General features: G+C 39.6%; 1 protein-coding gene across 1 annotated transcript; it reads right to left on the bottom strand.

The window, feature by feature from the left end:
- Positions 1 to 7,656: 7,656 nt before the first annotated feature.
- FNIP2 (folliculin interacting protein 2) lies at positions 7,657 to 57,049 on the bottom strand. The gene is made up of 17 exons (XM_050895537.1): positions 56,955 to 57,049; positions 34,575 to 34,701; positions 31,007 to 31,141; positions 29,799 to 29,899; positions 29,645 to 29,716; positions 28,867 to 28,967; positions 27,429 to 27,500; positions 26,693 to 26,822; positions 23,090 to 23,291; positions 22,419 to 22,507; positions 21,411 to 21,557; positions 21,116 to 21,285; positions 16,703 to 18,020; positions 15,744 to 15,900; positions 14,382 to 14,582; positions 10,646 to 10,761; positions 7,657 to 9,389 (listed from the first exon to the last, which is right to left on the bottom strand). The coding sequence occupies exons 1-17, from the start codon at positions 57,047 to 57,049 to the stop codon at positions 9,311 to 9,313; spliced, it is 3,312 nt and encodes a 1,103-aa protein (XP_050751494.1). The 3' UTR covers positions 7,657 to 9,310.
- Positions 57,050 to 60,948: the final 3,899 nt, after the last annotated feature.

Genomic DNA, 60,948 nt, shown 5'->3' on the forward strand with positions numbered 1-60,948 from the left:
TACTTTTCCCCACATCATTCATGCATCCCAAGCAAAAAATAAAGATGCATAAGAGCAAAGCAGCAGGTGTTCGGAAAACCAAAATACATTTATTTGGCAGCACCCATGTAGTAGATACTTTCAGCTAAACTATCCTTACAGGCACAATTGCAATTGTACACAATAAGCTTTCGAGGCAGTATATAAGAATGAGAGAACTCTTTTTCTCTTTTTTTCTTTCCCAAAAGACAGATGTCTGGATGCCAGACGCTATGTCTCTGACTCCTTAAAGCAATTGCCAGGAAGGGAAAAGGGAGGTGTATGCATCCCCCCCACCCCGGCTTGGCCGGTAGGAATGTCCAATGACGAAGGCATTATTTTAGGACTCAAAAGATCAGGTACTAACCTTTGCTGCAGCTTCCCTGCATACATTTGGCCAATCACCTCATCCTTCTGTAATGAACAGCGGGATTAATAACCAGAATGCTGAGAAAACAAACAGGAGCTGCTTTTATGCTGAGCCACAGACACAGGGTGAAAATTCCCAACCTGCCACCAGCCAAACTTAATCAAGAATTAGGAATGGTTAATCAGTGTGGTTAACTCAGCATGGTACTGAGATTAAGATGTGTTACAGAGTGACTAGAGACAGGTTTAGTGAATCCAGAGACGTTCTCAGTATTGCTGCGCAGCGCTGTACTACGCTGACAAGCTGTGCTATCAGGATGCTCTATGCTATACGTCATTGCAGAGCGTGTAAAACTGCGTTTAACTCGAGCAGTCCTCCACACTGTCAAGTTCACAGTCCTGTTTCAACCTCAACTACAACGCAACCCAGCTCAGCGTCACAGTTCTGAGAAAAAGGGCAGTGTCGTGCACGTTGGCAGCCAACCATCATCAAACTATTGGAAGTGTTACAATGCAAAAGGCAGTCTGATGCTGCCAGAGACTTCACCCTAGACTGCTAACAAGCTCATCTGTGTGCAAAATTGTAGTTACGTGCTTTTTAGCGTAGTCCCCTTTTGTTGGGGAAAGAGTGACACTTAGCGATACTCAGCAACCAGCAGTGAGACGACCTGCAGGTGCAGTTTGCTGCTCGGTTTCATGGGGACAGCGATTTCTAGGGACCCCTGCTTCAAGCGCTTTGCCTCCCGGGATGGGACCACCCAGCTCTTAGCTCTCCGGCCAGACCAAGGTTTGAAATCTCCTCAGCACAAATCGCAAAGTCCATACCAGCTTTCTCCGAGGCTGGCAGAGCAGTTGCTGGCCACAAAAATAGGCACGCAGAAAAAGTTTCATATATTTAGAAGAAAAGAGAGAATACTAATTTGAAAAGAAGCAAGGGGAGAGGAGGCAAGCCAGCTTCCCTGTAAAGTTTAGTACGATCCCAGAGATGAACTAGTTAGATTAGGTCCCTAGTAGCAATGTAGTTAAAACGTCACAAGGCTCAGGACAGGAAGCCTTCTTAAGATGAGAACAGCGTTCTTGAATTACCAGCTTCCTTGTCTATCAAGAGCATAGGCACCCATACCTGGGGAGCCACCAGGTCTTCTTCAGAGCTTATTTAATTCAAGCACATAATAATGCACAGCTACTCCTCCAACTGCTCCCACTAGCCAATGAATTACCTACAACACTCAGAATTTATTTAGCAACATTACAAATGGGCTTTGCATCTTTTGCTTTTGGTGTTTACCCACTACCGAGCAACAGGAGAGACTACTGCATTCTTGTGGGAAGCAAATGGCACATGGGAAACCAGAGGCGGCTGTCTACCTTCGGGGTGTAGCCATAGCTAGGTCTAACACAAATGGTTTAAATACCAGAGGCCTGACAAACTCACTCGAAACATTGGTGTCTAAGTTATGCCCCCAGTTGTACTGCGCTGACACAGGTCAATTCATCGCTCACTTTGGCAATCGCATCAGGTAGGCACGCAGAGGACTCTGTTCAACAACCCGTCGGATTCAGTCACCCTTTCACGTTAGGGACATCAAATCCTTACAGGAGACTGCCAGAAATGCAATTACGGTAAACAGCGGGGCAAAGGAAAAAAGTTAGCTTGCCCTCAGCGCTAACTCCATTTTTGTTTCATCTCCCCGCCAGGCAGCCCGCTCCCTATATTCTTGAACAACAAGGCCACAATGCAAGGGGCAGGCTGGCCTGGGACTCGGGCAGCCAGGAAGGCTGTCTTCACCCACGCAGCAAACGGGCTGCAATGATTCGGGCATCCCAGGCACCTCTGCTTACCAAATCAAAAGGTAAGGTATGTTTTCTCTATTAGAAACAAACCTGAAGAATTAAAGCGCTTGCACCACGACTGTAGTGCCCTTACACGAGCCAGTCCCTTACAGGGGGCAGGAGGAGCTGATGGTTTGGAAATGTCATTTTTAATTTCACATTGCTCATGGTGCGGCTCTGTTTCAAGGTCAAAAAAGTTGCATGTTCTAGGGAATAACAAATAGTTCAACAAAAAATGCTCAATTCAAAACCCCTATACTTTTCAAAGCTAAAGTGAACAATTTTAGGAGACCTGTTCATCTTAAGGCTAACAGGGCCTGTGCAAATCTTAAAAAGAAAAAAAAAAGGTGATACAATACTGTAGAAAATGAAAACATTTATGTGACAGTAATGCGCAGAAAAGAGGAGAAAACTCCCCAGGCTCATTTTGCCTAGGGAAAAAGAGATGAGGTAGTAAAATAAAGCCAAAATAATAGTTAAAGTTAAGGACCTTTTTGAAACAATTTTGTTATATACAGGGTTGGAATTCAATCCAATGGAAGGGAAAACATTTTTGTGAGCCAAATATCCCAGCCCTTGACCCCATGGCACTCTTATCGGACAGCACAACCACTCCCTGGGAAGATCTCAAGCAGACCTAAGTATCACTTCATATTTCCACATCCACAAACATTTCTCTGCCCGTAGGAGCGGGAGCTTTCTTCCTTGGTGGGAAACTCCTTCCTCAGGGGAGTCTGCTCTCTCTCAAACACCATTTTGTCAGATCACAGTGGAATCTCTCCTGTAGCTCCAAACGGAAGAAATCCAGTTCATGAGATTGTATTTATTTTTAAGTGCTTGACTGTCACTCCTAAGCCCTTCGGCCTTGTGTTGACCTTTAGGGTTGAGACAAAATGCTACTCTACTTGTACTGCTTAAACTGTTTTAGCTTTGGGATCGTGCCAGACAGACAACTGACTGCAACTATTATAAGACTCATTTTCCAGCATGTGGATTACTAGCATGTGGCCACTTAAGCTAATTTTATATGGGATCAGAAGCCTTATAGGTCACAGCCTCATGGTTTGTCACTCAGCTGCTTGTCCTTTATGTCCAAAATCCTGTTTCGTATGTTCAGTCGTGCTCTCTTCAACCATATATGTACAGAAAACCAAAGAACATAGTGCACGGATGATTAGCAGAAAGCTTTGCTATGTCATATGACTTTTTCATTTACACAGGAAAGGAGGGAGAAAGACTGGCAGAATTTTGGCACAAGACTTAGTTCCTTTGTGATATAGTTCACGTTTACTTACGCCTGCTGTAGCCTTGAACTCCTCATTACATATGAGGAGAATCTCCTTCATCAGTTCTGTGATCCTCCTTGCCATTTATATAAGAGGGAAAATGGTTAAATCAGTTGTTCACCATTAACATTGGTATTATTTTAAGTCACATCTTTTGAACAAATCACAGAATTTTGACCACAGAGTTCGAGAGTTTTTCAAATCTAGGTATTTTCTCTTTCGCAGCTGTCCGTTCTAAAAGCTTCTTGGCAACCTTCTCAGCCATACCACTTAAGTATTTATTAATACAGGTCTCCACCCTTTCCCAGTGCTTGGCCATTTTATACTGGTCAGCCTGCACATCTGCCTCTTGCTAACCTGGCACAGTCCCAATCATATGAATTCTGAAAGAGATTGGCTAAGTGTCCTTTAGAAAAAAATCAAACCAGTTGATATGACCAACAGCTTAACTACAATTTTTTAAAAGTAGCAAAGTCAGAGCAGAGGAGCTTCATGGAGTCTTATGAAGCCTGGGTGGAAGCCCAGGTTGCTGTCCCGCACAAACCACTGAGCCAGTCCAATGGCCCACAAGTATCAAAGACATCAGGAGCTGGAGCAATCTCACCCCTTCTCTCTCTTGTTTCTAGCTGAGCAGTCCCATCTCTTCCCTTGCCCTTACACTAGCACTTATTGGAGCCAAATCCAACTTGTTAACCCAGAAGACAACCATCAGCAACTTTTTTTTCTGTAAACATGCTGCACCTGGCTATGAGTGATTCAGTGAGCAACAGAGCAAGCCACAGCATAAGCAACTTGCAGATGCAGCTAGTATGACAGGAGGAAAGATTGGACAAGGTAATGGGGCCTTCCCCTTAGTTATAAGGGTTAGCTATTAAATTGTTTCAAGCCTTCTCATGAAAGCACTGACTTAGAAAGAGGGAGGCAGCTACACAATTGGCAAGAGAGCTGGAATGAGGTTACAACTCACCACAGCACCATCATTTGATGTACTTTTCACACTAAAAAAACCCCTTTCATTCTCATAAACACCAAATCTGGTTAACCTCTATAACAGGTCACCATTTGTGCAGGCGCACTAACAGGAGCACAAATTACACTAGTCGTAGTAGACAACGCAACAGACATTTCTCATTATTTCAAGTGCATGCATGCAAGCATTTAGCACCTTTGAGCATGAGAAAATAAGTAGATTTATTTCCAAATGCTCCAGAGTTGTTAATTACTGCAGTCAGACCAGAAAGCCAGGAGCTGTATTCAGAGCACTGTGAAAAGTCCTTGCTGCCAGAGTTCCTGGGCTTTTGTTTTACTTCCAATCCTTGTTAACCTGACCAACAAGCAAACCTCAAACATTTCAATCTACAGGTAAGAAGTGCTTATACCCTAACAACTCAGACTATACCTCAGACCTGTTCAAAGATGTTCAGCATAGTTACCGTTGATCATCTCTTCTCCATTTTTATTTCGTAAATAAGGACTTTCCAGTAAGCTGCAGAATACTAAACAGAAATTCAGGTCATGGAGAGTTTGACACAAATTGAAGACCTCTTTATTTTAAACTAATTCATGTCAAGTCCATTAACCAATTCATAATCTAGTAGACACAAGGTGTCACTCATTCCTGTTAGGTTGAGTAATTTTTAAAATTGGATATATTATGTAATAGCAACACATTTTTCAGATAGCTCTTTTCGTATGCATTTGAGCTAAGTACCAGCCACACAGGTGTGTGGAACCTCTGCAGGACCTATTCCAACAGCCAGTATCTTCACTTTCCCTTATTTTTTGCAGTTAGTTTTCATACTGTAAGAGCTCTTGTTTACATTTGTAAGTGGGGTAAAGCTTCCAAAGATGCTAACAGTGTTCAATCAGGTTCCAAATATTGTGAAGCCTTCCTGTTAGACATTTCTTTCAACATTTACTTACTCCACTAACGGGTTATTGGATGTCCACACACTACTGGATCTCAGCTACAACAACAAGAACAGCTATTTCAGAAGTTTTAAAAAGGAAGATACCAAATACCACTTATGTTCATTTCAGAAAGTTTATTGCACCAAATGCCGCAAAGAAATAGACCAAAATAATAGTGTACATAAACAACTATAAGAAAAAAACCCATGTAGTTTGACATTGGTATTCAATCATTCCTAAAAAAGCCTATGCTCTCCAAACATGCAATAGCAACACACATTTTTTTTTTTTTCTACTATGGAAAACCTGCTATGTATGTGAAATTAGCCCACCTGACCTCAAAAAAAAAAGTTCAGACTCAGTTTTGATTTGGGTCCTTTTAACTGAAGTAGAAGTTATACTTGAGGGATAACTGATCATTTTGTGTAAACTTTATATACAAGAGTTTGGTGTGTCTGAAAAGGGTTTTTGACTTTAAGAGTAAAGATGCATATAGTAGGGAGTGGGGAAGATCAATCTATAACTCTGGAGGATGCCAGTAGAAATGTGAATTACAGAATCAGTGTCTATTTGTTTCTTTTGGGCAGAAGAAAGTTGTATACATTAGTTCAGAGAGTACCCACTGAAATTAAAATGTTCAGATCTTGGTATCATTTGGGGTTAAAGAATTCATTTAGATTAAATACTACAATTTAATAGTTCCTTCCTCCCCTCTGTGTATGAAGGTTTAGTCTTGCCTGAAAAAAGCATACATTCTTTAAATTGCACTGTGTAAACTGCATTTATGTGGGATTTTGGAAGGACTGTGCACTCCCACTTAACCAAGAAAGTATGTATTTAAGTTTACAAAAAACTACATAATACTGATAAAAACAACTTTGGAATATTTGAAAATTAAGCTACATTATCAATTTTAAACACATCTGTACATTCATATCACTTTTCATCCTATTAAAACAGAAACATGCCCTAAAGATGTCTAACAACACATCTGTAAATACTTACTGCCCTGTCATGCCACACTAATTTACATAAACAGCAAGATGCTACCAAAAACAAGTTAAAGACTTAAGAGTCAAAAAAAGCCCTAGAAGGTGGAATCCTGTCAACTGAGGTAGTACATTTGGTGGAGGGGAAAATACGTATTTAACTTTCTTTAGTCTAAAGCCTTTTAAAGGTAATAAACAGCTTTCATTTTGGATTTTCTTTCCCCCCAAACTAAAACTCTGAGAACAAGATAGTTCATCATGTAATTTCTGAAGAGCAGCAAAATGTTAGAGAGAGCAGCAAGAACTATAAAGTTTTAGCCTGGGCTGAAGAAAATCCAAGTGCTTTTGACCACTGGCTCACACACCACCCCTAGGTTAATTTGATGTCTTGCCAAAAGGCAGGTTTTTAAATTTTTTTTTTTTTTTAAATAGTTGGTGTAGTAAAATCAGGTGTTACCAATCATGGTGTTAGTCTCGAAATCACTGAATGTTGGCTGACCTTTGACTTCCTTAGTACACCCTATGATAACAAAAGCACATATTTCTATGTTAGCACATATTTCTTTGAAAAATTATCAGAGTAATTCAGATAAAAATCCAACTAATACTTTAAGAGAACTGGAATTGACTTTTAATGAACTCAGCTACTATTTAAGAGTGACATGAAATGGAGGAAGTACATGAGGATTTCTATATACACTCAGGGAAGCAGTTTCATAGTCTTATACATGCGCACACGCACATTCTCCATCACAGGGGTAGTTTAGGAATATGTGACTTGCTCTATGGTTCTTACTTGGCCTTAACCTTGTGGAATAGAGTGTGATATCTCCTAACAGCTATAGGCAGAGGAAAGTTTACTTTCCAGCAGACAGAAGGATTCACAGACCAAAGATATGAAAAGTTTGCTTAACTATAAGCAGTAGGAGAAAACCTGAACCATAGAAAGATTTTAGCCTTTTTAGGCAGAATACTAGGGACAAGTATGAAAATGCGATAAAGGAAACATCTGGAATGTCCGGTCAGAAACCCAGCATATAAGGAACAGCTTTAGAAGTGTTATATCAGACTATTAAGTATCCCTCCACTTGGAAACAACCTCTCTTCACAGTAGGTCAGTCTACCTATTTCCCTCAAAAAGCAACACAAGGTTAATCAAGACCCCCATCACATTTAAACAACTCACAATATGCACATTTCGTTATTTCAAATCATTGAAAGTTTACTGTAGAAAAGTCCAAACATCAAGGTAGTAGGAAATAAAAACACTTTTAATAAGAGTGTGTCCCTTCAGTGTTAAAAATCTGTAATCACCAACGAGGAGAACTCACAACCGGTGACCAGGAGTTTCTTACTAGAATTCACTGTTCCCAAGCAATTGTGTTGCTAGCAATTTGCTTGCAAGCTGACAATTTCAGACACCTCATTCATGCTGGCTCACAACAGAACGGTCCAACATTGAGTTTTCCGTTTCTTTAAGAATGTTTGTTTTGATCCTTTCTTCTCTCCTCAGTCTGGTCCATAGTTTCATATCCAGCTTAACAGTGCTTTATGCAAAAAAAGTAATTTTTTTTTTTTTTTACATTCATGTTATCAACCACATGAAAACAGTAAAATACAAAATTTTATTTTGCTTTCTAGAAACACAGAAGGCCAGTATCAACTAGTGGAGAAGTAGTTTCTGGTCTCAGAGTAGTTAACCTATTAAGGAAAGGCACCCAGATCATAGTTCAAGATTTCTGTAGAATCAAAAAGGATAATTGCAAACATTCATAGTAATATCAAATATTGGGTTTTGCCCCCTACATTTCATTTTACTTCAAACAACGCTCCTCTTTTATTCCTAGAGTGACAACTAGTAGCTCGAAAAAAAGTAATACTTTTGACTAAAGGTTTGGTGGGGGATTGTTTGTTGTCTTTTATTTCCCCAAGAAGATTGTCTTCAGTTTGTGCCAATTGCTTGGTGTACGTGCGCACAGACACGCACTAACAGCACTGGTATCATATATAAGTTTGTCAAATTCATACTCCTCGGAGACAGTAATACTTGATGACACCAACACACAGGTTTAGTTCCCAGGACTACAGTCATACAGAAACTCAAAAGAGTTATTGAAGTTGCATCAGCAACAAATGTAAACTTGTAGCAGAAATTCCGTAAGGCTTTCCCACAAAATCCCTATCTCAGAAGTCCATTTCATTCCACTTCTAGCCATGGGCTCATTTGAATGCCTCCTCATTAAAACAGAAGCAGCTACAGCTTTCTTAACCTCTCATCCTTGAAGGGAAGAGTCACATCACCTCATGCACACCTCCATTCCCACAAAACATTTGACTGCTGAATCCAGGTTCCTTGTTCTGAGCCCATCACTTCTACTATACAAAATCATGCATATGCTCTGCAAGAAAATCATGTCCCATCTAATACACTTGTGTATAGGAATGCTATATACATAGTTTACAGCTCCTCCTCCTCCCCAGCAAAGAAACATACACCACACCACACTCACAAGTGTAGTATTACGAAATCCATTCTAACCCACTTGTTCTTCTAACTGTTACTTCATGGTTTTGAGCAGCGTTTTGGACGGCAGCTCCTGGTCTGCCGCATAGTGTTAACTTTTGTCCTTTAAATAAAAATAAAATGCAAGGATGCAGTCACTTTCTTGATTTAAGTCAGAAGTGAGACTGTAAGAAAAACCTGAATGTCTTTTACGTTATGTAAACTGAAGTCCTCTGATAAAACATCCGGTTGAAATCAGAATCAGAAGGTGGTAGAATGTACAGTCATCACCTGCTTTCCTCAGTGTTCCCCTTTACCAGTGTTTGGCACCTCTGTTCTTCATTCAACATTCCCATTTTCTTTATTTTACTTTAAGGGAATGACTGTCCTGAGATTTTAATTTATAAGAGTATTTGAGCAACATACGGGGAATGAGTACTTGCTATAGCAGCCAACAAAGGCAAGTCATTGGATTCAATCCTAGAAATTAAAAAAAGAGACAGACTTTAAAATATACAGTCACCTTCACAAAAGAAGAGAAACACAAGAAGATATTTTTCATCCACCTTAGAGAAACTGGAAGTGTCTTGCTATAACTGAGTTCATTGTTTAATTATTATTTATTGCCATTACTCATAACATACCAGTAAAGGTAGGTAATAATGTTTAAAACCAAGAAGTATGCTACCATTTAAGTCAGAAGATGGTAGTATTACATTTTGTGGTATATAATCTTTTGTGGTTTAAATAAAAGTTTTTATTTATTTGCTAAACCATAAGCCTTAGCTTGTAGTCTTACCAGTCAGTACGCACCAATAAGCCCAGTTTAAGAAAGTACTAAACATCAGCTTATGGAAGACTGTGCATTTCATGTTTTCAATATAACTCAGTTCACCATATAGTAGCACTTTGTTACCAAAAATGACCAAAAGTTGGAATTATTAATTATTATGCAATAACAGTACCAGGAATGTGTCTCAAATGCAATGGTCAGTTTCCAGACACTTCCAAATGTTAAGCTGCTCGGAGGCCAGGACATATATATATATTTATATATATTTATACCCATATATACACACTGAGAAAAGTGCTTATTTCAGGGTTTCACCGTCTACATTTCTCAGTATGAAATCTTGAGCCGTCTGGATAAAGATAAATTAAGTTTTATGTACAGTGCTAAAAACTATCTTCTTGAGAATGTGTATTCACTTCTTCCCCCTACCCCCTCTTCTGCTGTCAGCACGTGCATCCCTAAAGGCTGTATGCCAATCAAGTACTATTATTAGAATACAGCTGCCAAACAGGACACCTGTCTATTTTCCTACACCTGCTTTTTGAGAACCCCTCTTCCCTCAAGATACAACAGAACCACCTTAGCTTCCAAAAATTCTGAAGTATTTGTTGGGATGAAGTTTTCATTAAGGAGACAGAGACAGAAAGAGTGTGTATGACTGCGTGGATAACCTCCTAATGACCAAAATCCAAACTGTCTTCATTCTGAAGATTTAAGAATGACAAGTAATTTGTTCTTGCTGTAGAACTGTCTCCTCCTGATTTCCAGATGGCTCAGCAGAACCCATTTTTACACTTTATTAGGCACACAAAAGAGGAGAGTGCTAAATATGAAGTAAGAAGCAAGTCCTTGTGGGAACAAGACGTCAACATTCGGAAACTGAAAAGAAAACTAACTGCCCCAAGTTTTGACATTGGTTAAGAGCGATACCTGCAATACTCACCCCAATACAATTCCTAGTTCTTTTACATGCACTCTTGTATGTCCTCGCAGATATTCTGAAAGCATTTTGCTTTTGAGATACATCTCTTGTAGTCTATCCTCAAGATGCATTATGCACTGTAAACACAGACCAAAAACCTCAGAACAGCTTTAGCAATCGCATGCAAATTTTACAGAAATGTAAACATATCATTTTAGCTTCTGTCTTAGCTAGAACAACTTTCAAACTAAAACTTCACTCCAAAATCCAGAAGAGGCAATTGGTTTTGTTACAGCTGTGCCAGCAACATTAAAAAGTTACACTACCCCCTCAAAGGGGAACCCCCTCATAGAATTGGGGTATTCCACCTTTCTTGGGCAGCAAGTTTGTTGCACAAACTGCACACCCATTTTCCACTCAAGTCAGCCACAGTGTTTCTGCTGACTTAAATAGTTTTAACCAGGTTCAAAGACACTCGAGACATCTTACTAAGAATCAAACCAGAATACTTGGATCAAGAGGTCTTTGCTATAAGTCAGTACTATTTTTTCTGAAAGACTCAGTTTAGACAACAGTTCCTAAATTAGCACTCTAGCTTTAGGGATCTGCCATTCAAGAAACTAAGACTCAAGAAGTGGAAGACACCATTATCTTACTCATCATAAAATTATAGCTCTTTTGCTCACTACTTTACTGCAGAAGCTAGGTTACGAATGCTTTTTAGGCATTTGTTTTTATTAGTCCTAGGTACTTCTAGTTTAAAATTGCTTAAACATTTCATGGTGTTTGCCAGAAGGTAATAGTTCAACTTGAAATACTAATTTAATCACTCCCCTTTTCTTTCAGCAGTGCATATTATTTTTAAATACAGTCATGTGATACATGCTAATTTCTCATACACCAACTGCAGGAGAGCAGATAAACCTTAGCTTCAAAGAGAGAGAGGGGGTTTTTTGGTAAGACAAGGTCAGCAGGTAGGATGTCTTCACAAGGTGAGTAGGTAGGACGTCTTATCAGGTTTTTTGTTCTAGGACAAAAGATACATTCAATTTGATATATTTCTTCTTTCCACAGGGATGACCACTTCAAAAAAGTTAAATTAGTTCAGCTCTCCAAACTCCAGGAGATGAAAGCAGGAAGCACATGCAGAACCTCACATTATCAAATGTATAATCATCCGGCAGGCGTAGACAGCAATTAGAAACAGTAGCAGCAAATAGCTTCAGGCCATCGTCCAATGTACTTTTCAAGTTGAATGAAAACCATAAGTATTAGAAATGAGATCCTGTGAAACCAGTTTTGCTAATTAAAGAATAACGAGCAAAACACCCTCATGCTTGTAGGTAGCCTACCATGTATTTTTCTGATGGTCTGGAGCAAGATGAAGATTTTTAATGATTCTCTGAGCTTATATCAGGTCTTAATCATGGAATATAAAGGGGCATTTTAAAAAATGTGCTACATAGTAGTAGAATAAGATCACTACCACCAGTGGAGGAAAGGCAAAAGCTTTTTGAGAGTAGTTTGATCTATTTGCTTCAAGCAAGTTTTCACTCAAGTCATTATAATCATAACACTTCTGATTCTAGCCGAAAGGGAAACATTCTTATGTTTTCCATTACAGGTAACCCTAATGCAAAAAGCCTATGAGCACTTCCTCAGTGGTTCAGGGGAGCATGCAGCTGATTCACAAAGTAGCAGTTCAATATATTTCAATTGCAGTACTTGCACTAAAGGATTATGGATTTTTATTATTTTTTTTAAGTTGTAAGGGAGCAAGTAAGGAAGAATCCCACATTATTCTAAAAGAGAGATTCTTTACATAAGCTTATCTGCTGCTCCTGAATGCCAGCTAAGAATCAAAAGACATTTTTCCCCGTAAGCTTCGTACGTTAATCCATTTTGTTCAAAATGTCCGCATTAAGCAAGGTACAAAAGTCTTTTTTTTTTTTTTAATGTTAGCTTCCTCTGCAGCTTTTCTCACTGACTAAAAGGAAAAAAAACCAAATGTCAAGTCACTTCCAAAAATAGAAAAGTAGCTTAAAATGAATTTAAAGGTGCGGTAAAACTTTTGACATATTGCTGACATGCAGCAGTTGCAATCACCACTTCCCTCTCACCCTGGCATACTGCAAAGCTCTCTGCAGTATAGTTACCAGTCCAAAGTGCCACAATAAAGATGTCACCACTTGCGTTTCATCTGGTCTCAAGTTGGTTTTGTTTTTTGTTGTACCACAAAAAACTTATTCATCTGAACAGTAGCTGCATGTAAAGAAACGTGCACTCCTAAAGGAAACTTCAAACATACTGCATTATGCTCATCTCCGATCAATATTAGTACATATCTTTTTGTCAAAATTTAAATCAACAGAATTGCTACAATAAAAAAAGTCACACTTCTCCCCCTAGAGTTTAGTGGAACACTTAACTTCCATGTACCAATGGTTCTGTTTTAGCAGAGCTGTAAAATCCACTGACAGAAGGATCAAAGTGTCTCTAACGTGGATTATAGAAAATTTACAAACTACTAGCACTGTCACAGAAGTTGCATACGCAAACCCCAAGGCAACATTGGAAAGAACACTTCAGTTACAGAATCAACTATTCAGTTTAAAAATGCCAGAATTTAAGGTGTCACTGTGCAAGTGTTAGGATATAATTTTAACCAAAATTGCATATTTTTCGATGCCCAGAAGAATCCAGAGGCAACATTGACAATGTACCCACATATTTTGCCTCATACTTGACTTCAAGAACTTAGCATAATCAATACCACTAATTTTATCCAAAACAGTGCCAACTAATACTATTTACAGCTGTTAGTGTTTAGCTCTATCTTCCTCTTCCATCTGCTAGCAGTCATTACAGAGGCTTCCTACAAAGTTTCTCAATGCTATCTGCTGAAGAACAAACCAATTCTGTTAATTGAAAAAGGAGTGACTACTGAAAAGAACAGCCCATCTCCTCTCACCTACAATCGTGCGTTAAAAACTATTATAGTTACCACCGTCAGACTTGTGGGTAATTTTGTTGTAATCAGCAAAACCAGCATTACTGATTTGCTCTGATGAACTCCACTACTAATGAGGACAGGAAAGGATGCTGTGGGATAGGGAGTATGCAATATGACAAAGTAACATCCCCTGCTGCACCTCACCCACTCCCAGGTGTTTTCAGGTTTCAGTCTCCTCCCAGCAATCCTACAGAGACATTGGCAAGGCTATCTGAGACAGCACTTGCTGACAGGGTTGGCTAAAATATGCATAAAACAGAAGGGTCAAGTAAACACAGACAGGCACAATTATTTGGGGAGGAGAGAGAAGAGGCATCCACTACATGGGGTTGGATAGAAAGCCCCAGAATAGAAAGTTGTATGCTAGAAAACAGGCTTCGGTAGACAGAAGCTTCAACAACATAAAGAGTAGAGAAGTGTGGAAATTATACAAACAAAAAAATAAAAGCCAAATTTAAGAGTCCTAATCATAAACACATGAGGACTATGCTAAAATTGCCTAAATAACTTTAGTTTTGGCATACGTATTTTGGAGTAGTTAACTTTGATCTATTAGATGTAAATTACAGATAAACCGGTAGCTGTTACTAGACTGTAGCACGCATTCTTTTAAATATGTTGTACCAACTCTGTGTTATTTCAGGCATTAGTTCATTGGTATAGCAACAGTGTACAAAACTCTGCATTTGCTATCTAAGCTAAGCAATTTTCATCAGCTTCAGTCTTCAGTAAAGAAATACTTACAAAGTCAGCTGGGACGTTGAGTTTGTAAAGCTGTAAAATAGACTGCAATAAACTGGATACTTGACTCGAAACCAAAACATCTTTGCCTAACTTCATATTGTCCATCATCTTTCTCTGGCTTGTAGCTACTTGTACATTCCATTTATCTGTGTCTGCAATAATGCAGACAGCTTCTGCTATGGGCTCATCTAGCACTGGATGCTGCAACAGATACAAAATACAAACATTATGTGACACTTTCATATATATTTCCACAACTTAGTTTGAGGTTCCACTTTTATTCTTATTCCCTGCCTCAGTGTGAAAGTGATCCAATGAATATTTTTGTCCAATAGGAAACCAAAGGCATCTCACAAATGACAAGGAATACCAACTTCAGTGACAGAGTTTACATTCAGCAACATCGCGTCAGTTAAGTCTTAACTGCCAATTTGATTGAGGCATTTAATGTTGCTTAAGTAGTGCTTCAAAATCACTACTCCAATATTTTTTTCTTCAAGTATTCCACCTTCCCTGAAAAGACAAGTTTCTTCCAAAATGAAAAGAGTAATAATTATACTGATCCAGTGATGGTGAAAGTATATTTAGGATGTGAGGGATTTCACTATGCACAAAGCAGGGCATGTATGAAGAGACAGTATCATATTAGACCAATCTGATGTTGTTTAAAGAAGTTACACACACACGCATCACTGTTTCGGATAGTACATCAACTCATTCCAGCAGGATGATTCTTAATTGTTATAGAGAGAAGCTGTTGACAATTACTAGATAAACATTTAAAATTGCATACTAAGGTCACACAGTTACTTTAGTGAAAGGTTAGTTATAAATGAATTATATAATTTAGGAGTACCTAAAGCAGAGTAAGAACACGGCAAAGTTCTTATCTACAGACAATTACTTCTGTAGTCAGTCATTTCTGCTACAGTCTAGTATAATATAGGCCTCCCTAAGACTTCATCTCCCTTGCAACACATGCCGCTAAGTGGCAAAATAAGATGTTTCAACTTGCATATCATTTTTATGAACTATAGATAATTCTGTCTGCTATTGTGACTGAAAAGAGAAGCAGTTTGAGGTTTTTTTCCCTGTTTGTAACTTGAAGTTGCAGACAATTGTCCGTGTGTTTATCTTTGAAGAGAAGCCTTAAGAGAGTATAAAGGAAAGCACACGTGATTCTTGCGTGAACAGGCTTTGCACACAATGAGTTAAGGGCTTACATCTTTCAAGAAGGAAGACGTGTCGGGTGTGGCTGTTAAGAACAGGTAAGTAGAAAGAAACCTAGTCAAAGGACCTGCTTCTGTAGATCTCAGTAGTATCACAACTCCTACTATGACACAGAACAGTACTTTAACTCACATGCATTGCATGAAGTAGGTCTGCTAGTAGACACTGCTTGAGTTTTTCATCATTATTTATTCCATGCAGCACTAGATCAGGTATATACGTATGACAGTAACCACCTAGAAGTGATCTTCCAAAATTTTTCACACATTGACTGCTGATTGTATTTGACCTGAAATACAGAAATACAAAGCAGGTAAGATTCTTGCTTGACAAACTGCATACACATTTTACATGAATGTGAAGTTTGGTTTATCACCCCTGCTTTTACTGCAAATATTAATCAACAATTGTACTCAAAATACAGTAAATCAATTACTGGTGCTCTTTGAAACAAGGATTTTTAAAAGCTGAATTTTAACAATGTATTGATTCCTTCAAATTTATGAAAAGGTAAATCTACATGTGTTAGAGCTTGTGGTATGTATGAGCTCCCTGTTCTGCAGCTAACAGATTTGCTGAAGTTGAGGTTTCTCCAACTCAGCCCAAGAAACAAACTTTCTAGCTACCTACCTTAAGCATCAGCAAGCTCCATGTGCACCTGTAAAGCTCAGAAGTTTTCAAATAGGATGCCCTTATTTATTTCAAATCTGTCTTTGATTTGTCAAATACGTCAAATCTAAACGGTTATCAGTTTAAGCAAAGCTGAAGTTTTGCTTGTCCTCTAATGTTCTGTCTACACGTCTACATTAAATGTTTCAGGTAGTTTATATAAAAAAGTTTGATCACTTTTTATTAGACATTTGAAGAACACCTTTGTCACAAAACTTCACTACCTAAACATGCTCCATCTTGGTTTTCTTTTTGCAAAGTCTGTTTACAAGAATCCTAACCACATCAGTGTCTGTTATGGATTTGTTTGCAAGGAACTTAGTAAATATCCCGGAGGATTTCAGACTTGAAAGCCTGAGCATCTCTGAAGTAGCAACAGCTTCTGACTCCATTTAGTTCTAAATTAATTTAAACTTCTTTACCTTGGTAAAGGAAGTTCCACTTCTGCAAACTCTTCAAGTCTTTTGCTGACATTATCACGATGCACTTCGTCAGGGATACAACAATCACCTTCTTCATCACTGGCTCCAAGAGCACTGTCTGAACTCTCGTTCCTTGGAATGTCTCCTTCAACTCTGAAGGAGATTTTCCTTCCAGCATCCCCATAGGGGACATCTTTAGCACCTACTTTAGGGGAATCCTGTTTGACAGCAGAACCTACTTCTACACAGCCAGGGGAATAGTTCTCCACATTGCCAGAGCATAAAGTTCTAGTTTCTTTCAGGCTTGGCAATTTTACAGTTTCTATGTTATCTATGGGCAAAAGTGGTTCACTAGATATTGTGTTCGCAAAATTCATTTCAGTTCCTTTACTCTCCATACGTTGGTTAAGTATACTCTCCTTCCCCTCACAAGGTGGGATTTGTGCATAACAAACATTATGTTTACTGAAGGGTATAAAGGCAGCTTCACAACTTTCTTTTTGATTCTGGGAAGCATCCACACTCAGATTTGTGGAACTTGAGGCACAATGTATCACCTCTGGATTTTTTCTGAATGCCTTCAGATTTTCTTCCATTTCTCTTCTATGAGTTTCTAAGTCTGACTCTGGTGATGCAGAACTTCCAATCTGAAAGGTGACCTTTTCTAAGTGTGAACTCCTGTGGCCAGACCTTTCAGGACAAGGTAAGGCAGATGACCTACTAGATAATTGCTTTTCCACTTTTCTCTCATTCTGGTTATTGTTCTTCTTTATATCCATTAAATCCTCCAATTTAGATGGCTCTTCAAAGTGGTAGGATATGATTCCTGTATCAGTGACAGTTCTTTTCCTACCATCAGCTGCTCCTTTACAGAAACTGCTAGTGAGACAGTCAACAGATGCTTCAGAGTTCTGACTGGCCTTTCCTATCGCTTCTCTCTTTTCTTTTGAGGAGGCTGGGACAGCATGAGTGCTTTCTGGGTCATGTACCCACTCTGCAATACTGTTGTTCTTACTTCCATCATTCTTTGGAGGTAGGATTGGAGGCACAAGAGCAGGTTCATTTTTAACAGTGACAACCACATAATCAGACTCCTCTACCTCTCCCTTTTCTAGTGCAGTTGTGATCTTGCTTCCGTTTAGCACTTGCTCTCCTTCCCCAGCCTTCTCACTCCATGTCAGCTGATTTTCCTGCAGCTCAGAGCACCGAATGAAGTAAGTTAGAACATAGAGCAAGCGCTGCACCAACTCCTTGCGTTTTCCAACAATAACAGTTCGAGTCAATCTAACTGGAGAGCCTATGGCACCGTAGAGATCACCTATACAAGAAAACAAAAATTTCACATGCTTATGTTTGGTTGTAATATAAGCTATACTGTTTAAATTCAACATATTTTGAAACAGCATTTACTATGGACACAAATCAGACAGTTAATTTCTTTCACAGTAAGTTCATAAAAGTTTAAAACAAAGAATAACAAGAGAAGTCCTCTAGCACTTCTTATACCTGGCTTGTGTCCAGAAGGGTTTTGGTGTTTTTGTGAGGGATTAGCTGCTATTACTCAGTTTCTTTCTGTTCAAAGCCACTAAGGTTTTTATCTATATGATGCTTACAAGATATTATCACTTGGAAATTGACACAACAGGGGTGAAGAAGAATATAGATCCAACTAAACTCTGAAGCCAGCTATACTATTTTCTATTTTTCTACTAATTTTCTTTCACATCAAGGTTACTCTGTTTTATTGCAGTCACTTTTTCTGTTAAACACAGGAATTTTCATACAGATAAAATCTAAATTATATTTTTCAGGACTAAGATATCAAAAAAGCAAAAAAGGATTCAATATTAGCTTAATAAATAAGGTTCTGAAAAAAAAAGAGGCATGTAACTACCTTATTGGGCAGGGCACGTGCACTTCTATGTACCTGAAGTCAACCTCACTAACATGAGTACTTATCTTTGGCAGGGAGTGGTGGAGAACTAGAAAATATATCCACTACTTAAAATACAACTGTAATATGAAAGGTAGGTACTACAACATAATCTGAGTCCCCCCAAGAACTGCTTATTTGCTAGCTCTTTTATCCTGAAGAAGTGCTTTTTTAACAGAACTAAGGTCATACATATCCTACTTTCAATATATTTGTTTGGAAGAGTGGTAACTATCTTCCAGCTGCCTATAATCCTCTATCAGCTGAAGGGTTTCTACTCCACAGTTCTGGGAGAAGTAAACATAGATAGCCAATAAGGGAACATTCACATGCTCTATCAGACAAAGATGGGTTAACACAAGAAATGTCTATTACCAGGTTGAGTTAACCCAGTTGTCTTCACCTGACACCCATTAGAGAACACCCACTAAATTGTCTTTGCCTAACCAAACTGCAGCTGATATCACCAGCAGATGGGAGACAACCACCAAAAGCTCAATTTTCTTTAGCCACCATAAGTGTTCACCTTGAAAGCAGGCTTCTCTGGCTTGAGGCTTTATCAGCTACCTCCTAATCTACCAGATTGTTTTAGGTGCTAAGTCCTTGCTCAGGGCCACTCCAATGTTCTGGACAGAGTTTGCCACCAGGATTTTGTACTAGACCTCAAGAAGCAGCACTAAATGAACGTTATTAGCAGAGCTTCAGGAAGGTTTCTACCAAGGGCAAGGGGACCTCTGGTTTCAACATGAGGAGCTTCAGACTACTCAGGTGCAATTAACCTCAATGCCTGGTGGGCCACAAGGACTAGCAATTTCGAAAAGAAATGCGAAGATATCTTTTTACTTTCGAGTTGAGCATAGTTGTTATGGAAATCAGATTCAGGCTTCAAGTTCATTTGCACAATTGACTTTTATATAAACCACTACTAATAAGTACAAAAAGTCAAAATTGTGGTCTTCAAAACATACTAATGCCTACTGTTAAGACTGTCAGATTGAAGCTAATGTTTAAGAGACAGTATTATGTCTTCCTGACAGTGGTACTTACAAGTTGCATCAGTATGTAATTGTAATTGATATGTAATATGTAATGAAAACATAGGTCTGAAGGTGGAAAGACAGGTATGTCAAAATCCTTTCCTTAATAAGAAGTAATTTCCATTTTAAAGCACTAAGCCCCATGATTTTTTTATGCCCCCCTCCTCTAAAGAAAGAGACCAGCAGAGGGCAACATCTTACTTTCATTATCAGTTACTGCAACCACCTGATAATGGCTTTTGGGCTTTATAAGAACGAAACAAAACCAGAAAGCATTTTGTGTTCAAGCACTGAGAACTTGGCTAGGCCAATGCTGGTAGCAACATACAGCCTGGGAAGGCAAGAGGAGAAACAGATTCTTGACTAGTCACCAGTGGTGGCTCCTGGAGTGACCACAAGAGCTACTGCCTATCTTACGCCTGCAGTCCAGCTGGTTTTTATAATCCCAGGCCTGGCTCCATCCTCAACATCCTGAGCAAGCTTCTGTTTTCCCCTCCAAGCCTAATCCATTACTCCCCTGCATAACATTTTAAAAACATCCCAAAACAGGAAACACTTCTACTACAACTACATGGCCAAGGTAGCAATTCTTAGTTTCATAAAGATTGCTGAGAATAACAAACATAACTGAGACAATTAGCAAGAAACACAACCCGTAGCACAGTGTAAAAGTCACATTGCTGCTTTAGTGTGCACGTTATTTTACATGGCAATATACTATATCAGTTAAAGTTAAGGCCGATTTGATGTCAGACTCACAGCTGCTGCCATGAAGAGGAGGAATTTTCAAGGATTTACCACTGGCAGCATTATTCTCTCAGCTCTCACTCACCTACTCGTTTGACAGTAGTTATTTAATCCCCTGTATCAAGATAACTTATAAGCTATAAAATATTTGTCAGAGAACAACCTGAGGAGCTGGGCATAGAAAAAAATCTTGGCCCAAGCCCACTCACATAACTGTGAATGAATGGAGGTACTACCAGTTGCCAGACTTCTACTCTGTTGTCTTGGTGTCCATCCTAGCTCTGTGAGGAAGAGATAAAAGGAGGTAGCCAGGGCAGTCTCAACTACAAAGGGCTTCCAAGGCCCAGAGAACTCCCCACAATCCAGTCTATTCCCTCTTGTTCTTCCCAAACTGCTCAGATTGTTCACAGCACTTGCACCAACTTAATACTTCTATACCAAGTTACTTAACCAGGCAGTGTAACAGAGAATGACAACAAGGGACCAAGGAAAAAAGCAGAGCACTCAGGCTATGCAAACAGGCCTTCAAATGCTCTGTTTAACCAGGCGCAAGACATCTGTCTGTAGCTCTGCCCAGCTTACAGCAAGGCAAATCAGCAAATGTGATCTGGATCACAGATAGCTCTTAGATAAGAGGAGTGGATGCAGGAAGGTGCTAGTTATAGAGAAGTCTGAAGCTTTCCATTTCCTACTGACCAAGCTGTGCCCAGAGAGGGTTATACGGATGGGATTTTGCCAGCATGTTCACAGACTGCGATGTGCGCTTCTCAGAGAAGGCCTTTATGGGAGGATGGTCAACTGGCATTACTGTTGGGACCCAAGCCAGATGGTATGTCAGCACCGCAGTTAACAAAGCAGCAAAGAACCTAGGAAAAAGAATATGACCAAAGTAACACCAGCAAAAGAATATCCCATTAAGTGCTTTAACATATCCACATGCACTGGGAAGAACATAAGCTTTTTTAAGAAAAAGGGGGTGGGGGAAGCTTACTGATTTTTGTTGATCTGTTCTATCAGAAACGTAAATTCTTTAAGAAAACGCTGGCATAGCTGATTCTTTTCCAGGGTGCTGGACATCATATTAAGCCACACAGGCTCTGCAATCCTTGGAACAGAATATAGGTTCCAGATGGTAACCCTGCTCAAAGAAAATTCCCCAAAAGTAAGTGTTAACATGCACATTTCAATCTTGCAAATACAAGTAGCCCCTTTCCTCTTCTATTGTCCATTGATTTTTATTTATTTATTTTTTGTAAGATCTAGGAGACTAAACAAACTGGAAGAGTTTTCCAGACACACGAATTACTAGTGTCCCAGAACACTAGTCTGTTTAATTCAGAGTACCAGTAACTTAGTGTCTTCATATGACTTATATATTTGTCTTCCCTTTCTTGCATTCCCCTGCACATTTGTACTCGGAGAAACGATTCAGAAATCATTTTGAGGAGGGGATAGAACCCATTCTATTCATTGCAGTGATTCATTTCCACATTCCAGACATTACAGAAACTCCATCCCACCGAAGCCTTGTCTCTCTCTCCTGGGCTGCCTTTCTTGGCCTCTCGCCATTCCTTCCTCTCTTAGGTACCAAAAAGAGAGCCTTTGACAGCAACTTTCTTGTCAGTTACACTGTTCAGCATCTATGGCTAGGAGCAGACAACTCATCTGCCTGAATACATCAATCAATCCACTCATCTGCACAGGCATCAGCAGAAGCCAACTCTTGATGAGATCTTTAAGACTTTAACTGACAGTCCCAGGTACAGGTGAGTGCAACAGAACTACTTTTACTCTCATTCTGAAAATGGCTGAGCTGGTTTTGCTAAAGTTTTTAGAAAACATTTACCCAATACCCACCACAGAAAAATCATTCACACTAACTTCAAGACTGGCTAAATTACAAGACCCTGCATTCAGTTGCTTATAACTGGAAGTAACAAATATCTCTAGAGGGGCATGAGAAGAGCTCTCCTTGTAATTCAGAATTCCATCAACTCACCTGAATTCTCCCAGGGCATCCATGACACGGCTGATATAAACCTGCACTCTTTGGCTGGATTCTGCTATTTTTCTACATGAGATCATGGCCTTGATTAAGAGTTAAAGACACAAAACAGCTTCTTAAAGGATTCGCATTCTTCATCTTTTTAAGCTTCATTAACATGTCAAAATAATTAAGATCTAGCCCCAGTGCTATACAGCCACTCAGGACAGCAATAGCTGCCAACCTCCCTCCACCTCATGAGAGACCAATCCCTAAGACTGGACATGGGGAGAGAAGAGAACATTTTTGAGAAAGTAAGGGGAAGACAGCAACAAACATTTAGTGTCTCTCTTAGTGACTGTATGAAAGGATAGAATACCATCATTTCCACAGTCTCCAGGGAGTCAAGAAAACCTCATAGTGAAATATGGTGAGAAGGAAAGAAAAAGAAAAACCACCCATAGCATAAAACTCTTCATTCTCATTCTGACTAGAAAAGAGACTGCACCTCTTTTTCAGCAAACGCTGAATCCCTACACTGGGCTCAGGCTCAAGACTACATGTGTAAGGAGGGAGGGAAGCTTGAAACCACGCACCTTCTCCCACTCTTCATCTATCAGATTCTAGAATACTTCATTCTGTTTGACACTTATTTTTCCACATTAAGCCAAACTAGTATTCTGTACCTTTTCTATGGCATATTTCAGCTTGTTCATGTGAGATTCAAAAAGAGGAAAGTGAGAGAAAAAGAAATCCTGGAAGTTTCTCTGTGCTTCTTCTTTTTCAGGCAGAGAAAAGATTATGCTGATTGCAATTTTCTTCCTCCGAACCATTGCAGGATTGGAGCTGCAGCTTTCATCAGCCATACTAAACATTTCTTCAGTGGACCTGTAAGACAGATTTGTTAGGACAGTTACCTATGTACTGAGAGGCAATTCGTCTTCTATCCATATCTCTCTCTACAGTAGAAGGTAATTCATTCTTAGGTCTCCTTTGACTGACTACATAAGACTTTGCTGTCACCTGTCTCTGAACAGAGGATACCCAACATTTTGATGGATAAGACCTATGTTTGCTCAGATAGCAGGAAGGCAACGCCCAAAGAGGCCAGCTCCTAAAGTAGTGTGAACACTTTCTTCTGAAAGAAATCTACTACAAAATCCCTCCTGCTGGATTTGTCTTTAAGGGAGATTAAGAAAAGGGAATGGAAACACAACACAAAATCATTAGCAAAAAAGGTTAAAGGTAATTTCAGAGCTGTGAACTGCATCCAGCACTCAAGCTCCTGCCTAGGTGCTCAACAATATGTCCATGATGCTCTTGAATCTGTAGTGCTGCTCATGAGGGAAGTTGGGAAACATGCTACCTATACCGTTCCAGCATCTTAAGATGGATGTTTTAAGGCACTTAACCATGTAAAATAAAACTTTCTATTTTAACTGAAGACAAAATGTCACCACTTAGTAATTACTGTGAAAACACAAACTTAACGCCTACAAATACATGTGTGCCTAGCTCAAAGTTGGATACTCTTCAGTTTAAAATGCTTTGTTTCCTGCTAAAAAAAACCCAAACTAGTGGCTATTTTACAGTCATTATTATTTCCCCAAGTTCTGGTTACGCACTTGATAGTTCTGCCACATTTCTTTCAACAGTTATGCCACTTTTCATATTACACATGGGTGGATACTGGGATCAATACTGCTCAATATCTTCATTATCAGCCTGGCTTGTGGATCAAAACACACCTCCAGTGAGTTTCTAGATGATGCCAAATGGGGGGAAAATGGTCAAAACACCGGAGGGCACTGTCCAGGGAGGCTGTGGAATCCCCATCCTTGGAGAGGTTCAAGACTCAATTAGACAAGTTCCACAGCAACCTGATCTAAATTCCAAGCTAGTCTGTTGCACAGGCAACTGATTTGGATGATATCCGCAAGTCTCAGCCCAGCATAAGTTTTTCTGTGATTACACAAAAGGGTGGCAATCCCCTCAGCCTGTTCCTCCATAAATACTTGCATTGCAGTGCTAGACATTGACATTGCTGGATTTACATAACTATTATTTTTTCTTGCTTAAAGTTTCTTGATCAATTTCACTGAAAAAACGTCTTTAAAAAGTTATACATCAATGAGTAAAATAGTATGGTCAAAATGTCTTTTGGAAGGAACTTTAATTGAATAATGGCTTTTAATCCACTGAGAAATTATAGGGGGAGACGGGTAAGAACATGACAAGAAAGCCATTAGAACGCAAATGGAGACATTCAGAGCAGCAGCTCACATGGAAATAGCTTGGGTTTGGAGTTTCTTTGTGAGTTAAGACTGCAATATCAGTGAGTGGTAATTAAGAGCTTGAAGGCTTCGTATCAGAATTATCTTGAAATGGAGCCTGTGGCATTTATAGACCACTATGAAGCAATTAACAAGAGGAAAGCCTGAATGCTAAGCATTCATTCTAAGTTCATTCTAAAAATAAGTGGTTTACAGTCTAATTGGTTTGACAAAGTTAAATATACAAAAGTTTCTCATCATAGAGGTATGAGTTCAGGAATACAGGAAAAAACACATACAATAAAACCCCAGCAAAAAACAGCTTGTGGGAAACCAGAGTTCAAGACAAAAACATAACCTCATTTGAACTTCAGGAACTTGCACGCAGAGACAGAAATTCCCAAGGAAGTTGGGAAAGGCTGGTCAGTCAGGATCTAAGAAACATCACAAGCTTTTGTACTGCTTCCCAGGAACAGAAATTGAAGAATTTAGGTCTGTGAGAGAAGCCTTTTCAAAGCAGCTGCTAATCTAGCTTGCCTGCCAGCTGACTACATGGAGTTCCAACTAGACATCTCATTTTCTTTGAGCTATTGGCCTAAAACATCAGTCACAGAAACTGTAGAATCTTGGCTGTACAAACTGAAGTGCAAACTCTGCTGTCACTGAAGTATTCAACCAGAAGCCTACTGTTTCTCTAGCAAGTAATCAGAAAACAAGTATCTGAAGAGGCTTTTTGGCTTAGAAAGAACCCCAATTCAAGAGTAGTTCTAGATAGTGGAAATAATAATGTCCTGTTTCCAGTATCTTTCCCCAGCATAGATTCTCCAATGTGGAAGAAACACAACCTACTCCCTACAGTGAACAAGCAGCCCAAAAAGGCTACTTTCCTCTAAACAATTTGTTACTTTCGTAACACTTTGAAGAAATTTCTATTTGTGAAACTTTGGCTACTTCTTAAACTGGGCTGAAATTATCTTATTTACCCTAAATGTTTTAACTTTTTTGCATGCACTGCTCTCAGCCTTATTTCTTTAGGAAACTAGACTAAAAAGTACTTCAGTTTACTGAAAGCAAAATGTTTACTAGCTTATTCTCAACTGCAAGCATGATTTAGAAAGCATGACTGCTACATTAGCACCACTGCATCATTCTTCTTGTTAAAAAATTATTTGGTAAGAATATCCAGGAAAAAGCTTCGAGTGTAGACACGAGGAAAAGTAGTCTTTTCAAAAAGGTTTTGGTTTTGTTTTTTACTGACCACATATTTTAACTGGCAGTTTTTAAGCTTCTCTTAACTGAAAACAGTGAAGAGGGAGAGAGGCCAAACAGCAGGAATTTCTTGTAGCTCTCCACTAATTCCATGCTGTCTCTGAGTGCAGGTGGATGAGTATATGAGCAGATAATCAAGAACAATTTGCCATTTTGCAACTGACAAGGGAAAAATTTGCTTATTAGCTATGAAAGGTCTGCTGCATTCCATGCTTTGTTATGCCACTGAGCTACAAAAGCTAATAAAATTCCAAAACAGAAGCCAAGCTTTTTGATCACAGCTATTTTTTTTCTTCCTGTTTTGGCAGAAGTCACATCAGGAACATCCTGTACCAGCCAAGAGAGTCGTCATGGGCTCTTACTGCAAAATTTCAGTAACTGCTCACTAGTCAGACTTCATCATAGTATAATGTAATTATGGCAGCAGTGCTGTTACAGTCCCTTTCATCTCAACAGGATGCTCTGCTCCTTCAGAAACAGTTTAATTTGTTTTTCAGAATGTGGCTTCAGACACAGCCTATACATTCAATAAAAACAAGTATATTTCAAATCAGGCCTTGTAGTTCATATTCAGCCAAAACTTGATCTTTCTTCATATTGGCAATCTTACGTAACACGCACAGAAGTTAGACTGAATTGAGAGCATTTAATAACAGGATTTGTCCTTTTAAAGAAAAGAGGCTTAAACTCTATTTAGCTTAAGTTACTGCCAAACAGCTGTTTTAAGAAGAAAGGTGTTGCACTCACCACCTTGGAATAATTCCATTCTCTAAACTGGTTGTCTGACTTCGGAGCCAGCGACGTTGGTAGCTGCTAGAAGATGATGATGAAGAGCTTGGAGATGGAAAAGGAGTGACCAGAAGACTGCTCAGAGACGCTATCAAGAAAGCAAGAAATCCCACATATACTGAATTACAAAGAGTGCTGGTTAAATATTTTTCTTCATACTCTAACTGGGAACTAATTCCCACAAATATTGCTCTTGCTTGCTGATCTCTTTCACATAACTCACTTGCAACAGGAGAGACAATTATTTTAAATAAAACTTGCTGCCTGAGGACATTCTTTTCTTATAAAGTCAGAGATCTTCCCTACTAGAACATACTAAAAGTATTCTTATTATCATTAAAAGCATTCTGTCCTAAGAGGTGTTGCCCTCCCATTACAACAGACAGATCTCCTGGCCTCCTTTTCCTATTCAGTGCAAAAACATCTTCTCTTCCTTTGCTTTAGCAAAGGCTCCAGCCAGTTCTTTCTCCAAATTATAAATTGGTTAAGAACCCAGAAAACGATGGCTGTAAACAAAGAATATCATTACAAATATTCTTGCATTAAGGCTTGAGGCAAAAGCAGAAGGAAAACCGTTTAGCAGATCCAAAAAATTTTGGATTTACAGGTCATAAGGGGCCTATATTTCAGGTGAATCACTGCACCAAAGAATTGTAACATAATTACAAAAGCAGGCAAACAAGACAGCAGATACCTGACCGAGCAATGCCGCTGTCTCTGTCCTCATTTTGTCCTCTGCTAGGCATATCAACAGGCGTGCTGTGTGCTAAAACAAACAGATCAGATCAATAGAAAATATTACATAACTCATCATACTATTTGTCAGCATTTAAAAAAATGTTTAAGTTTAAAGGTCATAACACAAAGTTACATTCTGTACCGTTACTCCAAATAAGCAGTATGGTGTGAGCAGAGGTGGCAGCAAACAGTATTCCCATACTGAGTATCATGTTACTAGAGGAAGTTGGTTATTTGCCCCAATCTAAAAACATCTCTAAGAAGCTTAAGAATCTGAATCCAGTCTACATTATCAGAAATCAGATACGCTTTGAAAATGAGGGCTGATGGTATCCCCATCTGTCACTCTTGACATTTTTTTGTGTGTGCAAGATTGTTGTTTTACACAGGTTAACATCATAATGAAGTAGTCAAATATGAGGTCCATTAAGCTTCTGATTCACTCCCCAAGCAGAGATTTACTATCCAAAGCCTCACAGTAAGAAACATTCAGTCTATGTTGTATTACATTGAAGTGTTAGTAGTGCAAAGTCACTCAAATTGTAGAGCATGCAAGATTTGCAAAGGCTGTGAAGAAACTGCATTGGTATTACAGTTCACATTTTTGCAATTAACAGAACTAATTAGGCCTAAGATCTACCCACCTGCATGGGTCATCAGTATGCCTGTAAAAGGAGACTTTTAAAGTTTTGAAAATTAAAGAAATTGATATTGTTAAAGAAAAAAAACCTTAAAGCCTCCCAGACTTAGCTCAAGAATTAATTTTGAATGTCTGCCATCAAATTAAAAAGTAGCAAGAAGAGAAGAAAAAGCTGTACACCAGCAAGACACCTGCACACTAGCAAGAAACCAGCTATAAGCCAGGAAACATAAGTTCTCTAAGAAACATAAGGGCTCATTTATTATTAAAAACACTGCATAAAAATACCTTTAAAATTAAACACAGGAATTAGAAAAGAAATATGAACAAAAAGAAATTAATTTAGCTATTTTTTTGGAAGAAAGATTTTTTTTTTTTTAAGTATAATCCAGACACATCTGTTGTCACTATTTTAGCCCTTTCTGTTTCTAGAGAGTAATTATGTATGTCCTGCAAGGATTCAGAAGGAGCTGGATTTGTGTGTGCATATGGATGGGTCACACTGTGGCTGGCATTCCACACAAACCTGCAAAGAAAGAAGCACTGCGGATGAGCCGGAGGGGACCTCCTTCAGACACACCCTGCAGCAGTTTGCTGCTACACAGCTGTAACACACCTAGGAAACAAAAGCAATGTAGAGGAAGTACAATGCAAAAAAGTAGAAAAAAAAAGGTGGTGCACCGGGAAAAAAAACAAACCAAACGAACAGATGGCCTCATGTTGGCAGAAAGACATAGAACCTGGAAATATTTACCTAAATTACTTCCACTGCGACAGGTTCCCAAACCATTCTGATTCGAGCTCAGCTTTCCGAGGCTGGGATCTTGATTGATGTATTCAAAGCTATCTTGTAAGCTAAAAAAGGGAAAAAAGCCAGTGCTCCTTAAGAATGGGATCAATAGGTATTAATATTAGCTTGAGAATTAGGCTCATTTTATGGAAAAAAAGACGACTGAAGATTAACGTCACAATCAAACTCAAGGACCAGTGGGTTTTCTGAAACTGTAAGGGAATACGCATTTATTTTCTATATAGGCTCCCTCTTTGAATTACTGTAAGTTTCTATATGTCACATTTGGGATTCAGTTTATTCATATTTGCCCATTTTTGGGACAAACTAAAAAGGGAACAGATGAGAAACAGTATATCTTCTGTCAGTGTTGAAGGAAACAGAAGTGGGGTACAGGGACACAAAGCTTTCTCGACATATACCCCTTCTTCACCCTTCTGGCAGCAGGAAGAGATAGAGGCTTTGATTGTCCAAAGCATCTAACCTCTGAAGTTTATTGCATGCCCTGGATAAATTAAGAAGCAGAGATTCAGAGGGATTTTATTTTTTAAACTTGGACGGCCTGGCTGGGATCTATCAAGAGAATCCTTCTCCACAGCCACCATTTCTGATTTTCTACTAGACTTTTCTACTTTGGCTGAGTCAAATTTAGAAGCAGTGACAGAAGGACTACAAAAGGAGAAAGAAGGAAAGACAACTGCATTGGATGGGGAAGAAAAAAATAAAAATAAAATGTTCTTACTTATTGTTGCTTCCACTGAAGCTTCCTACCCTGGCTGAGAAGACTTTACTTATCATCAGCTGTGGGGGAGAGCTGAAAGGATAAACAGTCATTTCAGTGAGTCATCAATTCCAAGTGCCTGACAAGAGAGCGCATCACAGAAAAGGACACTCACCGTATATAGTGAATTTTCAAGGTGGAGCCTTTGTAACTCATTGCCACTGAGCCAAACATCATTTCTCCCAGCATGTTGACATCAGAGGCTGGTCTGGTGTACTACACAGACAAGAAGATGGGAAGAGCAAAGTCAGTAATAACTTAGCAAGCTATTTCAATTTAATATAGTGCCACAGTGCTACATTTTGAATGGAGAATACAAATAAGTTCTGCTTTTCCATGCAGACTAAGATCCTGTGTGGTTCTAACACACAGAGTGCAAGTACAAGCAAATACAGCTGGAAGACATACTGTTTTGCTCACTAGATGAGCATTGTTACCCTTGTTCCAGGGGGACCTCCAAAGGCAAGAAAGAGGAAAAAAGATCTACTGCATTTCCAAAGAAACAGCTGTGTCCAGCAACTTTCCCATATAACAGAGTGTTTGATGAAACCTGTGAGTGTTCACAGGACGTAGCTTCTGTGGTCTGGATCCCCAAGCATTAAACTGTCTTCCTTATTCAAATGAGTAAATTCTCCTTCCCTGCCCTTATAGAAAGCTTCTTGGAAACATTTTTGATTGGAAAATAATTTGTGAAGACTGTGTTTCTAAGTATAATCAGACCAATTTCTTATTTTGTTTCAAGGACTGATCATCAATAGCAAATATGGAGAGAAGTTTGTTAATTCTGAAGGAAATCGCTTACCTTCTAGTTAAATATAATTTTTTCCTATACCTTAATCTATACATTCTTCAAATTACATTTTTCTAGATGAAATCTTTATGCTTTTACTGAGAAACAGCCAGAGTACCTAAAAAATAGTTCTCTCAAAAATTTCATGTTATAGTAAGACAGACTAAAGGGACTCTTATTATACCATGTTCAACAGCTTCTTCAGAACTGACCTGAAGCATAGGTAGACATCTTTCAAAAGAAGAACAGAGAATGGTATAGTGTTTTTTATGACCTTCACAAATAATAATGCTATTAAATATCTTTTTTAACTCTTTCAAAGACAAGACCAAGATAGACCAAAAGATTAAGATGTACCCACATGTTCTTATTCTACTATACTTTAAAGATAGAGTAGATCTCTCAAGGTTCAGATTAACTTGTAATATACTAGAAGTATAACTAGTCATTCAATGCATGTAAGTTAAGGCTTTTATACACAAACTTCTTCAGTAAAATGGATAAACACAAGCAAGAAAAGTAATGAACATTACCTGATACTTCGGTATCTGTTCTTTGATATTTTGCATACAGCTTATTGAGGGACTATGGGAAGAAATATTGTTGTTCCCATTGCTTGCTTGGCAGTTCTTGGCAGAAGTCTTTACAGAAGCATCCTCTGCCATTTTCTGTGTCAAAACAGAGCGATATGATGAAAATAATTAAAGCAAACATGAGAACTCCCATCTGTAAACATACTACAGCAAGATTTTTCTTAAACTACAGGTAAGCAACAGAAAGAAAAGATACTCTTATTTGGTTCAAAAACTATGTATCAGTTTTAAAAGATTTTTTAAAAGGCCAGCATCAGAGAAAGTGCAGAACTACTCTTACATTTATATTGTCAGACAAGTTTTCATAGTATCACACATAGTCAGAGTAATTAGTCAAAGTTCCACTGGAAGATCATTCCCAATCGTTATGAATTGCTCTGTGCAACATTTGCCAAAGTTTATGTAAACAAATTTCTCAGCTTATGGGTTGCTTACAAATCAATTTCTGTAATCATTTGCACAATTAATCACTCAAATTGCATATAACTTTTGCTCCCCAACTGATTAACAGATTTCTTAAACAGAAGAACAGCCAGCAAAAACAAGGGGTGAATAATGCATCATTTGGTAGAATTACCAGGTTATAAAGTCTATTTGTTAAACCTGTAAAGGAGTTGTGTTAAAAAAAAAGGCAAGCAAATGAATGCTTAAATCCAGATGACTGTTTAATTCAAAGTTTACTCTCAAGTCACTATGTTTTAACATCTTAGAACTGATCAGAAAGGTGAAAAGGAAGTCTCAGAAAGATACCGATTACATTAACGCTATTCGTACATGTTTCATAAGATAAGCTGCATTTAATTCATTGGGATTTGCTTAATACAGTTTTCCTGAACAAAACCCAATGAGTTTCTTGTTTTCTTTAACGGCTGCTTCCCCCCCCCCCCCCCCCCAGTTTGCATGTCCATTAGACATCAAAGGGCCACATTATTTCAAACATACTTCTCACATGCACTTGAAATGATTTATATGAAGGCAGCAAAACTGTAATCTTGCAGCAATGAAAACTGCTTAGAAAGTCTTAGAAAGCTTAACTCACACTCTTAAACTTTTTATATATTTAAGAAATTAAAAATCCCTCAATGAACATATTTAATGTGTATTAATGTAAACATTCATTCATTTGGTGCACATCAGAATGAAGTGTATTTTTGTAAGTCTCCTTTTGCACCAGCATGGTTTACCTCATTGGGAACATGCATTGGCAGAGATCAACTAAATTTTTTTTAGAATGTCAACAAGGTACACGTAGATAGTTTACAGAAAAAACAGGCAAGTAGGCAAGAAGAAATAGTAATAACCTAGATGCTAGTAAAAAGCAGCCATAGCTAAATTTACATCACATATTTTGGGCTCAGCAAAATGAGAAAGGAACGATGACAGGAAATTAAATGGAAATAAAAGTAGAATCCAATATTCCACAGGACTGATTTTTGAGATGAACACTTTGAATGCTACAGTGCAGTAACTGTAGTAAGTTTTAGAATACTCAAGTCAAGATGACAAGATGATGGAATGTGCAAAAGGAAAGATGCAGAAGAAAGGAATAACAAGGCAAGAAAAGTGGTGTAGATGACGTCATTTTTTTTAAAACTTGAGTTTAAACTATGGTGATAGTACAGCTCCTTTACCGACTTAAAAATAAGCCTACCAGCATGTTAAAAAAAATAAAATCCTGAACTTCTATATTTTATCCTATATTTGCACTCCTTTTGTGCAGTGTTTCCTGGCATAGTATTTATGTGCCAGTGCTTATCTAATCCCAATGTCACTGTCATTAGGGGTTTAGAAATGCACCAGTGTCAGTAGTCACGTGTTTAATGAGCTATTGACAAAAAAAATACCTAATAAAAGTGGTCTGATATACACCATCTGTAGAAAGAATTGGAGATTAGATTAAGAACACTGAAAAGAAATGCAGTATGTTAAACAAACATATGGTTAAATGGAATACAGACCTGCTAGTTCTCCCAGGTAAGTTTATTGCATACTTTAAAGACAAACAATATATTTGACTATTCAATGTGAATAAGCTTTACTGTATTTCAGGAAAATGGATAAATGCAGTCTACACACATATTCACACTTCCTTGACCTTAGTTTAAACAGAACTGAGCTTGAGAGTAATTTTGCCTTAACTTTAAATGAATCAAGTTTTAGGTTTGCTGTTTGATAACGTACCAAACAAACAACCAAACATTCAAGATCCCTTTTAACATCTATGTGTCTGCATGCCATTCAAAATGCTTTGGTTGTTTTAAAACGGTACCTAGATTAGCGTCTGGCTAGAAAACATTGTAGCCTGTATCACGTGTTATGATGGAGGTTATAATCTCTTTTATGTCAGTGTTGCATAGAGTTTCTGACAGGACATTTTGTAGTTAACTTTTAGTTTGAAGTATTCAAGCAAGCGGAAAAATTTGAGCATTTAAATGAAGCCAGAAATATATTCTTCCTCACATGCTGTCTTTTAAACCAACTTTAAGATACAAAGTAATGACCTTGATTGGGGGGAGGGGGGGGAGGGGAGAAGGGGAGCAAGATTAACAGACCAGTCTGACCCATTTACCCTCTTAAGTAGATAATCAGTCATCAGCTGATGATGCTCATCAGTCTTGCTGATTTGGCACAATGGCATATTTGCAGTGTGACTGAAATAGAGATTTCTGCTTTTTAAGCATCTTCGTAAGTAATTTCTACAAGTCACAACTACTTGTACATAGCTAGTGATTCCACAATAAACCATGCTAGTCTGATAGGCTGAAGCTGCTGGTTGTAACAAAGGCTTCAAAACAAACAAAAAATTGAAATAATTCAGTGTAGAGACAAACACAGAGCTAGTAAAAAACCCAAAATGATCACAAAACAGAAAATACTATTGTTTTACTTGTCTTAAAATCACCTAAGTTTGCTGGAAGCATTATTCCACAATTTGTCTGGCTGGAGAGCAGCACAAAGAATTTGCATCTTGACAGCACCTACTCTTGCTTCTATGTGCGTCACCAAAACTTACATGGCCATACATTGCCATGTGTCAGTCTTACACATTACGGCATGGTTAGCCAAGGCGGAGTTGTTTTAATTCACATAAAGCCAACAACTTTACTAATCCAAACACCAAAGGAAGACAAGCACTTTTAGAGACATGCTAGACATCACTGGAACAACAGGACTGCACAACCAGGGCTAACAACAAAAAGCAATCTCAGTCGACATTAAAAAGGCTAAGCAAATAGTTTAAAGGGGTATAGATTGCTTTGCTTGAAAGCAAATAAGGTCTAAATTGTTAAGTTTCAATACCATATTTACATTATAAATACCAAATACTAGATATGTGTTCATAGGCTTTTTGGAATCTAACACACTTTTGTTGCAGCTAACATAGAATCGAGATCAAGTGAAAGATCACAAGTAAGATTAAGAAGTTGACACTGTCATATGAAAATTCCTGCTTTTGGGAAGGGAAACAAAAGAGCAGTGGGACAAAAGCAAAATTAGCATTTCATACCTGAACCACAGCTTCATCAATTTTGCGGACTGCTTTGGAATCAAATAAGACCTGTCTGCCTCTCCTCTCACAGTCTTGGTAAACTATCAGGCGGATTTCATTCAAGTCAAACTCTGAAGAGGACCAGCTGCAGATTATAAACACAAGATGTTAAAATAACATGCTTACTTTGCAGGCTTATTTAAGTGAAGAAACAGGTATTCAGCAAATACATCTTCTACTCAGCACTTACAAGAATCAGGCTGTAATCACACAACTCCAACCAAAAAGGAACTCAAAGGAGCATCTAAGCCCAGTGTCACTGACACACAGGCAGGCACAGCCAGACCTATTTTCATCCAACCTTTCTTCAAAATTTTCCACAAAGGGAACACAAAACTTTGTCTCAGCAATCTGCTCCAGGGCTTAACTACTCTTAAATTTACTCCCTTCTCCATACAGTCTGGATCATCCTTATTGCAAGGTAGGTGTACTATTTTGTGCAATTCTCTCAGTGGCAATAAAGAACAACAGATTACCATATTCTTTACTACAGCTTTTCACAAGCTCAAGGCTTACACCCTTCCTCATCATTCTCTCCTCTAGAGAGGAACACAAACCCAATTCCTTTCGACGTATTCCTGTCAATATAAGTTATGATTTTTTCAAAGTTTAGTTCTTGTAGCTGAAAGGCAAGGTTTCTGTTGTTCCATTATTTTTTCCTCTTTCTTTTCTGAGATGTTTCAGGGTTTACAGAGCAATCATAGATTACCAAGACTTGATCTCCAACTACGATGAAACTCATTTAGTAGATGAAACCAAGATACCATTGAGATTCAGCCTGAAGCAAAAAAACTCTCTCAAGCTAGAATCTGCCTGTTCCTCAGAGACACACCATGGCACACGACTTGCCTCCTTGCACTACCGCAGGAGGCTGAGGAGCACAACTGATCACGGCTGCGATGCCCAGAGACTTTATTTCCTAATTCCAAAGGGAGTTGGTCTGCACGTCAGAACACAGAGGTTTGCTTGGCCTCAGGTTCAGCTACAGAAAATGCTTTTCATGTTATGTAGCTGACAAGCTGGAATTAATGGAAAAAATCTGCTACTGCATAAAGCAGTGCATACAGCACTGGTGCTCAGTCATATTGCCTCATCCCTGACCTGGATGGACCACATCTAGGGGGTAAGAGTACAACTGTTATTAATAGTTGTTGGTTTAACAAATTGCGTAACAGACTTCAGTCAAGGCCACACTGATCTCCCACCCAAAAGGATGTTTCATTTAGGAATTTTCCCAAACCATGCCCTACAGAGAAGGAAGGTAGAGAACTGAGGGAAGAGCACAAACCCAAAAGCTATTTCTTTTATTCCATGCTCTGTTAACAGCCATAAATCAACAGTGAGGTAAACACCATCAACTCCTGCTAGACTCAGTAAGGTAACCATGGGCAACTGCTTTAGGAGCACACTCAGAGACTTGCAAATTTAAAATCATAATAAGTAAAACCAGCTTAATTTCTTCTTTGCACTTCATCTTGCGTTTCAGAGATCAACTCCCCTTTCTATATAGCTAGAAAGAAAAATGAGCCTAAATAGGCACCTTTTTCAAAGCTGAATGACCTCATCAATCTGGAAGGTCTTATTCTATTTTTAAATACCTTGGGACAGAATAAGCCAGATAACTACCTCCACTGTAAGGTACTCTGATACAAACATACTCTACATACATAATATAGAAGAGTCTAGTGCACATCAAAGCCAGATCATGGAACGATGCTAAAGGCTGTTTTGCCATCAATGGTGAGGAAACTTGTTGATGTGTTTCTAACATGTTGTCTCCAAAATACCAGGAGTGCCAGACAGATTTCTGTTCAAGTCTTCCCTTTCAAAGGGAGTCACAGCATTAGGTTAACCTGCATGAGATCAGACCTGATACCATTGTTGATAGTTGCCCAAAGATCCTACATACCTCACATATACAGAGAGCTGCAACTACACCATCTGTTTTAAAGGTCTGTTACTAGTTTCTCAGCCCACTGCCTGTGCAATGCTATTACAAAATCCAGTTATACAGAATGCAAGAGAAGTCAGAGCCATCAACAGACTTCATTCTAGTCTGCCGCATGAATCTGATGCTCTTCAGTACCAGATTCTCTGATACCTCTTCAGTTATACAGCTACCTATTTACTTAGACACTTTCTACAACAGACAATACCTGAAGTAACTACGCTGCTTTCTTAAAAAGGCCACAGGTCTTCCCTCCTTTTAACAGAGAAAAGGTAGATCTCTATGGCCTTAATTTAAATTGTATCCAAGAGCAAAGCCTTATTTATCTCCAGGACTGGCACAGCAGGATCTGTAGGTCAGACCACAGGACTGCAAGTCTAAATGGAGAAAGATTCATTTCAGGCACAGATTGAGCCAATCCAGCCCTGCATCTGCCCACTGATGCTAAAAGCATGCTCAATACTTGTGTTGCATGACTTTAGGTTTCCTTATAAACAGGTGAACTCCCACATTCTGCACTAAAGCAAACTTCATGTTGTTTGTGCGGTGCCAACTTCTGTATAACACGTTAACTGGGTTTTATAACAAATGCTGAAGTAGAAGCCAGTTTAACAGTCTGCTGAGGTGCCTCTTCCACACAGCACGCTAGAATTAAAGATTGCTGCAATCTTTCAGAACTTCAAACAGATTCTAGTACCAAACAGCAACAAGCTAAGAAGTTACATAAAATCTATCATATAGAGCTTTATGTGACTAATAGACCAAATCTAGGGAAGTAACTTTAGATAATGCTTCTTACAGTACTAACCAAATATCAAACTTATGTTTTAAAAGTCTCTGCTTTCAGGCTTTGAATTACCCAGATGCAGTTCCTGTAGCAGTCCTACCCATTACAGAAGAGATCCATGCTATTAAAACCTCATTTGATAAGACCAAGCATATCTATAGGCAAGTTATACAGGCATATAAACCCATAGTCTCCATACTTCCACGTGGAATCTAGCACCAGACCCAAGACTAGTCAGATGACGGGGATGTTTTTCCCAGTCACAAAAGCTGATGAGCAGACTGCTTACAGTACTTCCACCCTTTATTGTTTAAGCCAGCTTATATAACATACAGCCACCACAACAGGGACAGCGTGAGTATTCAGTCATCTCCTAAAAGCAGTGTGTTGAAGAATACAGACAGTACATACACTGATTGGTCAGCTCCGTTTTCACATGCGTAAAAACCAAAACCTCAAACCGTTACTTATCTCTGTATCAGCTTCTTGCTTATTCAGCAATGCTGAAAGGCATGCGCTTCTTTTTGTTTCTTCTTCACATATAGTTTTTGAAAAAGAGATAAGATTGTCTTGCACAAAATATCAGTTAATGAAAGAAAACCCACCACACTTCTGCACTGTATAGCTTAACATTCCTTTAGAAGTTAGAAAGTAATATCTTAAGGGTTTGACTAAGAAGAAAAAAAACTTTTCACTCTTCCATCAGTTGTTTGTAAAAAGTAAGACCAAAATATCTGAAATAGACAACAAAAATATTTTAGCCTGTTTTTTTCTAAGGAAAAAAGGCTCCTATGCTAACAGGCAACCTATAGGCATACAGGTTCGCCTTGCCCAATTATCCGTTCATTCACTAATGAATTTCAACCACCAAGTTTGACGAAGGGATATATATTTCTATCCTCCAAAAATAAATAGTGAAGGAGATAACAGACTTTCCCGTTCCCCTCCAAGGCCACAATATGAACTAATGTTAACTTTAAGGCAACAAAAAAAAATCCTCATGATGCATTTGTGGGAGATAGGTAGAGGATGGGTAAAGAGAAGATTCTGAAAGTGTTAGGTGAAAAGCTTGCACCAGAATTTGCACATTATTAGCTTGAATTTTCTATTTTTCATTGACAATTCTGTAATAAAATTATTAATTCTTCCACTTTTGGATTAGAAAGCAAACCCTCAACATGCTTACAAAAGGCTCCTTATTTTCCAGCTGCTCATCCAACATTATGAGATTCTAACAGTCTACTCCATGTCCAATTATAATAAATATCGATGTTTATTCATATCAGAAGTGCCCTTTTAGCTATTCACCACCACTCCTGACACTCTCCTACTTCATGTCTCAAGACTCAGTTGTTTTCCTTATACTTATTTAGTAAAATCTAAACTGGCACACTGTTGATTGTTTCCTTTTTCTCTGCTCCTGTCTAAAACAGCTTACTCAACCATATGTAAGTACTGAAGGAAGCTACGTGAGTTATATAATAAGAGTAGTTTTGCATATGTATCTACTGCTGAAAGTGTTACTTCTGATAACAAAACTACGTAATCCCCAGGGTAAGCTTCATATTTCTTATGAATGTTTAGCAAGAATAAGTGTGCTACAATCACTACTTTTGGATAACAACTGTTGCTTCTTTCAGTCAGCTTAAAAAAAGCCTTCAAATACAAGTTTCGCTAAACACTAACTTAAATATCATTTGCCTTAGCCCTGTTTATATAAAAAATTTTCTCATTCTGCTTATACAAGAAAGATCTTACATGTTCAATTCCTATTTAAGAACTACTTAATAAATAGAATAAGAGATCTGTGCTGAAGGAATACATATTGCTAAGTGACTTATAAAACAAATGCTACAAATAAAATGAATAAAGTTATAGTAGGGTTTTTTTCAGCCACCTGAGTGTCAATGTACTGCAAAATGACAAAACAGGCTTCTGATAACATTACACCCTAGAAAGGTAAGGAAGTGAAGAAACTGAGAGCTAACTGAAATGTTTCACTTTGGCTTAAAAACAATGCATTATGCCAGATCCTGCATATTCTTAAAAATTAGCTGAATTAAATTAATATGAGCTTGTTATATATATATATAATATTTCAGGTTAAATGTGGCTATTTTGACCAAACGTAATGTTTTCTTATCGGGCCACAAAAATAAAAGCCCCACATATCCTTTCTCCCCTTTTTGTAACTATGTGACCCTTCCCGTTACTCATGTCTGCTCTGGTAATTGCTGGACCCTTCTGTAAACTAACCGAACTCTCTGCAATAGCAGACGTCTGTCCCAGCACATGAAAGTGGATCAGAAACATAGCGGGAAAAAGAAGGAAGAAGTAGATGGCAATGGAACCTCCACCTCTTGGTGGCAGCATGAGTTACACTAACTCACTTCATCCACGGAGCTATATACCTTTAGGAAAGGGCACAAAGACAACGTTCCCTATACATTCCAAATAAGTATTGAGGCTAGTTAGAATGTTAATTGAGTTTTCTTGTTCCTGAGTCAGTTTTCTGCCTGTTTAGTGAGCTGAACTGACTCCCTAAGGGGAGCCAGTTCCAGAAGGACTGGAAAGGCCAAGGCCAGCACAAGGGGGAAAAGGACAAGAGCATGATGCCAGAAAGCAAAGGAAGAAGATGCAATGTGATTGCTCCCTTCAGCATCCAGTCTGTTTGAACAGCTCAGCTTGTCTAGCCTCACAGAGGAGGATCTTTCCTGCATATGGAAGATGCTAGAACTAATAAACATCTTCAAGTCAAAATAAATAAATAAAATCAAGCTGTCTACATTCATACAACAGGAAAACCAGGTCTACTAAAGATGCTAACACGCTATGGATTTTTTTTTTTTTTTTTTTTTTTGAAAGAAAGCCACAAGTTTGGAACAGCTTATAGATATCCTGGCAAGTTTTCTCCCCAGATTCCATATTAAGCTTAAGTTTGCTTAATTGTCTCTTAAATTGGCATATAAGCTACTTTCCTTTGGCTTGTTCAACATTTGTTCCATTACAGACGCGAGTCATGGAGGCAAGGAGATCTCTTTTACTTAGGGGAAGGCAGACTCGTTTGTTTCTGGAAAAGAGTCACAAAGTTTGCCCCATTCTGCCCTGAATCAGTATTTTTTAGTTAATATAGATCTCCAAACCCTGATCTTTACAAAGAAAGCTTCTGGTTCACCTTTATAATAATCAGCATGCATGCAATAACTGAAGTGATCTATTAATTTATATTCAAAAACTACTTCAGCTGACCTTAAAATATTTTTGAAAGTGACTAACCACTCACTACTTCAGTACAACATCTATAGGCTAGAGAAATAAAGAGGCTGAAACATATCTATATACCTATACCTCTATCTATATTTTTCTGCTTCTTAGGTCAGCAATCCTGAATATAGAACATTAATTCTAACACCCTTGGGTGTTAGAATTTGGAAAAAGCTGCCCTGAACCTTATTTTCAACACAGATAGGCAGCAGTAGAGACTCAAACATTGGAGACATGCTCGCACACATCTGAAAAAGACACCACAAAGAAGTCAAAGAAACACTATTCATACTCCAGATTACTTTGATGTACTGCTTGATCTAGAGGTCATTTACAAGTAAAGCAGAGGGTTCCCCTCTCCATTCTTCCCCCACTTCACAGCATTCTCTCCTGTCTGCTCTGCACACTGTTACTACCTGACCCACTAACACAGGAGGTGGCAAAAAAATAAAAGAGGGGAAACTAATTAGAAAACTAGAAAGAGAAGGTAAGATTATTTAACCTTAACTGAAAAGAAAGGCAATTATCCTTCATGCCTCAGTTTGCATGTACATAAATCTTACACATCAGAGTCAACAATGTAGATTCAGTTTCAAACAACAGTGAAGACTTTCTGGAGTATCAGTCACCATCATCAGCAAGAATAAGCTTCTAATAGAACTTTTCCAATTATTTACAAAATAGCCTTTCAGGCACAAGATTATAAATCTAATACCAACTAAAAATGTCCATTCTCTGTCAAAAATCATATATATCAAAAAAGTTACATGCATACCTGTTTTGCAGCAGTCTAGTCACTTTGCTCACACAGCTGACACTTTGGTCTCTCAAAGATTTTCTAATCCTTTCATCCAATTTGGTACAAGAGAGATTATTTCCGAGTGGTACATCGTTGTTATTTCTTGCTCTTTCTATTTGTCCCCCTGTGCCATTTGTAGCTTTTGGTGTACCCCCACACATTTTCTTTTGCTACAAATCCTCTTGTAAAGCTCCCTCAAAGAAACTAAATACCCGCTGAAGAGATACAGCCTCAAGCGGATTTCTTTACTATAGATCAACCATTAACGATGGTAATGTACCATCGGCTTTCTTCCCTGTACAGGAACACACTCTGCTGAATTTCCTGTTAGGGGAAAAAAAGGCGAAGAGATCTTCATATATTCTATAAGCCATTAATATAGAACAACAGCTGTAGCTAATATACTGCTGCAATTATTCCAGACAGAGGAGTAGACATGACTTTCAAGTTTCAGAAGCCATTGTAGACTTGCTCTTGCTGCTGTTAAGAGTTTTTCCTTCCAAGCCTGGTGCAAAGCTGTAGCAGATACAACAGCTAATATTGACTTTAACTATGTTTGTTTCCTGGTATGTGATTAGGTAGCTGGCAATTATGTAGTCACAAGACTGAACCATATGGCCTCTTAAAAAAAAAAAAGCATAGTTGCTTTTGCAGTGACTCGCCCTTAGTTGCAAGGTTGTTCTAACACTGGCTACAACACCCTGTTAATGGCTCTCATGTGAGCAAGTGTCATCTGACAACCCCTAGCAACCTCATATAGCTTAGGAGCAAATAAGAATCTGTCATCATTGCCATATGGTTATCAGTTAAAAGAAATGACCAACAACAAGAAACACACTAGCTATTCTGCACTGTAATGCTTTTACTTTTAAGGACAAATAGTATTCACACTTGGCCTAGAATCTGAAACTACTATTTTGAAAAGCTTTTTTAAAAAAGTAGAAGGGAAAACAACCACCAAAAAAAGTTTGTCACAAACATCAAGTTGGTTGATGAGAATTTATAGTCATGTGCCCATTAAAACAGTTTAATGGCAGTACTAATGACAAAAATACCTAATAAAATACTTCTGACCAAGAAAATTTAAGTTTTTAAACAGAACAAAGGAACCTGATGTTTTGTTCAGGCTAGGTAATTCCACTGCAGAACAAAGTCCTCTTCCCCATCCCTGCTTTAAAAGTTATCCATACATGTCTGCTCATAATTCATGTCTTACATAGCTTTCCCCCATCAGTAAAATTTTAGACATTTTATAAGGTGACAGCCATAGTGCTATTTCCCTTCCAGATTAAAAATGGAAAATAACTTCGCTAATGGTCACCCAGAAATACAGCAGTAGTTAGAAAACACAGTAAGATTTCAAAACCTAGTGCTACGTGCTACCTGCTAAATAGCACAGCGCCTTTCTTAAAAGGATTTTGTAATCTCAGTAAACCCAACCTCTAAACACTGGACAAAAGTCAAGCAGAAAACCAGAGCAAGGTTAGGTTGAACAACTTGCTCAGTTGCAGAGGGAAGCCTATAGCAACAGAAAAAAAGTTCAGTTTCAATTCCCAGAGTAGTGACAAGTACTGTGACAAGTAGATCACAATCACTCCTCCTCCCAAGTGAGTGAAACAAGTGAAAAAGCTTTGGCCTGTTCTCAAGTTATTCAAACGATCCAGGAGAGGGTGAGTCCTAGCCCTCACCTCATTGAGGAGGACTACTTTAAACATCAGTGTTCCTAGTCACCTTTGAGGTGTAAATGAAACAAACAGCTGATGGCCAGGTTCCTACACTTAGACTAAGATCAGCAACTGATAGCCTTCATTTCTGTCCTATCTTTTCCCCAAACAAAAGCCAAAACAAAATTCTGAAACATTCAGTTAAATGACTGCAATATTGGATTCACATCAGAGACTAGAACTAGGAACTCCTGTAAGGTCACTAAATAGACGTACTTCACAACACTACCTCATCTGTAGGTGAAGTCATCTGTAGAACACTATAAATCCCAAAATACCTGGGGAATTACCACCGAAAATCCACCAAACAGTTTCTGAAGCAAAAAAAAAAAAAAAAAAAAAATAGTTGCAAACCCACACATAGAAAACACCCTGAGTCCAAGGAGTACATAATACGGAAAGTGGAAGAAAGTGTCCTGCTCTCCAGATATAATCCTCCGGGAAGCAGAGTTTAACCACTCTTTTTCTAGGCTATGTGACAGCATGTCACCTGCTCTGTTTGTAGGTCATTTCCTGTACTGCAACTCCACTGAGACAATTGCCTAAATGATTTCAACTCAAGGTAATACTTTAGCACGAAAATTTGGCGTGGGGGAAAGAGGAAATATGTATGATGGCGTTATCTAATTAACAATAATTTTCTGTATAACTTACAGCTGTCCACTAAAACTTAAGCACTGTTTTCAAATCTAACAGAATATTTGCAGAGCCCCCTGTAAGGTTTTATTTTCCAAACAGCTTCTAGAAGCAGGCTAGAGAAGCGTAGGAAAACAGAAAGTTTGAATCATACCTGCTGTTTCAGTGAGCGTTTGTTTTTGCAAAACATACGCTTAGCAAAGTTGATACACAAAAAATGCCTACGACCCAGACATTCAGGATGAGTGCCAAAACACGTTTAAAGGTGATGTGGAATCTATTTTGGATTGCTTAATGATGAATTTCCCTCTTTTAGTCTGTTGAATAGCTTATGTAGGAGATGTAGGTTCCTTTCCTCCCTCCCAATTTGACGTATTTACCCTGCATTGCTCCTCCTCTTTTTAAAACCTTGGATATGGAAGAGTTGTGCTGGTGCCACACCACATTCTTTTTCCACGATGATTTAAAGTAGTCCTAATATGGTAAAGCACTGTTAACCTCAGATGAACCACCTTGTTCAAGCATGATACATAGTTACTAGTTTCACACAAGTTAGGCAGGATACATTGCACATTAGTCATGCAACAAGTGAAGGAACATCTTATTTGCAGCACTTCTCTCTGTTTAGATTTTCCTGTAGAAAGAGTTCTGGTGGAGAAAAATAAAGTTCTCTATATCAGATCACTGTACAGAAAGGTTACTTTTTTTTTCCTAATTCTATATGTTACTATATGAAAAGCAAAACGATATTGGATATATTTGTTCACTGAAAAGTTAGAATTCCACAGACTCCCTGCTTAGGGAAGGAGAATATACTGGATTTTTTCAAGGCTTTTCTAGCAAGCTTTGTTGCTAGAAAGCAATACCATCACACACACGCACAAAAAATGACCACAAAAACCACACACACCTGATAGAGGCTAACAAACAGATCTATACAAGTTAAAGTCACCATAAATTGCACACATCAGCTTTCCACAAACATCAAGAACAGCCTATTAAACCAGTGTTTCACAACTCAGCCAACTTTCCTAAGTTTGGATTCACTGTTCATTGGCTTACCTACAAGTCAGAAGTTTGGGAGCTAGGTTTCATACAGTGTCTCAGTGATAACGTAAAAAAACCCAAATCCCTAACCAAACAAAAAAAATCCAACAAGAACAATGTGTTTGAAGTAGTACCATAAACAGCACAGAGACAGTGCTCTCAGTTGCTAGCCCCAGAAATGGAATTCCTCATTAGCAAAGAGAAGAGCTCAAGATTTGTAATCGCACAAAAAAGTGCATATATTTAATTGCGTTTTACCATTAAGAAAATTGTTTATTTTTGTTAAACTAGGACTTTAAACAAAGAAAGGTGAAGTACACAATAAGGTTAGCACTCTAGATCCATCACCCAGTCCTCTCCTCAGTACAGAAAGCCTTACTTAGTCTTAATCAACTTTCCCCCTTCCATCCCACTTTCCACCCTAACCCCCATAGCTTCCAACAGCTAGGAGAGCTCAGTTGATTTAAATTAAGTCAAATATTTTGCAGAAGTTGTTTCATAGTAATAATCTTTACCATTTCAAAGAACCAAAGGTTTACTTGTTAATTTAACTCTCTTTAGGGTTTGGGTCATTTTTTTTTTTTCCTGTTTATCTTTTTACAGGCACCTCCAGTAACCAACTTCCAGCTTTCACTGTAGCCAAACAGGTTGAGCCAAACGGCAGCAGCAGGACGGGAGCAAGTAGTACTCGGTCCAGCGTCTCCGCTGAGCACTGGGGCGCAGGCCGCCCGGCCAGCAGGGCCACCCCACCTCCTCCGGCACACAGCGCCGGGTCCCAGCTAATGCATCATTCCCATGTCACTTGTTCCAGCGGCACCATGTGACTGGGCCAGCGTCCAGGAACACAGCTACTAAATACAGACACTGCCAAGGCACGTCTGAGAACTGCCTCTGCCAGAAAATGAGATGAATAGAAATCTCTTATCCTACCAGCTTTACTGCCTCTGCCTTTCCCCACCTTCTCTTGAACAGAAGGAAGAACTACACATTGCACATCTGAAGGAGAATTCTGAGCAATAACGCAAGGCAGAATCTGGTATTTATAACACTGTACCAGCTTTTGTTGCATTTCAACACTGTATGAAAAGTACTGACGGATCTCAGACCTTAGTATCTCCTACGTAAATCAGCAGGCCAGCACAGACATCACCACCACACCTTAGGGGCGGTATCCTGAGGCATGGGTTTGGTTGCCTGCTCTTTCCTGTTCCTTCTCCTTCTTCTGTAAAGCCCTATTTATTTTTTTTTTATTTAATAAGAAAAAGTCTGTATGCAGCTTTCAAGCCTCTGTTCAAAGGAGTAGTTTTAGAATATGAAAATAAAAAACATGACTAAAACAATATTATTAGACACAAATAAATACATATTAATGCCAACTGATAGAGATATGAACAATGTTTGATGTTCAACATCCCCCTCCAGATTTTTTCTAGTTAGCTGAAAATTACTCCTTTTGCCAAAACACACACACACCTCTTCACTAAACTAGCTTCACTAAAACACCCGCATATTAACAGAAACAATTTCTGTACAAACTTCCTCCACTCCTGCTATGAAAAGGCTACATTCACAAGAGGGCTTTGTAAACTTCAGAAGACGTGGCATTCTCTCTCAAACTTTATAGACAAATAAGTTTAGGGTACTCTTTCCAGTGGTGCAGAAAACACTGCAAATCCCCTCCTCATCCTTGTTCTGAACACCCACTCCCACCACACAAGAGAATACTCTCAAGCAGGGCTAGAGGCAAGCGCTACCCAGGGATCCCATGCCCTTCTTCCAAGGGAAATTGCTTCAGAAGGGGTCAGTTTCAACTAACCCAAAAGTGCATATGCAGCAGTATGATTTCACTAAAAAAAAAAAAAATAAATTTAAAAAAAATTAAAAGTTACCTGGTTCTCGGTGCATCCTCCCAAATTCATAATATATGAAATCAAAGATATCAAATGTGGCGCTCTAGAAGTGCTGTGAGCTGAAGAAGCCCAGGTTTTTTGATCAGCTAACATAATATTGGTGCGCCCTCTGTAAATGTTCATGTTAAACTGTTGTAAGAGCAAGACCATTTTTGATTCTTTTAAAATAGAGATTATAACTGAAAAGTTAGTCTGCAATAACCAGGAAGGGAATGAAGAAAAAGTATGTTGAATATTTATGAAAATTTACTGATTTACTCAGCTGGCAAGGATATGGGAAAGAACACATATATAAGAAGCCATGCTCGATCACCCTAAAGTTACTATAGCATGAACAGCAAAAGTCCATCGCCTCTGTCTAGATGAATGCCAGGAAATCCTGACTTAGATTGAATTTAGTGATAACACAGACGGATATAACATCAGCTCCGGCATTTTTCACTTGTTATAGCCAAAAATATGTTTTGCTCCTCTTGTTGTTGTCATGATAATTTGTCTATTCCATCCAAAACACTTTCCTTAACCCTCTCTTGTAGACAGTGTGGTAGGTAGCTTTCCAGTAACTAGCACTGAATCCTGAAGGCTTACATACATTTATTTTCTAGTTTCACTGGAAAGGGAAGCAGGAGCCACGTCTTAGGACCCCGTACAGAAGATCAGGGTAATTAAATCACTCACACCATAATACCTTCTCAATGAAAAAGACTACACACAAAACCAAACAAACCACAGTCGTGCAGCTGACTGGCATGGGCAAACCTAACCTTGCTGCAAGACACCATGCAAGAGAATTACGTTCTGTTTACTACCAATTGTGTAGGACTTTGAATGTATAAATAGTCATTAAGTCATGAAACAGCCTCCTCCTTAAAGCAGGCCAACCACTCTAACTACTCACATAGGATCCTAAACATTTTCTAAAAAATACTGGTATTACATTAGACTTAGAAGTTTATACAGCCAGGTTTATACATAATTACAGTTGACCACACCCAGTAACATGTTAAGATTTAGCTGCCAAGCAGCAGTCTGTCAATCATGAAGTATCTGGACAAAAAAAAATAAAAATCACAGAAAAAAGAGCCAGTTGCAACCTTGTGATGCAATAGGAAAATGCTTCACACATTGAAGATTCACGGATAGAAACAAACTAAAATTACAGTCAACAAGCTTATGTAGCAATTATCTATTTAGACAAATTAGAAACCTTTCTCCTCGTGAGAAGGTAAGAATTGGTCAAGCTCCTTCAGTGTTCCCCATTAAAACACTCTATAAAGAAAGTCCTTTATAATGGACCTGACTTTATCCCGAGATGAAGTCTACCAGAGCAGACTCACTAGGGGCCTTCCTAACAATTACAGATTCAGGACAACTTCATTAAAAAACAAATAAAACTCACTCTTTCTTTTCTAGTCAAAAGAGGGCCCAAGGATACAACTCTAATGAAGTCTATACTCTAGCCAACTTTTAGTGCTTCAGTAATGCAAACGAAAAGCCACTGCTTCAATCAGATTTCTAGTTCACATTCCAACACCACAAATATAAAATTATTTCTTTAAGCAGTAAACAAAGTTTAATTCAGAGGTTCAAGCCATCTTTGACATTCCACCCAGGTGTTTTTTTGCTTAAAAACAAAGAAATCAGGCAGATATAGTATCAATGTGTACACAGGTTCATTGAGTTGACTGATTGTTGCAAAAAAGCCATGTCCACTACAAAATACAATGTTCTGTTCTCATTTTCCTCTCCATTGCATACCTACCCCTGGACCCATTATCCAGTCCAGCTATACATAGGCATTTTACAGTTACCAAGTGCCACCATAAAGTGACAAACAGAAAAAGCTAGTTTTCAAATATAGATTATTTTCCTAGTTCCATTTAAAAGCATTCCCAAACGTATTCCTGTCCGTAAGACTGCATGCAGGAACTTCTGAACACATGAAGTTTAGTACCTGAATTGTTTCTGAACTAAACTGTACTCTGATCTAGTCCACAGGGGATGACTGACATATAACCTCGAGTCTCCCAAATATTGAAGTCATCAGGTGTTACTCACCCACTCTAGAGCTTGGAATCACATGTGAAATAGTTTTAGCACTGAGTAAGCATGCTGTATATCCACAGTCAGATGTCATAAATATCTTTATAATCAGAGAGGGTTAATTTTTCCAACTCTTTAACTTGATGCAATTTAGAAACTCTTTTAGCAGTTGGTAAGGCAGAGGTTGGCACTCCTGAAGCTGTTTCAACTGGCTACCATGTGAGAGCAACTTTCCTCCAGGCTAAAAGCCAAGATCAAGTAAGAGCTCAGACGCATACTGCCAAGTGAACTGAAGTGGTTACCAATTCCCAGCTCTTTATTCCAGCCTTCTCAACACAGCTGAGGACTAGAACATATGAGGCCTCCATAACCATTTCTGCATGAAGTCTGACAGCTTAACACAAACTACTGCAAGAGATGGTTGTATCACTGACTTTTAGATAGACATGACTGAGGAGGGCTCCAACACTCTCTATTATAGCAACGCTACTGTGGAAATGAGAAATGTCCAGCCAAAAATCAATTTCAGCACAGCATGGGAGAATGCAATAGCGTCTTGTACCACTGCAGCCATTTCAGGTGTCAGATAACATCCAGATTCAGAATTCAGTGCAAAGACTCTGCATAGAAATCCAGAGCACCGAGTTCATTCAAGCCACTCTTCTTTCGTACAAGTTAGTAAACTTAATGACAATAAAAGCTAAGAGTTATTATTGTAAGAAAATTCCTGACTTCATTATAAAATATAAAGTACTAAAGTGTTCAGATTTCTAATTTTAAAGTGCTAATATCAAATTCAGCCTGTTAGCACCTCTATTAGAAAAGTAAATAAATGTTGTCAGACTGTTTACTTAATACAACTGATTTCATTAGCATGTGTGAAACTCCACTGAGCACCTTGGAGGAGAAAAGCTGAGGTGTATTGCATTGAGGTGAGAACATGCTGCAGAGAAAGCTCCATACTGAGTCAGTAATTACATCACACACAGCTAAAGTTTCACTTCAGCACAGTCTATGGAAGGAAAATCATGAGTCAGTTTTAACAGCAGCAAGTGTGACATAAAGCCCTCATGCCCATTTATCAGTAAAATTCTAAGAATCTCACCAATATCCAGGAAGCGTCCTGACTGACAAAACAGATATTTTGACTGTCGGTCATGTGAAGGCACTTGTACTTGCCCTAATTGCAGTGGGGAAGGCACAGGCACTATTACTGAAGCTCCTAAGCTAGTCCTCTTGGTGCCTCAGAAGAATGCTTTGCCTTGCAGTCTGCGCGGGAGCTTGTCTTGTGACCTCAATCTTGCATATAAAAAAATGACATTGCTACGGTATTCCAGCAACAAACGCATACAAACAGGGCAAATGGAGTGAGGCAGGAAAGGCAGCAAGCACTGTTAAAGTGAGGAGAAAGCAGAACGGAGAAGAACCTGAGCCCGAAGATTAAGAAGTGGAGGCAGAGCACACACAGAGGAGATGATTCATGACAGGCAAAGGTGAGCAACCACGTCCATGCCTGTTAGTCAGATCAGTAGTAATCTGACACTATCGCAGGAAGTGCATGCAAAGGTGCAGACAGACACATTTGCTGTCTTCACACAAGAAGTACCCAATTCAAAGTCCTCCTTTTCTTGCTTATTCTCTCTAGCAAGCCCGTTAACCACCATCCTACAGAACCGCGTTCCCCATCTTTTGCCCAAGAAGTGTACCCATGGAAACCTTCACATAGCAAATACTGATAATTAGGATAGCATAAGAACATTCTTCTTACAACGCTTAGACAAAGTGGCATGCAAGACGACAGTGTGCTCTTAATCAAGGGTGTACTTAGTAGAAAAAACTGTTGACAAACATAAAACACAACACATGGCGCAAACTGAGTTTCTCTTCAGAAGCCATCCCTGAACATCGCTAAAGTGCAAAGTAGATTACAGATGAAAGCACATGATTGTCAGTGTCAGAAGGAATACCTAAAGGAACAGGTACGTCACCAAGGTTTGTAGCACATGTAGTCAGAATTTATCCAAAGAATTCTCTTTGCAAAAGAAGTCCTCAACAGCTTCAATATTACTGAAATGCCAAAACAAGAAATAAATTGCTTTAATGAAAACAATTACTCTATTTTCTGCCCCCCCCCCCGACCCCAGCTATTTTGTCACATGTACTCTCTCTGGGCTTTCAGTCTGCTGTTACTCACTGTTCAGACCAAAGCTATAGCTAAAGGCCACTACCATGCACTCGAACACCTACATCCCACAATGTCAAAGTGGGATGACATGATGATTAATGATTACAACATTTTTGTCAAACCTCTTCCATCTTCCTTTCCTCTCAAGTTTTAATAAAGCTATTCTGCTACTTCAACTAAGTTTACATAAAAAAAGTTATGAAGTTTACGTAAGTTTACATAAACCCAGCCTCTACTGGCAATAAAGCTCTGCATCAACTTTCAAAAAATTTCTCTATGAATTCAGCTTTTATGAACAAATGTCCACATTTTTCAGCCCCAAGCAGCTCTGTTTTCTCACTCACATCAATCCATTTACGTCAACAGACAAGTATTCCCCTACAGCATTAGCATCATTGCTTTAGATTGTAGTGTTCTGCTTTACGTTGTGCTACCGACAAGTGAAGGTAGCTCCAAGGCTTTCTGTTGCTACTATTCCCCAAATCACTTTCTACTGAGCATAGTATGTGGCAGAGTACTCACCTATCCAGTTTCGGACATGTAAACAGCAAAAGTACCCTAAGAATAAGGAATCAAGCACCTACTATCCAACTGCGCATCAATTTAAGAGTCAGGTGTGTAGGAAATACACTACTAGCTCATTATGCCACATGGATAGTTACTCGTAAATCAGAAATAAGATAACCCACTGGCAAAACCAATTTGATCAGTCAGGCAAGAACGTGTCTTTTCATGGAATGAAATTAAATAACCAAGGTACATCCATCCCTCTCAGAACGTCAGTAGCTTATGCATTTCCACACAGTTTTTTAGGCATCTGTGGCAAAAAAGAAAAAAGGGGGTGTCTTCTTGCAACTTTAAGAGAGAATGAGAGTCTCAGAGCAAAGCTAGAGGAAACCAAGAGGTTGTTCAGTGACAGAAGTGTGTAGGGGAGGGGAAATCCAAACAACTTAAAGAGAATGGCCTTGGTTCCTGCAAAGCTCAAAAGCCAGAGGACTTGGGGTTGGTTTGTTTTCCTTCAAAACAGCCCCAGGCTGGAAGTGTGGTTTCCACGTCAAAAGACCACACTTTCAATCACTTCCTCTCTAAGCTGTTTTCTTGAGTGAGTTCTGGAGTGAGACTGTAATAAATCTCTTTCTGCAGAACTTACTCTTTAGCTGTCATTACTGAGGAAAGGCTAATGTCAGAACAGAGCACCTTGAGGCTCACCTTCAGCTGTCAGTGAAGAGGTATGTGGCTTAGACTTGCTGTTTAACCTTCCCTGCCCCCGTGCTCAGATCTGGCCCTGGGCTGCATCGCCCTTCCTACAGCATGTAAAATAGTGATTTTCTTTCAAATGCTTTTTGAAGGGTTTACAGACAGATGTTTAATGATATTTCCATGTATGAAGACGTACATGGGTGCTCAGCAGTGTTATTGCTGTGTGGATGTCTACAAAGCTGCAAGAAGCTCAAGACAAACCCAATTAGATACAAGAATTTACTGAGGAGCGTTTCATTTTAACAAAGATACAACAAACTGACATGGAAGCAGACTCAAAGCTCACTACTGCTTTCTTTCCTTTTTCAGAAGGTGGAACATTGCCAGGCTGGTAATAAATGCTGTGAAATAATGCTTAGCGAGTAGGATCTCACCAAGCATTTCAGCACTATGACCAAAGGAATTACTAGTATCAGCTGCCAAACAAATGATCTCATATACCAAAGCCAACAAACTGTTACCAGATAGATATCCTGCAGTTACAACATGACATCCGCTCCATTATAGACACTAGAAGGAGCAGCTGACACTTAAAGCTGAAGAAACAGCCCGTTTGCAAGTTTCAGACGCAGCTGAAATAACACAATCTCTTTTTTTTTTAAATAGAATCCACATAAAATGAAATTATTCCCTGTTTTACAACATTCCTTCACTAAACATACCAATATCAAAGAAATTTCATCAGAGGTTGCAATGCAGAAATTACACATTCAGCAGTGAAAGCACAGTCTTCCAAAAAACTCCAAGGCATTTCTTTTCGTTCTTACATCCCTGGATATAGGTACTTCATAAAAAAACCAAACCAAAACAAAACTATCAAAGACTGAAATTAGTGTGAAACCTTAGCCCTCAGTTTAAAGAAAACATCAATCTTTCATGTTGAAAAGTACAGAAAAGCACTGATGTGAAATCTCATTCTAGAAACAGGTAAACACAATTACAGAGGAACAGCTATAAATTTAAGTACAATCAAACTATCTGCAACCCATATCCATTTCCTTAAAGCCATCCCCCAATACCTTACTCAAATATATGCTTAACTATGAGACATTCTAGTCTCAAGATACTACGTGCTTATAAAATACTCAATCCCTAAAATTTAAAATTCATGGTGAGTAGCATGCTTTGTTTGTGCAGTAATAGCTACCATTCTGCTGAGCACATGACCCTAGTAGCACTCCAAAAACCTGTACAAACTACTCTAAATCAATCTTGTAAGGGAAGTAACATTTGATAAGGAAATAAGAAATATTAGGGGAATTTAGCCACATAAATACTCATTTGTCACACACAAAGTAGTTAGGATTTCTTCAACACATTAGAGTCTAAAAAGAAATATGTTGAACTACAGTCACTCAAATGTCTCTGTTGAAAGGTATGTGTGTATATACACACAGATATTTTTATGTATGCGTTATACACATATATACGCAAACACATATATAGATATTTTTAGTTAAGGGAAGCAAAAAGCGGTAGTAACAGAAACCAGAAGCTGAAGATCTGTATACAAAACTGCTTAGAACAAATACAATATCATGTCACTAATACCCATCTGTTCTCCAGCTGATTTATAATTTCTCTTTTTAAAAAAAGAATTAAGATATTCTACAATTCTAACTACTACCTTCCTACCACTTCATAGTTCCATTATTTTGAAGGGAGGGAGGCGCAGGCCAGTAGAAAGTCCTACTATCCTAATAGCTCTACATTAACATCTACACCTCATGTTTACTTTCTCCTCACCCAGCAAGTAAGGATTGTGTTTACAGGAACATGTAGTGCAGCCCAACAGGACTAGATCCACAGAGTGAATTAATTGGTGCTAAGGACCTGACACCCACACTATATGTGTTCTGGGGTTTTACTTTTGACCAGCTGTAGTCTGGTCCCAGGGACTGAATGCCCATTAGCGGTTGGAGCACACTTTCTAATTTTACTCATTCCAACAGGAATCCAGTTTACGCACCGAAGCCACTTGGCTATGTGAGCCAAAGTGCAGTAAGTGGAGACAATTGAGAGGTTTTCTTTAAGAGCACTCCTGATCCAAATTAAGATGTTAATGCTCATACACCCAAGAAACCATTTCCTGTGGCTCCACATTCAGCTATAGGCACCATGGCTCTCCTTCTCTTTGAGGCTGTGCCAGCTCATCCTGGTAAGCATCACGGAGCTTGTAGCTTGCCATTTTCTTCAGAGCCAAAGAGAGGAAGCAGCACCAACATTTGGTCAAGATTTAGCTCCTGTTAAAGGAGACGAGGCAACAGAACAAGTACATGTAGTACTTGTTACAGGCAAACCTAAAGCCTGGTTGATGGCCCTCTGCAACAGAACTTCTCCTGGTATTCCTGGGAAGACTAGGAACCCCAAAGCTTCCTAACAACGTACTTGAAAAAAGTTGTCAAATTAAGTGAATTTGAGGAGGTATGATCTACTAAAGAGATTTTTGGTGATTCCGCTATTGTTCTGGGTAAGGAGGGTGCGTGAATACATTTAGGCTTTCAAGACTTTCATAACAATTCAAAGTCCAAGGATATAGATTGTTATTGGTCTTACAGGGTAGCTTAAGAGAGCTATACACAGCAAGACATACTGAATGTGGAGGGACCTCACTAACCAAAACACTAAGAGGGAACAGAACTAACTAAAATCCTTAAAAATACAGGCTTGCCATTAGAACGCAAAACGATCCTGCCACTTTGCCTCTAACAGTGACCAGCAGCATATGCTTAATAGATAAGCTACCCAAGGATTAAGTCTTTCCTTTTATTTAGGTCCAATCATGTCTCTCCATTCAAACAGAGATTACTGTTCAACAGAAAGTCTATTAAAAGCATTGTAGTAGAGCTCTAAGACCCAGTAAGTATGCTCCTGCAAGTCATCAACAGATGACTAGAAAGAAAGAAAAAGCATTGCAGCACATTTAGAAGTCATAAGGAAGAAGCTTAATGCAATATTAACAGGTGAAAAAAAAACCCACATGCAAAATGCTTCAAATAACTTTATTAACTTTACGTTTGCCAAAAACTAATCAGATAGCAAGGGAATGGGAGAAAATAGAGCATAAAAAGAGTGATGGGTACCTACAATAGTATTTTAATGATAACAGTTTTTGTTTGAAGTGTCACATCATTTAAATGTTATTCAAACTGAAAACCGAGTGTGGAATATCTTACCGAAGAAATAGGAAGAAGAACAAAACAAATACAATCCCTAACCTCACAAAATACTCCAGATGGAGCAATCTTACTGATTTTAATGGGGGGGACACTGTGCAACAAATCTGCCTTCATGGAGATCCTTGACGAATCCAATAACCTTAAAACTACAACTAAGAGCATTGGTCTCCGATACAGAATACTTGGTAAGATTTTAAGCACAGGGCAAAATAATATAGTTGGGAATTGTCACTCAGTTTAAATGTGGAAAATATATTTGTTTTCTTTCAAATTAAAGGAGATATTTAATTCATAAGGTGAATAAGTGCTACAAAAAGTAACTAGCAAGTATAGTATATAGACTTCACGGCCTCCTGAAATTCACCAGCCCTGTTCTCTGATACGAATACAGCACCAGTACTGTGTCCTACCACTTTCAAAGGAATCACCTTATAACCCAAATATCCTAATGCCATTTTGATGTTACTCTATTTTTCACCACGATCTTGCAGCTTTGGCCACGCATATGGCCATGGCCCACACAGACCACCTTTGAAATCATAATGGCTCCTTGATGGTGATCTTTCATGCCTCGCACTACGGCACTTTGTGGATCAAGATGTTTTTCACCCCTCTCCCTTACCATTCTTAATAGTTTCAGCAGTGAAAGCCCAGATTCCAATTCAATTCTGTATACTGTCTGATCACAAGACTAGTCAACTCATGCCGAACAGAAAAAAAGACACAGAGCTTACCAGACATGCATGTGATAGTCACTGTGCTCACCAGGGCCGGTTTGGTCTTGTGAGCAGAACAGATGCTGAAAGTAACAAAGCTCCACCAGCCTGAGCAAAATGCTGTCCGCGAGGGTTTAGAAAACAGTAGTAATTCAATATTATACAAAGATTACATATTCAAGCTCTGAAGTAGCAACAGCTACTAAATCTCACCTTTAAGGATTTGCGGTATCACAAGCAGAGACAGCAGTGAAAGGTACCTAATGCTCAGTGGGTCACCAGACTATGCACGTGTATTTAGGTCACAACAATTAAGCCATTTTTTGATTTTCCTGTGCTGATGAGACCTGAGCATGAGTTATCACAGGAATCACATACAAACGCAAGGAAAGCGAAGGCCTGGCGCCTCTCCCCCGGTGTTGCCGAGGGGCCGGGCGGCGGGCGCCCCACGGTTCCCGAGCGTGCCACTTCCAACTCGGACATAAAATGGCTGAGAGATCCAACGAGAGGGAAAGGCGGGAGAAGAGCCACCCCGGCGCGGCGGTGCCTCCCGCCGCCTCCCCGCCCCACGCCCGGCTGGGGGTGCCCCCTCCCCGCGGGCCGCTCCTCCCGGCTCCTGCGGAAACTTCGCAGAGGGAGAACCCCAAGGGGGGGGCTGCGGCACACCTGCGCTGCGGCCTCTCAGCAGGCGGCCGGCGGCAGCGATGTTCTCGCTCCCCGCCGGCCTCTCCGCCACCTCCCCCGTTGCCTGGCCGCCCCCCGCCGCAGCCGGGGCAGCCCCCGGGGCCCAAGTGCAGCCGGCTCCGGCGAGCCCGGACCCGCCCTGCCCCCGCCGCTCACCTGAAGGCGGGCCCCTCCCCCGGAGCCCGGCCGTGGGGGGCCGCCGCGCTGCCACCCCTTTTGTTGAAGAGCTTCTGGAGCAGGGTGGGGGCCATGCCGCCGCCCCGCCCGGCGGCGGCCCCACCGCGCCTCTCGCAGCGGCTCAGCGGGCGGCGAGCGGCGGCGGCAGCCGCCGCGGCGGCAGCGGCAGCAGCATCTCCGCCACCGCGGAGCCGCCCAGCATTGCGCGGAGGCGAGGCGAGGGGAGCGCCGACCCGCTCAGCCGCGCCGCTCCCGGCGGCCGCCCGTCACCTGACCGAGGGGCCGAGCCCGCCCGCCCGGCGGCGCTGACAGCTGCCTGCCTGCCTGCTGCCTGCCGCCCGCCGGACGGGGCACGGCGGGGCACGACGCGCCGCCAGCAGCCGCGCGACGGGAACGGGGACGCGAACACGCCGCGCCCCCCCAGCGTTCCCCATTGGCTGCGCGGCGCTCCCTGCCCCGCCCCCAGCACGTGGTAAGGCGCCGGAGGCAGGCTTAAAGGGACAAGGGCCCTGCCCCGTGCGGGGCGGTGGCGGCTGGGGACGTTGGCGGGGGGCGGGGCAGAGAGGGGCGTGTGCCGCGTGCCGCCGGGTGTGCTTAGGCAGCCCGGTGGGCCTGTACGGGCGTGCAGATACACGCAGGCACGGGTGTATGTGCACATATATTACACATATTTTATATATCCATAGCAATAAGCATGTGCGTATATATATTTATAATGTATATTTTACAATACATGTCTCTATGTATAGATATACGTGTGCATACATGTGCACATACATATATGTACATACGCATCCCCTGTATATGCACGCATGTACATCACATATTTGTGATTTACAGCAACGCTGCTGTGCGCTGAAGCAGGCGCGAACAAAGCCGCCGCCTGCGTCAGATGGGGCCGTTGCCCCGTCGGGGCTGGCAGCGAAGCGCCCCGGCCACGGCCGCTCCCGCGCCCCCTCCTCCCTCACGCCAGCCCAGCCCGCGGCCCGACAAAAATCCGTCGGGTTTTTGGGAAGCTCACGTCCCTCGTTTTGCTCCACGCACAAATTCCAGTCACCGGTCCGGGAAAGTTTTAATCTGATTTTTTTTTTTTCCTCGTCCTGGTCTCTGTAACGGAGAGACCCCCGGCATAAAATTGTAGAATTACTGCAATTCCCTTCGAGAATCTGAACTTTGCCTTCAGTCCTTGACCAGGCAAGTGAGCACATTTTTGCAGGAAGGTAGCTCTGCTGGGACGGTGCCTATTTTCACTCATTTCTCTTTAACTGATCTATTTCACTCACAAAATAATCAGATAATGCTACAGTATTTGGGGGTCATTTGGAGCTTTAAGTTTGTTTGTTTGTTTAATTTGGGGGAAAGGGTTGTTTGTGTGGTTCTGCCCAGCAGCAGGATGACACCACCACGCACCCACCAAGAGAACACAACTTCAAATGCTCCTTTGTAACCAGCTAGGTAGCTCCATTGTGTGGTGCAGCAAAAAAAAAAAAAAAAAAAAAAAAAAAGGCAGAATCACGACAGCTTCCTGCTCTTTTCAGGAAGCTTGGAGACATAGAGAATGGTGATTGTTACAATAGTTGACTGCAAACCCAACATCCAGTAGTGGCAGAAGAGGTGGAGGTCATGCTGGTGCTTTGGAGCCAGCCCTTCAGTGGCTGAAGAAGCTGATTTCTCTTTAAAATAAAAATCAAGAGATGACTGTCTACTGGCCTGATAGTCTGATCAGCTGCTCCCTCTGTAACACCAGACTGAATCTTGTAATGCTCGGCTGACCCTGTTTGGAGGTCCGTTCCCAGAAGGGATCGCCATTTTGAAGGCTCTCAACCACTTCGTCTGTGAGACTGAATACTCAACGTAAATCTTTCAGCTTGGATGTTCCTACTGCTTTTGATTCTTTACTTCCACCATCACCACCAAATGCCCCCAGTCATTAAGGTCAATCCACTCAACCGAAGCTGAAGGACAGAAAAGTGAGGGTACAGTGATGATAGTACACTGGAAGGGAAGTCAACAGCAGGGTGTGGCTGGACAAGATCAAAGACATCATGGTTGACATAGTAATCGATGTGAATGAGAATCTAGGCATCCAGCTCCAGAAATAAGCACTGGACTGTATTTCTCAAAGAACAGTCTTGAGAAACTTAAAGTTGCAAACACCACGGCTGCCACTCTACGGTACATCTGTGTTAGCGAGTAGTGCTGACCACTGGGGGCAGAATCGTAGACTAAACCAGTTCTTACAGAGCCCGATGTCCACATCACGACCGTTTTACAGGGTTTTATTTTGGACTAGTCGTAATCTGGTCCTGTCAGCAGAATGAGTGTCAGTGGTTGGAGCACACTGAATGTGTTTCTGAAAAACATCCGGTTTAGTTTCACCGGAAAATGATCCACTTCGTATGCCCAGATGCCACTCCAAAATGTGAAGCAAGACAAAGTCAGTGAGGACAACTGGGATACCGACTTCAGAAATGCACTTCTGATCTGAGCAAAAACGGCAGTGTAAATGCACCCTACATGTTGGCTGATGCTCAGTGCAAAATTAGTTCTCGATATTTTCTGTTGATGTGTGTGACAGTCACTATGGTCTGAAATTGATAATAAATTTGATAATAAAACATTAAGACGCTAGTGTTCTGAAGGCTATTTCTGAAAAAAATAATGGGGAAAACACAGGAGAATCAGCAAAGGACTACAAAATAACTTTCACAGTCTGTACGGACTGTCGCACCCCAAACAGAGTTTGGCTATATAGAACACCTGACAAAGCAAACACGGTGATTTTTCACTAACTCATGAGTGCAAAATGAGAGTAGATGTAAAGAAAAAAGCCATACTATCTGTCAAGCAAAGACCATTTACAGCAAGATAGTGTGCTCACAGCCCTCACTCTTCCAGGAAATATAGGAAATAAAAATGTGGCATACAAGAATCAAAACCTTATTCGTAATATTCTGACTAAGGGTCAGACTCTTTATTTGCAGAGGAAGACAATGTAATTGATGAAACTTCAGTCAGAAAAGGAGCCAGATTCTTAATGCAAAAATAGATGGGACTTTGTTAGAAAGTTGTCAATACATAAAAATGATCATTCAAATCCTGGAATAGCTGAATGCTTGGGTAAGTATTTCTGTGTTTCACAGAGTATAAATCTCTCTGAAGATTCTCTCCTGAGAATGTAGGAACCAGGTTTTATAGCCAGGACAGGCTGGGTTAAGAGCCAAGTCTCCTAAATTACACTTTGCCTCCCTGTCACTTCAACCTGGTTGAAACTTTGAGTTCCATTACAGCTGCTTCCCTTCCACCTCGCTCAGTCCTGAACGCAAAAGTCCAAAATGCTTCTAAACCTCTGTTGTCAGAACTAGGCTTTGGAGGAACCACAAAAAGAAGCCAGAGGCCAGAATAGGTAAGCCGTGAAGATTTAACAAAAAGTTTGTTAATCCAGGGTGCTCGTTAATGACTTACTGCTTAGTGTGGTGACGCATGCTGTGTAAGTTACATGAACACAGATAAGTCTTGCTACACCTTGCAATGCATCAGCAACATTTTGGATTCTGTAAAATACATAAAATCCAGTTTTTATTGCCACTTCAAACATGCCAAGTAAAATGTGATATCAAGAAATGTCTAGAATTATTCTCTCTCCATATTGTTATTATCACTATTTAGCACAGTAAGTCTAAATTACTCTCCACAGAGAATTTTAAAACCTATTATGAAATGTATTCCACTTTGCAAGCAGGGACAGAAACTGACAGAAACGGAGAGCTTGGGATTGCAGCCCCCTGCAAACCAGCTTACTCATCCTTCATTGAACAGAGTGTTACATAACTTGCGCTGTTGCTGCAGCAACTTTTCCCAGCCCCTGAACAGTGCCACAAAGGTGCTGCCTTAATAAAGATAAGCAGTTTCACTGTCTTTTTACATAGAAGACACAGTCAGTTGAAAACAAAAGACAGTTTAAAGGGAAATA

The sequence above is a fragment of the Gymnogyps californianus genome, chromosome 4 (assembly GCF_018139145.2).
Source record: "Gymnogyps californianus isolate 813 chromosome 4, ASM1813914v2, whole genome shotgun sequence".
NCBI classification, from domain to species: Eukaryota; Metazoa; Chordata; class Aves; order Accipitriformes; family Cathartidae; genus Gymnogyps; species Gymnogyps californianus.

Bases quoted from the DNA above. Each gene is read 5' to 3' on its own strand.
- FNIP2 (XM_050895537.1), bottom strand. From the start codon at position 57,049: ATGGCCCCCACCCTGCTCCAGAAGCTCTTCAACAAAAGGGGTGGCAGC. The intron at 31,142-34,574 runs GTATGAAATGCT...GTTTTGACACAG, and splicing joins TTGATGAAGCTGTGGTTCAG to AAAATGGCAGAGGATGCTTC. The intron at 27,501-28,866 runs GTAAATATTTCC...TGTTTGTTTTAG, and splicing joins TCGCAGTGGAAGTAATTTAG to CACACAGCACGCCTGTTGAT.